General features: G+C 33.3%; 9 protein-coding genes across 10 annotated transcripts in view; 3 read left to right on the plus strand and 6 right to left on the minus strand.

Annotated features, from left to right (window-relative positions):
• Positions 1-2,491: 2,491 nt before the first annotated feature.
• LOC11433064 (replication protein A 14 kDa subunit B) lies at positions 2,492-4,577 on the minus strand. Its single transcript, XM_024770009.2, has 3 exons — positions 4,419-4,577; positions 3,058-3,316; positions 2,492-2,888 (listed from the first exon to the last, which is right to left on the minus strand). Exons 2-3 carry the CDS (start codon positions 3,311-3,313, stop codon positions 2,824-2,826), a joined length of 321 nt encoding a protein of 106 aa, XP_024625777.1. The 5' UTR covers positions 3,314-3,316; positions 4,419-4,577; the 3' UTR covers positions 2,492-2,823.
• A 3,434-nt stretch (positions 4,578-8,011) lies between these two features.
• LOC11433065 (signal recognition particle 54 kDa protein, chloroplastic) lies at positions 8,012-15,321 on the minus strand. 2 transcript variants are annotated; one of them, XM_003625795.4, is made up of 14 exons: positions 15,149-15,321; positions 14,915-15,056; positions 14,533-14,702; positions 13,882-14,034; positions 13,715-13,792; positions 13,168-13,293; positions 12,954-13,056; positions 12,424-12,524; positions 10,122-10,259; positions 9,901-10,044; positions 9,599-9,674; positions 9,425-9,510; positions 9,178-9,303; positions 8,012-8,427 (listed from the first exon to the last, which is right to left on the minus strand). In XM_003625795.4, the coding sequence occupies exons 1-14, from the start codon at positions 15,260-15,262 to the stop codon at positions 8,323-8,325; spliced, it is 1,662 nt and encodes a 553-aa protein (XP_003625843.1). In that variant the 5' UTR covers positions 15,263-15,321; the 3' UTR covers positions 8,012-8,322. The 2 variants fall into 2 exon arrangements, with proteins under 2 accessions (XP_003625843.1, XP_024626968.1); XM_024771200.2 differs by lacking the exon at positions 9,901-10,044 and having other exon boundaries at positions 8,066-8,427.
• Positions 15,322-16,382: 1,061 nt separating this feature from the next.
• Positions 16,383-22,201, minus strand: LOC11430687 (rho GTPase-activating protein 5). The gene is made up of 5 exons (XM_003625796.4): positions 21,534-22,201; positions 19,249-19,369; positions 19,026-19,145; positions 18,319-18,549; positions 16,383-17,388 (listed from the first exon to the last, which is right to left on the minus strand). The coding sequence occupies exons 1-5, from the start codon at positions 21,944-21,946 to the stop codon at positions 16,840-16,842; spliced, it is 1,434 nt and encodes a 477-aa protein (XP_003625844.1). The 5' UTR covers positions 21,947-22,201; the 3' UTR covers positions 16,383-16,839.
• Positions 22,202-30,247: 8,046 nt separating this feature from the next.
• LOC112416730 (uncharacterized) lies at positions 30,248-31,006 on the minus strand. The gene has a single exon (XM_024771083.1). It carries the CDS (start codon positions 31,004-31,006, stop codon positions 30,248-30,250), a length of 759 nt encoding a protein of 252 aa, XP_024626851.1.
• A 1,662-nt stretch (positions 31,007-32,668) lies between these two features.
• LOC11442022 (probable small nuclear ribonucleoprotein G) lies at positions 32,669-34,669 on the minus strand. Its single transcript, XM_003625798.4, has 4 exons — positions 34,407-34,669; positions 34,253-34,275; positions 33,177-33,298; positions 32,669-33,063 (listed from the first exon to the last, which is right to left on the minus strand). The coding sequence occupies exons 1-4, from the start codon at positions 34,439-34,441 to the stop codon at positions 33,001-33,003; spliced, it is 243 nt and encodes an 80-aa protein (XP_003625846.1). The 5' UTR covers positions 34,442-34,669; the 3' UTR covers positions 32,669-33,000.
• A 3,456-nt stretch (positions 34,670-38,125) lies between these two features.
• On the plus strand, positions 38,126-38,518 carry LOC11442023 (auxin-responsive protein SAUR15). Its single transcript, XM_003625799.3, has one exon. The coding sequence runs from the start codon at positions 38,126-38,128 to the stop codon at positions 38,516-38,518; it is 393 nt and encodes a 130-aa protein (XP_003625847.1).
• Positions 38,519-42,379: 3,861 nt separating this feature from the next.
• Positions 42,380-42,772, plus strand: LOC11442024 (auxin-responsive protein SAUR15). The gene has a single exon (XM_003625800.3). The coding sequence runs from the start codon at positions 42,380-42,382 to the stop codon at positions 42,770-42,772; it is 393 nt and encodes a 130-aa protein (XP_003625848.1).
• A 4,592-nt stretch (positions 42,773-47,364) lies between these two features.
• LOC112416277 (uncharacterized) lies at positions 47,365-50,266 on the minus strand. The gene is made up of 3 exons (XM_024769559.2): positions 49,427-50,266; positions 49,061-49,220; positions 47,365-47,961 (listed from the first exon to the last, which is right to left on the minus strand). Exons 1-3 carry the CDS (start codon positions 50,189-50,191, stop codon positions 47,504-47,506), a joined length of 1,383 nt encoding a protein of 460 aa, XP_024625327.1. The 5' UTR covers positions 50,192-50,266; the 3' UTR covers positions 47,365-47,503.
• A 15,987-nt stretch (positions 50,267-66,253) lies between these two features.
• LOC11433567 (kinesin-like protein KIN-5C) overlaps positions 66,254-70,981 on the plus strand; it is a 6,352-nt gene continuing 1,624 nt past the window's right edge. The window contains exons 1-19 of the mRNA XM_003625808.4: positions 66,254-66,489; positions 66,595-66,724; positions 66,832-66,990; positions 67,137-67,486; positions 67,568-67,706; positions 67,819-67,916; positions 68,013-68,169; positions 68,403-68,472; positions 68,574-68,650; positions 68,898-68,951; positions 69,064-69,144; positions 69,229-69,340; positions 69,462-69,548; positions 69,643-69,818; positions 70,018-70,179; positions 70,283-70,390; positions 70,525-70,683; positions 70,771-70,854; positions 70,972-70,981. The exon at positions 70,972-70,981 is cut by the window's right edge and continues 196 nt beyond it. Coding sequence (XP_003625856.1) covers positions 66,440-66,489; positions 66,595-66,724; positions 66,832-66,990; positions 67,137-67,486; positions 67,568-67,706; positions 67,819-67,916; positions 68,013-68,169; positions 68,403-68,472; positions 68,574-68,650; positions 68,898-68,951; positions 69,064-69,144; positions 69,229-69,340; positions 69,462-69,548; positions 69,643-69,818; positions 70,018-70,179; positions 70,283-70,390; positions 70,525-70,683; positions 70,771-70,854; positions 70,972-70,981 — 2,263 coding nt within the window. The 5' untranslated portion in view covers positions 66,254-66,439. The remainder of the gene's footprint in view (positions 66,490-66,594; positions 66,725-66,831; positions 66,991-67,136; positions 67,487-67,567; positions 67,707-67,818; positions 67,917-68,012; positions 68,170-68,402; positions 68,473-68,573; positions 68,651-68,897; positions 68,952-69,063; positions 69,145-69,228; positions 69,341-69,461; positions 69,549-69,642; positions 69,819-70,017; positions 70,180-70,282; positions 70,391-70,524; positions 70,684-70,770; positions 70,855-70,971) is intronic.

Raw genomic sequence — 70,981 nt, forward strand, 5'->3', positions numbered from 1 at the left:
TCTCGATATCCCAACATATGAAAGTATAATATGGTTTAGAAGAATTTTTTTATTTTTTTATTTTGATCACATATTATTTTTAAAAAAATGCCACTTTTATATAATATAATAATGAATAGTAATCTGCCATTAATTTTTTTCTTTTCAATAAATTTAATTTGTTATCTTTCTATCATAACAATGGTTTGTTAGTTATTGTTCATCTCTCCAACGATTTCTTTTTTCACACACTTCACATCAATCAAAATTTAACTTTGTTAGTCATTGAAGAAAAATTTAACTTTCCACCAACTCATCTTATGTATAGAATTTAAACTCTTCATGCAGCTATTATTATAGATAACAAAATTTTGTTTAAATTTGCAGATAACAAACAAAAAAAAAAAACTTTATTTAAAAATAAAACAAACTTGTGTTTTTCAAATAGATAACATTTTTTTTTTTGACAAAAAATAGATAACATTTACTAATTTTATTCCGTTCAAAAAAGTTAATTAGTTTTGTTGAAAAAGAGTAAGAGTAATTGAGAAAGATTATGATTGACAAATTGTATCCTTAAACTATCAAAACGTTAAATTCGTACTCGGAGGACACTTGCAAAGAAACAGAGGGAGTAATTAATTAACTTTTTTTTTTTTTTTTAAGAAAATGTGCTTATAACATTTCATTAATGATAATAGTTTCAATACAATGTGGGACAACATAATAAAAGTTGGGACTAGCTAAAGAAGTGGCTTCCCTTGCTAACGCATGAGCCGCCGCATTCGCTTGTCGCCTAATAAACTCAACCCTTGAGTTTGTGAAAGAAAACAATTCTCGGCACGCACCAATGATATTTCCAAACTCTGTAACATCCGTCGTGCGGGAATGAAAAGCATCTCTCGTGATCTTGGAATCAATCTCAAAATCAACATGATCGAATTGCATGTCCGTTATCCATTGAAAGGCATGATATAATCCCAAAGCTTCACCGATTTCTACTAGATAAATATGATTAAATTGATGCACCTTAGCTAACACAAAAGTTCCTGTGTCGTCCCGAACACAAATGCCAATACCTATGCGATGGAAATGTTCCGAGAAAGCCGCGTCTACATTGCACTTAAACCTTCCAACACTTGGTGGCTGCCAATGGGTGATAGCAGGTCGAGGTTGGAGCTGTTGCTGCTGCACAGTCTGCTGCACAGACACGGCAGGCTGCAGCTGCTGCTCGGACACGGCAGGCTGCAGCTGCTGCTCGGACACGGAAGGCTGCTGCTGCTGCACGGACACGGCAGGCTGCTGCTGCTGCACGGACACGGCAGGCTGCATCTGCTGCACGGACACAGAAGGCTGCAGCTGCTGCATACCCGGCTGTAACAGCACTTCTGCTCGCGGTAAATTAGCTTCCTGCTAGTCCTCAATCATGTGTCTAGCTCTATCAACAACTTGCGCACTCACCTCATTTACGTCTTCCCAAATTTTGAGATTCCGATGCTTCCACAAGCTCCAGCAAGTCGCAGCAAAACGCTGTTGGACATTCATATTTGAGTTTTGGAGTAAATAGAAGATTGTATTGACAGCAGAATCCGAATTTATTGCTGCATTTTGAATATCGTACCAAATTCCAGCTGATAAACTTCACTTTGTATTAAATTCAAAGTTGTATAATAGTACAAACTTCATTTTCCTCTAAAAAATAGTATAAACTTCACTTTCAAATTTCTTCAAATCACACGTTTTTAAATTTGTAAAAAAAGAGTAACAAAAAAATGTTTAATGAAAATAGACAGTTAGTTTTCAAAACATCTATAGTTATGGGGTACAGTTTAATTAGAAAAATAGTTCGCTTGCCATGGGGTAAATTTGTCTACAAAATAATATAACCAAAAAGTTGTCAAGTGTGTAGTTAACTTTAGAGTCGTCCTTTGTGTGGTTAACTTTAGAGTTGTCCTTTAGATAGACAAAATCATATGCAACTAAAAACAAAATCATGTAACTAATTATCGACCAAACCTTTAGCTGCACAAATTTACTCTTAACAGCTAAACTACTTTTTGGTCCTTGGTAGCATTTCTATTATTTTTTTCTTCTCTTGAAATGCTGGTGAATTCTTGGAAACAGTGGTTAAAATCCAGAATGTGTGTCTATGAGAGATCCAAAAGAGAAGATTACTTGGGTTAAATGATTTGAGGTGCGTAAATCAAAACGTGGATGTGAGTTGGGAGGTCTTTGGAGTAAGAGTTGACGCGAAGGAGGTTCTTTGTCTGAATATATCTTCAACTAGACAAATTTCTTCAGATGCTGTCCATGGTTTACCTATGTCTTGCCTGGTTCTGTGAGGGCAAGGATGGTTGAACAGTTTCAGTTAAATCTACTTATGATGTTTCGCAACATTCGATAAGCAAATTTTCAGTTGGAAAATTACATGCCAACGTGCAAGCATGTACTCATTTCATTAATTAATCTGTGAACTATATTCTAAAAGGGGCATGAGTACAAGCTGCATGTCTAGCAATGCTGATCACTGCATTTCAAGGATAGATTCACAACAAAAGATATACAACATAAACCAACAAATCTATTTCTCAACATATCTTCTGAAAGAGATCAATCTGAAGATAACAGACAAGTGTTTTAAAAATCAGAATATGACTCATATTAGACATGAGTCATGACCCCCAAAAAAATCTATAGATTTCAATTATAGCACAAGCAGATATTATTTACCGTGGGAACAAAAACGATTGAACATTTTAGCCAACACAACAGTAATGTCTCCTCCAGTTTTTCCATATGATAGAGATGTCTTTGTATAGTCAGATAAGCTTGCTGTAACTCAACTCACAGGAACAAGTGTTTAAATTCTCCATTTGCAAGCTGACATAGCTTATGGTAGCTGAGCATATCTGCAAGCATTGAAACAATATCAGAACCCACAGCTTAATATGCTTAGAAATTTGAAATTTCACTTATAAAAAGGACCATAGAGAATAAATATCATTCCATTAAGTTTTAGAGTCATGTCTCAAAATCAATATGACAACCAGTTTGAGAAAAGGGAATAAAAAACAATACCAATTTCATCACCAAAGTTGGTCCATAACTCAGCTTTGATGGACTTGTCACTGTTAACAATACCAATAACTTCTACAAAACTTGTAAGAGGAGCAGGGGGTGATCCTTTTACAATCAACTGCTTCTCATCTGGTGATTTTCCAATGACAGCTAGAACGTCAGATCGCACAACCTGCATCACTGTACGAACCCTTCTTCCGACATAAAAGGGCAACAGTTCTGCATTGACAATGACTGCAGGGCTTAATGGATCCATATTCTGCAATATGCACAACAAGATGAATTAATTCGGAGTCAAAATAAGGTGAAAAAGGTATTGATGGTATGAAAATGCTGTCTTGTTTGATCTATTTGACACTCGAATGAAACAACCAACTTAATGTAATAATGCATCTACCAGTAATTTACTCCTGTACAGATTTCAAATGTCTCCTGATTCGATAAAACTATAATTTAGAGCATATATGTGTATAATAGAGAGTGTTTTACTATAATTTTTAGGAGTGGAAAGTACCTTACTCAAAGACCAAAATATACAAAAGAACTAACTAGATAGGTATAAATGGAAAGAATACTACGTAGCACGGATACTTCAAATCGAAGGCTTGTCCGGTGTCTGATAGTATGATACGACCCAATTCGAGTAGGGATCACACTCCAGAAATTAGAGGGAGAAACTAGAGAAAAGAGAAAGAAAATTCATTATATTTTTCATTGATTCTCATAATAAAGCATACAATGCTTATATAGACTTGTGCATACTCATAATAAGATAAGTGTACCCTAACATACTCAATATTATCCCCTAACAATAGACCTTCTAGATCCTTCTAGATTAAGGTGAGTCATAATAACTTCTAGAACTAGATGAGTCACCACATTAGTGCTCCTTATTCTAAATATCCTATCATAGTATCTCGAACTAACATGACACTGATGCATGTGGTTACATTCACTAACTTCAATTCTCTCAGATTACTATATACGAGTTGCATGTGTTTTATGCTTCATAGAGAGATTGAAATATATTGCACCACATTTCATTTACATTTTAATTTAAATAATTGAAACAAAATGATGACAAACTAAATAATCTGAATTGAATTCGTTCATTTCTTCCCTTGAATCAAATCTACAATTGATTGTATTCCGTTGCATCAAAATAAACGAGCAACACAAATCAATGCAAGAATTGTTGAATCAATCATGAACACGAAATTAGGGTTTATTATTTACACAGAAAAGACAAAAGAACGCAGAAAAAAGAGAAAGTGGCGTATGTATTTGATGCAGAAGAGCGTAAAGAAGCATGAAAAATGGTTTGTTAGAGAATGAAATGATGAATTGGAAGGGTTAGTTACCTGATTGATTGATTCAATTTGCAGATGCAAATTGCTGAAAAACGAAGCGGGAGATCGGAAACAGACGAGACGGGAGTAGACTGAGGGAGCGCGCCTTTTTCCTTTCCAGAACCCTTCTACTGTACTCCTTCGGTCCTCCCTCTATTTATAACAAGAATCTTTTGAAATTTTTCCTTCTTCCTTTTTATAATTTTTTAATTTAACAGTTGTATTTATTACTTTTATTAAAATTTTGAGATTAAAAAATGAATATCACCAAGGAAAAAATTTAGGTGCATATTTTTTCACGTGTTTTTAGTATAATTTTTAACTAAATTATTACTCTGATCTACTCAAAGTAAATAAGGAAATGCATCTAAATTTTGTCCTATTACTAATTATTATGAATGAGTTATACAAGAAATACTAATAAAAATACGTGAAAATAAATAATATTTTTAAATAATAATCACTCATCCATTATGTATGGTTAACCAAAATTTCTAATCGGTCAAATATCATATTTTCATTAAAAGTCCATATCATTCCATTAGGAAGTAGGAGGAATTTATCTTTCTCAACTTTCTACTCATAATACCAATTTTGTGTGTTGGACAAAGTTTTGGAACATTCACACTATCCCCACTTAAAATCTTACTTGGAGAATTGATCCATAGAGGAATGATGCTTGATCATTTTTGTTCTCGTTGTGGTAATTTTGACGAAGATTTGGGTCTTGTCTTTAAAGTGTACACCTGGATGAAAAATGTGTGGTTTCACTCACCTTTGAGTGTTTGATTTGAGGATTATCCCCTCTCTTTCATACCTTGGCTTGAATAGGTATTTTCTCATTCGTCATTACATCTCATCTGTTATTTCTCTATGTTACGGTATTTGCTTTGCTCTTCACAAGTCTTGTTTTGATGGGAAACAAATCCTTGTGGAGGATATTGTTTGCAAGGCTTGAAATGTAGTTGATGACTACAAATTTAATGTTGAACACGCATGTAATGTAATATGTGCGGTATTGGTGTTGTTACGAGAGATTCATATGTATATGATGTAGCAACGACCACTTGGTGTGTTGAAGCCCTTCCATATTTTGATATTGGTGAGGCTTTGGGTGTAAGGTTAGCAATTCAATTTGCTCTAGATACGAGGTTTTTTCAAGTGATGTTTGAAGGAGACTCTCTTGATGTGGTATGTGATTTTCACACATGTAATATGTAACGTCTCCGCTTGGTGGGCATGTAACGCCCGAGGCTGATGAGGGTGGAGAGTGGTCCGGCTCCTGGCATGCTTCTAGGCAAAATTGAATCACATCGGAATGAGAGGGATCCTGAGGCCGTGCAGGTATGAGACTGCATGATTGAAGGAAGACTTATAAGAATTGTTTGGTACTACCTATATCAACAAGATGCATTTTCTTTTTGGTAGCTCATTCCATAAGAACTCCACAGTTAAGCGTGCTTGACTTGGAGTAGTCTTTGGATGGGTGACATACCAGGAACTTTTTCGGTAAGCGTGCGGGTGAGGACAAAACACGCTGAAAAGACTCGTGTTGGTTTGTAGGGTCAGTCGGCAATGCTTAAAGTCGTCTGTGATGTTACAAATGGTATCAGCAGACCTCTTCCAGTACGGTGTGGTTCGGGACGAACCAAGCGGAAGTTGGTGGGCATGTAATACCCAAGGCTGACGAGGGCAGGGAGTGTCGCCGGTGCAAGGGGCGTGACAATGAGCAGCTCCCGACAGCTTCTAGACGAACCGAATCACATCAGAATGAGAGGGATCCTGAGGCCGTGTAGGTATGAGACTACATGGTTGAAGGAAGGCTTATAAGAAGTGTTTGGTACTACCTATATCAACAAGATGCATCTTCTTTTCGGTAGCTCATTCCATAAGAACTCCACAGTTAAGCGTGCTTGACTTGGAGCAATTTTGGGATGGGTGACCTACATGGAAATTTTCCGGTAAGCGTGCGAGTGAGGACAAAACACGCTGAAAAGACTCGTGTTGGTTTGTGGGGTCAGTCGGCAATCTTGAAACTGGGATGTTACATAATCAATCTTACTTTGGTATGGAGCTTGGAGATTGCAATCGTCTTAGCTCCAATTTTAATTTCTTTTCATTGAGCCATGTTAAACGCAGTGCTAATACGAAGGCTCATTTTTTTAGGTTAAATCTGTCTTATCTTCCTCATCTATTGTTTGGATTGAGGAATATTATCCTTGTATTGCTTCTTTTGTTGTAGGTGATTTGGTTGTTTAATCAAATCTTCTTTCCGTCGGAAAAAACTGAAGTAAAATATAATTGTGCTCAAGTAAATAAATAAAATTTTGTCGATAAAAAAAACGTGTATCCCTCCCAACCCATTTCTCTTTGTGCAAACTTTTAATTTTATGCGAGTTCTATGATATAAATCATCTTGGTTGTGGATTAGTATTTGAAAATCGTCTGAAATTTCATCGATAACTCACGACCCACTTTGTTGTAGCTTCTGAAACTTTGCCACTTTTACTTGTCAATATTTGCCAAAATTAGAAGTAGATTTTTATATTTATTTTCCGAACTTTTGTCAAATCAAAACATATCATATCACTGTCTATTTAAGTCACAAGAAAGAAGAGTCGTCCCGAACTTCTACTTTTTGTGACCGTGAGTGTCTATTTTGGTAGATCTAATTATTTAACATAAACTTCATTTATGCACACTTGTATTATTGAAAATTTTCACGTAAAGTTCGTTACATTGAAACCAGGTCTTATTATTAATTTTTTTGAAATAAAATTCGCATAAAACCCACTCAGTTAGAGTGTTGAAACTTGAAAGAATGCCTTACTTACTCTTTTTTTTTTTTTGGTAGTGTACTTACTCTCATTTCATATAGGGGAACTGACTACGCTAAATATTGCCATTTATTTTTTAAAATACATGATATTTTGAATAATTTCTGGACTATATTGAACATTCTTTTCTAGTCTTACTTTTACTTGACATCAACAATGGTCAAATAACATATTAAGAATTACAAAACAAAAGGATCTATAAACAGATAATGCACAGGAAAGCTTGTTCATAAAATAAAAGATGCTTAAATATGGAAATGGTCCCTGCAAATATCTGGCATTTTGGTTTTAGTTCCTATAAAAATATTTTTTTGGTTTTAGTCCCTGCAAATATAGAATATTTAGTTTTGGTCCTTGGTATTTTGTTTTAATCCTTGTAAAATCATTTCATATTGAAATTGGTCCCTATAATATTCATTTTAGTCCTCATTTTGAGGGACTAAAATCAAATATTCTACATATTACAAGGACCAAATCCAATATGAATCAATTTTACAAGGACTAAAACAAAATACCAAGGACTAAAATCAAATTTTTTATATTTGCAGGGACTAAAACCAAAAAAATATTTTTACAGGGACTAAAACCAAAATGTCAGATATTTGCGGGGATTATTTTCACATTTAAGTCAATAAAAGACTCTACAAGAACCTGTTCAAGAGACAGACGGATGATGCAGTTGTAGTTCTAATTCTGCATACAGGATCTTCATTGAAGATTCTAAAACCATCCTTTTCATAATTACATGCATTTGATTTTGGTCATCCATTATACGCATTTCAAAACTATAAATGAATCAAGGGACAAAGTTAAGCTTGCAAGTTCGAAAGTCAATTCAAAATATTGGATGGTAATACTTCTTATATTCGCACATCCCGCACGTACATCTCATTTCTGCCTAAATTTCACCAAACTCCAGGACAGCACTCATTACTACATGAATGAATCGATCTAACAATGGAAGGAAATTATCTTATCTAAAGAAAGCTAAATCAAACTAGTTGATCGCCAGTGACATGCTGATCCAAATTCCAAACTCTCCCATCATATTGTTGCGTGTCAATCATATTTAGAATTTTTCAGTTTTTGCTCCCAAATCCACGAGGAGGTTGCCTTAACGTTGAGTCTGCAAATAACCTCCTTGACTCTGCTTTCTTTCTCCTCCTTGCAGTGCCAGGTGGAGCCTGATATAGGCAGAATGCAGAAAGTAAAAGACATCAAATTTTCTGATAAAAAGCATGCATAGACAAATACAAGAACAAAATTCACAATAATGGGTTCTGCATTTTTCTTCTTTATTTCTTCTCCATAGCTTCACTAGGATGTTTTCCGGCTAAAAAAGGTGTAGAATGTCATAAATGACTCAAACCACACCCATGTTTGTGGAATCTTAATACACATTGCACTAACTTTTTAAACATGGAAGGAAATTACATTAAGATAATAGGATTCAGAATATCTTCATCCGTGGATGAAATGCACATCAGTCATACATTATAAGCATAACACCTAAGTCATGTTAAAACTACGATTAGCAAAATGGCCTGCCCGAAAGATACCTGTAGATGTGGGTTAAAATAACTAATATACTTTGCACAAACATGAAATAAAGTACTATCTCTGGCTCATTATACGTGTTCTGTTTAGAATATTTTTTCGTCGCAAATTATGTATATTTTAAAATACCAAGACAACATTAATTATTTTTTCAACAAATATCTCATTTAAACAGTTTATCCTCCCAAGTCCTAACTACTGCACTACCACTTTCAACTACTCCAATTAATGTAATGTCTTACTCTTTAGTAAAGGCATTTTAGTCTAAGCACATTATTTTATTAAGAAATGAGCATTGTCTTAAACAATACTTATAATGTGATAGAAGGAGTAACTCAAAAATTGCTACAACTCATATATGTAGAAAATAGAATCACCTTTTCCTCTGTTTTAAGTGCTTCCTCAAGATTACTAAGTGTTGGCATCGATCCACCTTCCATTACACCCATTAGGTTCTTCATCCGAACACGCATTTGAAATAGTTGAGCTACAAGTTGGCTTACCTGACATTATAGTTGTGTATTTCTCGAAGTTAGAAAGTATAGCATCAGTATAGAAACCACAGCTTCGAAGGTCACTATGACAAAACAAGTAAAAATTTGAAAGAAAATTTATTCTACTTACCTGCTGCTCTGTTTTCCCTGAATCCTGAGCAACTCTTTTCCTCCTAACAGGGGATTCTGCCAACAGTTCTGGCTTTTCCCTTTCCTCTGGAAATAAACAAGAAAGGTTAGTAAGCAAAATCAATTAATCCAGATTTAACAGATATGAATGGATTGATTAGTATAAAGAAACAACCAGGGGTCATTGCTTTTATTATCACTTCCATAATCTCCAAATTCCTCTCTGCTTCTCGAATTTGAGCAGGAGTAACCTGTAAGCATGCAGATGAGATGACAAACGTGTGCAAATATATAATCAAAACTGGAAAGATAGGAAAAATGTGCAAATATAATCGATGCTCCATTTTAAGGTTGATGGACTAAACTTGGTAAATTGCATATAATTGCCTACTTTCCTCCCAATTGCTATAAGGCACCAAATACATGAAACTGTAATAAGTAGAAATATTTAGGGATAGTTCATATGCTGGTCCACACCTTTGCCATACCAGGAATCATCCCAATGACTCGGGACACAGAACCCATTTGTGCAACAGCACGGGTTTGCTTTAGAAAATCATTAAAGTCAAACTTTGCACTCATGATCTTCTTTTGCAGGTCCTCAGCATCTTCTTGTTGCATCTATAATAAATGTAGTTGATATGTGAACATTTTGTTTTCATTGTGTCGATGACTGTACAGAAAACAGCAAGACTTACAACTTCTTGTGCCTTCTCCACAAATGAAAGGACATCTCCCATTCCTAGTATTCGCCCAGCCATTCGGTCGGGGTAGAAAGGTTCAAGATCTTCCATGCGTTCCCCGCGTCCTACCAACTTAATTGGCTTTCCAGATACCTGTCATCATGGAACTACCCAATCAAATAAATTATATAAGAGAAAGGAGAGAGCTTATAATATTGTAGTAAATCAATCACATTATAGTTTTTAATATGGTTTAGAAACATAGGCAAAATTGTCGCTTAGAAAGCAATACTCCACAGAGAGTATCATAAAATTTGTTTTGTGCCATTTTGAAGGTAAAACATCAAATTCAATGGAGATTAAGTTGTCAAAACGGTTCCTTGTGATTTCTAGCTTTATGTCAGTAAACTGATAGGAAACAATTGGTATTGAAATGAAAAATTGAAGGAAGAACATAATCTTATTAGAGAAGTCCTCTGTATACAACTCTAGGCTGATTCCAAAGCGCCTGACATCTCCCAACAAATTCGGAGTTACTCACTAACTACCTACAAATTCCACCTTAATTCTTATTTATAAAGCCCACCCCTAACCCTTTACTAACTACTGACAGAACAGAGGCCCATACTCTGCGTCTCAAATTATAAGTCGCTTTACAATATCATTGAAACATTAATGTTACTTTTCCTATAATACCCTTAACTATTTATTACTCTTTCTTCTTTCAATTTTGGCTTGATTGATCATTTGGTCCCTTAACTTAATTTTTTTTTCGAATTGGTCCCCTAAATATTAAACGTTTCAAATGGTCCTGTATCTTTGTTTTAGTCATCAATTTTGTCATATTTTATCAATTTTAAACCCATTAAAAAGTAGACCGTTGGATAAAGGAGGTCTATCAGATCTAACGGTGTATCACCAACACATAATTTATATTGAATTATTCCTCTTCTTCCTCATCTTCATCTTCTTCGTATAATCATCATCAACATTCATGAATCAGAAACCCAAGAAAATCAAACCAAGCAACTAACAAACACAAAATCAAACCCAATCATCAAACTTCAACACAAAAAATCAAACTCAATCATCTCACCTCAACACAAAATATCGTGACCTGGGTTCTTCTCCTCAAATCAATTCCACTATCACCCCTTCTCACATCAAATCAATTCACCCTTTCTTTCTCAATAAAACTCTTTTCAATCTAATAATCGGTTTTCGACGAACAGCAGATTGAGAAACCTTGTTTTCTTCTTCTGATTCTTCCGTCGAATCTTACTAAAGATAGAAACGGAACCTTGGTTTTCGACAAAGCAATTCAAAACCAGTACGAATTCTTGGTCCAGAGAATGGGAGTTCCTCCTCTGTATTCTCAGAGAATAGGTCAATATTTTTTTTATTCATATTTTCATTGATTAAGCCTTCATACTTCACCAGATAGCATTATAACTATTTTAAACTTTATTGATTATTTCTTTAAGAAAAATAATTCTAATTAGCAATTACTATTTTACTGATTATTTTGTACTCAATAAGTAAACAATAAATTTGATGTGAGAAGGGGTGACAGTGGGTTTGATTTGAGGAGAAGAACCGAGGCACCATTTTTTGTGTTGAGGTGAGATGATTGAGTTTGATTTTTTGTGTTGAAGAAGATGAAGATAATGAAGAAGAGGAAGAAAGCGATATAAGTTATGTGTTGGTGATACACTGTTAGATCCGATGGACCTCCTTTATCCAACGGTCTTATTTTTAAGGATTTTAAAATTGATAAAATAGGACCAAATTGATGACTAAAACAAAGGTAGAGGACCATTTTGAAACGTTTAATAATTAGGGGGACCAATTCGAAAAAAAGAATTAAGTTAAAGGACCGAATGATCAATTAAGCCTTCAATTCTTTAATTTATTTTTCCTCCATTGAAACTAATGTTACTTTTCCTATAATACCCTTAACTATTTATTACTCTTTCTTCTTTCAATTCTTTAATTTATTTTTCCTATGCCATTAATGAAGGATAATTTTGTAAAATTACTCCTAATTATAATTTACGACTTATAATATGGGACGTAGGGACACAAAGGATCAAGCAAATACAAGAACAAAAAGGATGATAATTTTTTTTGGTCCTCATGCAACTAGAAATCACATTTTGTAAATTAACGGGACTAACTTTCAAGAGCTCGTAATGTTGAAAATTCTGGTATAGCGGGTAACTATTGGTTAAGACGAGAACCAATGTAAGGTAGCATTGTCTGAAAGTAAAATACAAAATAAAAACATCTCATGAAAGCTAAGATAAAACAAGCAAACCTCTTTGACACTCAAAGCTGCTCCACCTCTTGAATCACCATCTAGCTTTGTCAAGATGGCACCAGTTATTCCAATCTCAAGATTGAAAGTAGTCACCAAAGCTGTTCAATCAAAAACAAAACAGTGAAGTCGATTTTGGGATGGTTTTGGCTGTCAGAGTATAATAACCAACATCAGGAGCATAATTATACAAAAACCTAACTAAAATATGGTTTTTTGGTTTCTAAAGGTATCACTTGCGAGCAAATGTAAAGACCAACTCATTCGAGGATCTGGAGCGCATTCAAGAGTTGCCTCTCCCAAAAGGTGAATTTCTGTACGCATAAGTCAGGGATTGAACCCTTGACCACATACTTAAGTTGCTTCCCCTCGGATTACACCAATTTGGTAGTAAAATATAATAATATATGTTTAATAATATGCCAGCCATTAATTTAGAATCAGTTCATAAATATAAATAATTTATTTTTATAGAAAAATATTTTCTTTTTAATGTAAGAGTTGATACTTTAAACGTCACTTTTGAATACCTGCTGCTTCTTGCCCTGTCATAGCATCCACAACTAACAAGACTTCTGTTGGATTCAGTACCCGTTTCACATCTTTTAACTCATCCATCATTGCTTTGTCTATCTGTTTCATAAGAAATAACAACCTTGATGAGCATAAAAGAATTTATTCAAACATTAAAAAAATCATGAAATAATTATTCATTGTAACATTTTCAGTCATATAAAGAATTACCTGCAGCCTACCAGCAGTGTCAACAATAACCACATCAATTTTCTTCTTTTTGGCCTCTTCAAAACCTTGTTTAGCAATGTCTGATGGTTTAACATCGGTACCTGCTGTATATACAGGGACGTCCACCTGATACAAGCTATAACTAATTATAATCATCTAACTAGATGCAAATAGAGAGAATAAAGGTTAAGAGATGAGTCAAACAATGCTAATTGGATCTTGATGTTAGATGCCTGAATCCAATTTGTTAAAAAATAAGAATGCTCGCAAAATTTCTCGTGTTTCCTTCATAATTTTTATCCAGACAGATCATTAAAATCAGTGGAAGATGCTAAAGCAGCACCTATCAAGGCTAGCATAATTCCAGTAGCCCAGGAAACACATCACTTCTAATATACTACAATGCACATTCTTCATGGTTTCATGCAACAAAAAACTATATTTAATTGAATTAAAATTACATGACTGACTATATTTAAATGTGGTGTATGTATCATTAAAGAAATTGAAACTTGTTAACAACTTCAATGAAACAAAAATCTGGTACCTGTTTACCCAAGATAGTAAGCTGGTCGATAGCAGCAGGTCTATAAACATCCCCGGCAACTAGCATGCAACTCTTCCCCTGAGATCAGATGAATATGAACGTTTCAATAAGGCGAAGAAGGAACCAAAAAAAGTATTAGAAGGTGATGAAGGAGATTGGAAATACACCTGTTTCTTGAAATAATTTGCTAACTTTGCACACACGGTTGTCTTCCCAACTCCCTGGAGTCCAGCCAATAAAATGACAGTGGGCCCAGTTTTGGCAAAAGTCAATTCCGAGACCTCTCCACCCATCAATTGTACAAGTTCATCATGAACAATCTGCAAAACCCAACAATCAACACCCATTTTGTTCTTGTATGGAACTTCAGTATTCAAAAAATAAATCTAGTTGATGTTATTTTATTTCATGCAAACAAGTTCTCTCACTTGCACAATGTTATAAAGAAAAACCACAAATATACAGTCATTTGTGGCGACTTGTCCACTTTCTACAACAGTGAACAGTATTTAGTTGTTACAACACAGCATTTTCCACAATGAGTTGAGACCTCTCCATTTCCAAAAGAGGAAATGGAGTGATCCATTACAGTAGTTTTGAATATATTATATCATATAAATGTGTGTGTATATCACATGTTCTAGAAATGGGTGCATATGTAGACATAAAACTATAGCAACGGAACTCTCCATCCACAGCGTAGAATTTAAGAATATCCAATTTTACTCTTTCCTAAAAAAACAAGAACAAAATCAGTTGAATTTAAATGCAATTTTAAGAGTATTACATAAAACATAACACAATTGAAATGAATTGACCTTAACCAATTGTTGATCGGGTTTGACTCCTCGAGTGACTCCAACACCCACAGCCTGATCAGTAACAGATTGCACAAACCTTCTTACAACAGGAAGACTTACATCAGCTTCTAAAAGAGCTCTCCTAATATCTCGCATAGGCTCCACAATATTGTCTTTGGTCAAAACCTCTGCACAAACCAAGTGAAATTAAAATCCACTAATTGTATCGTCGACACATTATATTGAAGACATATTTGGGTGTCCAACAATACCAATACATGTAATTAAATTCAATTACTTATAAATTGATTAATGATCATTAGTATCGTCTCCGTGTGAGAGTGGAAGTTGCAAAGTAAGTAATTATAGTTGAATTGAAAAAGAGAAAGGAAGGAAAAACCTTCTCCTTTGAGTTTGTTCCAGGCAGATTCAAGACCAGTAGTTAACTGACCAAACATTTCAGCTCTGACCACAACTGGACGAATCATATCCATTCTTCTCATAGTTACGCTTTTCGACTGAACAAAACCCCATATCTCTTTCTGAAACCAAACCAAACCAAATTAGTATCTTATCTATCAATGAATGGAAGAGTAACCAATCAGAAGAATAGTAGATGACGTGGCATGCTTACCGCGAAAGAATTCCTATAAGAAAGGGAAGAACAAAGCTTGCTCGAAGAAGAGGCGGTGGTTCGGTGGTGAGAGAGTGGCGTGGACAAATGGCGGGACGCTAGTACTGCTTCCATCTCCACCAACTGAACTCAGTACTACTTGATGCTATCTGTGTTTGTGTTTTATCCACAACTGCCAAACTGGACTATTATCAACTGCCGTAAATTAAGGGATGCATGTTAATTAATCTAATTTACTACTTTTTAATATCAACAAAAATTTCTTCAAAAAAAATATATCAACAATTTTTTTTATTTTTTTATTTTACAAACTGTCATTTCTTATTGTTTTTACATAAAATTGGTTTATGGGAATACAAAAATGATATTAAAAAAAGAGAAGATTATATTTGATTAGCTCATGCTGACTTAGTATGTCTTAAGACACAAATTCAGGTGTTAAAAAAAGAAATTCAAAAAGAAGATTTATATTAAAAAGATAAATTTTTAAAATTTAATTTCTTAATATATGTATGTTTTAAAAACATAGTTAGCATTTTCTTATTTATTTTTCGATTCTAGATTTTAGCGGTAAAACTCACACACACTAATTACATATAATTTCTCTAAAAAACGGAGGTTAACACCTAAAAAACTAAATACATAGTATTGGAAAACCGAGGGTTACAACCTACGCCCTAACTCAACATATCAAATGTAGACCCAATTTTTATAGTTTAAGTCGTGCTTGCCGGACTTCTTTTATTTCAGACTACTAAACACAAATTGAAAGGGAGTATATAAATAAATTGAAGAATAACATGTCATTAATTGTTCATATGATATAATCAATATAAATCTATTGTTTTTATTTTTTATTTTTTACAGAAGAATAGTAGTGAAGATATTGAAGTATTGCTAATGCTAATCTGCATATTAGCATTATCAAAAAGGACGTCACTATATGCATCTGGGAGAGATTGATATTTTAAGTGTTGCTGAATGCTGATGCAGCTATATACATATTAGTATTGCTTATACTATAATGCAGTTTATATAGACATTCTGGTTCCGGGTATATTGGTGTTTGAAATGTGGCTGATGCAATTGTTGCATCTTTGTATTTACTTGATTATAATTGTCTGTATCAGTTTAAGTATAATTTTTGTTTCAATTTACCCAGATTTGGCATCCTCATGGTGTTTTCTCCAACTTCATATCGCTATTTTTAAAGGGAGTGACAACACTGCTGCCCTACAAGGATAAACATGACTTCAAAATTAATCTAAGCAGTTTTCCACTACTTACAATAATACATTGAAACAAAGGTAACAGAAAGTAGCAATTCTCCAAATTCATCAAATTCTATAATACAGGAACCCAAAAAACAAATGTTAGAAGTCTGCATGGTTAATGAAACAGAATGAAGGACGTGGTTAAGAATCTCTCCCGAAAACATAACACAACAACACACAACAAATCAGTACTAGACATTTCCAAAATGTGGCAACGCACACAGATCTCTTTACACAACTTGTCATCCCATCCATTCCATTCCCTTCTCGGAAGGACGTTATGCAACGACTCCACTACGACGACATCAGCAATCATGCAACTCGCATATGCGCAAAGATTATTTGAGTACCATTTTTCTTGTCATCCATCCCATTCCCCCAGACAGCAAGATAGAAAAAACATACACCTTTACATGTTCAACGCCAAGCTTCAGCCAACTCGGATCTTGAATTTATTCGTCCAATAAGAGCAATTCCCCTGTTCTTCTCCACCGATCCTGCTGAACACTTGTCTGTATCAGAAGTATTCAACTGAAGGCTTTTGCAATTTTTTGTTTGATCCCCAATTGCCATAGAGCAAATTTGAGAGACAACGCCGCAAGGACAACTGTCAACCAGCAACCTATTTCCACTAGGAATAAAATTTTCGGTAGATGTTTGCAGACTTTTGGATCCACTCTCAGTTTCACAGTCATCTTTAAAAAGATGTGTGGGGCTTTGTTGTGAAGGCTCGGCGGTGACAAAAACTGTGTCCTCGTCGCTGTAATCATTTCCGTATTCACTTTCATCCTTGAAAAGCAACGGTGAATCGCTCTGATGCCCGTCGTCATCAAAAGAATTTAGGTTTGAAGAGGGATTTGATTTTGTGATTGACTCCTCTCTTTCTTTCAGTGTCATTGCTACTAGAGTCTTGAGGAAATTCATGACTTGTACAGCATACATCAGAGCAGTCAAAGGATCTACCATCTGCAAGAGATGTGTAAGAAATGATGTTATTGTCGTAAAGATTAATCATAACCTCAATCCAATACTATAATTTTGCTAAACATAAAAGAAATGCTGTTATTGAAACATGAATCAACCTCGATCTTTGACTGATACTAAAACTTTGCACAACAAACTTGAATAGATTCAAGAATACCAGAAACTGCAGCCAAATTCATAGCACTAATCCGAATAATTTATCAATATTCATCAGAATAAAAACAATAATCATATATTTAATCACAAAAAGAATAATAATTTTCGTAGCTTCATAAAGAATCTGTAGATATGAACATGCCATTCCAAAGGAACATTCAACCATCCAAAGGATGTGTATTGTTCCACAATGAGCATGAGATGCAGAATAATAAACCTAGACTGCACATCTAGGGACAAGTACTACTCTGATTGGGGTTTGAGATCTATGAAGAAAAGAAAATCTCAATATTATAATTATGCTGAAAAGGTATGTCAAACTCAAATGTTCACACTGATGGCTGTATTTTTATGGATAAAACATAACCAAACGACAAAACAAGATAACATTATTCTCTACTAGGTTAAGATAATCAAACATTGGCTAAGATGCCTAAAGTACAAAGTCTCAAATAAAATTAAAAAACCGGAATTTCAAAAATTAAAATCCTTAAACTACTTTGCATTTTACATTAGTATGCTTCCCCTGCCCTTTAAAAGATCTCCAAAAGTCTATTTAAGGATATGGCCATGTAAATCAATTCTCAGAAAAAATGTTTGATTTATTTAATAGAAGACAGTTGATTAGTTAAACTAACCACATAGAAGTAAGGATATAACCACAACAAAATGTCTTTGAAGTTCAATCGCAAAAAAAAAGGGGACTAAGAGCAAAACCTTCTACTGAATATAAAAGGGAACATGATTTTGGCTTACGTGAGTCATGTTTGGTGCAAAAACCATTGCAATATTACGTGCGTTCATCTTGTTCAAATGTTCCATCTGAGCAACGTCTGCCATTAGGTTTACTGCCCAATCTAGGAGGGCGGATTCTGTTGCAGGAAGAAGCCTCACAAGCTGAGCACATTCTTCTTCTGTTTGGGACTGCATCACCTGCTCTGGCGAAAGAGGGTCCAGTATACCAGTTGGAAGTTCTCTGAACCAAGCCTACAGAGTTTCTCAAGTATATCAAAAATTAATGAAATAATCCCTTTCAATATAGCTACCTAGACAACTTCGTATGCAATTACCATATTTCCCTACAGTAACTAAAAAAGGAAAACAATTAACATTAGTACATTAAAATTAGGGTTAAATATATTTTTAATTCATATAATAAATTAATAATTATTTTGAATTTCGACTTTAGTCCTTGTGCCAGCATTTAATCTCTACGAATTACAAAATCACACATTTTTAGTCCCTAAAGAGGGCGTAAAAGTATGCAGTTTTGTAATTTGTGGGGAATGAAAACTGGATATAAGGGCTAAAAGCATATTTAACAATTTAAATTATCTAGACAACGTTCAAATAGACGATAGGACCAAATCCCAACAACCTAAGAGCCTAGTTCCATATAAATCTCTAACATTTAAAAGAGGAAAGAGGGATAAAGATTTTGAAAGAATTTGTTTTAGTAATACCTTTATAAGACCTGCCAAGCAATGCACGTCAATACCATTTGGTACCACTCCTCTGTTCAATTGTTCCCTCACAAACTCCTCTTGACTATTTTCAGCATTAATTCTGAAGATTCCTTCGGCCTGGGTGTATGCATTTAATAGTTCAATTTCAAGGTTCAGGTCTATTGAAACTAAACAACAGATCATACAAAAGGTTTCCGGAATGTATTATTAGTTCAAATACCTGCAGGCCTCCTTGTGCATACAGATGCCTTTGCATTAACAGCAGTATTGTAGGTACACTATTTCCTCTGGCATCAAAAGAAAGCTGCATAGATTCTGTTGAAACACCAAAAACACTTGTGCTGTGGACAACAATTGAAAATATACCAACAGTCAAAACAATGATATAATTCAGGACGCATTCATCAAACATGTATTATAGGTGGGTAAATAAGAGAGAATACTGCCAAAAAAATAGATGAGCAGATAGAGAGGCTTTGAACCAAGTGTGTAAATGATATTTTGTTTATTTGTATCAAAGATAGCTATACTGATAAATGTATAAAATAACATCACTTTATTTATTAATGTGTCATTTCAGTTCAAAGAAATAATGCATCATTTTATGATAATAAATCCAACACCAGTGATGAAGGGTCCCAAATTTCAAATAAAACAAAACTGACAACATAATCAACAAGGAATAAAAGGTATATTTGACCTGATTAGCAGAGATGGAAGAAAGCATCTATACTACTAATGATTTTTACTAGTTGTAAATTACACTGTACCAACTTCAAAAGACTAATTGTCAAATAGACATCACTTTGTTTATTAATATTATTATGTGTCCTTTCAGTTGCAAGAAATAATCAATTATCTTCCAATAATAAACCCAAAACCTTGATGAAGTGCCCCAAATTTCAAATAAAACAAAACTGACCATTTAACCAAAAATGACGCTAGTTGTAAATTACAATGTACCGACTTCAAAAGACTAATTGTCAAATAGACATCACTTTGTTTATTGATATTATTATGAGTCCTCTCAGTTGTAAGAAATAACCAATTATCTTCCAACAATAAATCCAAAACAATTGATGGCCCCAAATTTCGAATAAAACAAAACTGACTGCTTAACCAACATGGAAATAAAATTAAAAGGTATCTTTGACTTGATTAGCAAAGAAGGAAGAAAGCATTTATACTAATGATTTTACCTTCCTCTCATTTTTCTCATATCTTTTACTAGTTACCAAGAACCAAATCTACTTAATAAGACTAATTTGCAAATAGGCAAATATAATGAGCATAAATGGATAATATCACAACAAGTCATCAGAACGGAAGTTGCTCCATTTATCCAAAAAAACTGAATCATATGCCTTATAAAGCATCAATTACATCTATTAAGCAACTTCAAGCTTGGATATGAACAGAAAAAACTAGATATTAATCCAATGTCTATGAAATTATAAAACAATAATCAGCCTATACTAACCCAAAAAATAGAAATCTCAATATGGAAAAAAAAAAAAAAAAGCTTCTAAAATGCGATTTGTTCAGAATCGGATATGGATTTCAAAATTCAACATCACACAAGTTAATTTGATAAATTATAAACAAAAAAGCATAAATTGGGAACCAAGTGTGTAAATGATATTTTGTCAGTTTGTATAAAGAAGGCTATACTGACAGATGTAAAAAGAACATCACTTTATGTCATCTCAGTTGCAAAAAAGAATCAATTATTTTCCAATGATAAATCCAACACCATTGATGAAGTTCCCCAAATTTCAAATAAAACAAACTGACCACATAACCAACAAGGAAATAAAAGGTATCTTTGACTCAATTAGCAAAGATGGAAGAAAGCATCTATACTAATGATTTTACCTTCCTCTCATTTTCCTCATATCTTTTACTGGATACAATGAACCAAATCCACTTAATAAGACTAATTTTCAAATTCACAGGTATCATTATAGAGTATAGATGCATAACATGAAATGTCATAAGGATGCAAATTGCTCCATTTATCCAAAAAAAATCGAATCTATATACCGTAGAGGACCTTCGATTACATTTGTTATGCAACTTCAAGTTTGATATTAACAGATAAAAAAGTGGGAAAAAATCTAGATACTAACCTAATGTCTATGAAATTCTAAAGCCATAATCAGCCTATACTAAACCCAACAAATCGAAATCTCGATATGGAAAGAGAGCTTCTAAAAAGCAATCTGTTGAGAATAGGATATGGATTATGAAATTCAACATCACACAAATTAAATTGATAAACTTATCATCGTATCAAACAAAAAAAGCATAAATTGGGAACAATAATTTTCCAAGAAAATGTATTTTGGGGAACATCATTCCAATTGTATGAATCACAGATTCAGAATAACAAAAAGGGTCATTCGAAATTGAAGAAAGATACAAAATTTACGAAAGTAACAGAATTTAAACAAACCCCAAATGAAAATAACTTGATAAGAGAGAGAGAGAGAGAGAAGAACAAACCTAGCACTAGGAGGTCTTGTTGGAACTTCAGGTTCAAATTCAACAGGCAAACCAAGAAAACCATGAAAACGATCAAAAGTAACATGAGCAACATGTCTAACATTAGAAGGCCAACCAATTTCCATTGAAGAAGAAAGTTCAGAACCAGTGTTGGTACAACCAATCAAAGATTTCCTAAACGTAGCAATCAAAAGAGTCAAAATAGAAAGTTGATCTTTTTCCTCTTCTTCTTCGTCTTCAGATTGTTGTTGTTGTTGTTGTTGTTGTTGAATCTGGTAATGGGTCATGACGGTTTCATTGTCGCTGTTGTTAAAAGGTGAAGAATTAGTTTGGTGGTGTTGTGAGTGTGACACATCATTGAATGGACTTGAAGAACAGCTTGAAGGTGAAGGAAATTGAAGCACTTCTGTCATATTTGAAGAATAATGATGAATTGATGGAGTGAAGTTTGATTCAAGAAATGGATTATGGAAGGTGGAATGTGACAATCATTGAAGCACTATGTTATGTGAATGTGACTTCGGGTAACCGCTTTACCCGACCCGAATTCAGATTCTCTCTCTCTCTCTCTCGCTCGTTCGCGTGTTATTCTATTCTATTCAGAGAAGAATCATAACATCTCTCAGAGAGAGATAGAAGAGGTGGTTGGTTAGGGTGAATCGCCAAGATGAAGCCTAGTAGATTATTAATTATTATTGGAAAATAACGTGCTCTTATTATATTTCTACTTTTTTATTTTTATTTCTAGAACTAGAAAATGAGATATATCATATATGCAAGTCTAATATTTTTCACATGGTAAAAAAAAACCCATATAAATTAGCCTTGCACCATCCATGGGTATGTTTTCAATCATCTCATCAATAAATTAAGATAGTATTATGCAATAAGCAGCTGTCTGGAATTGAACTTCAGTCTCAATATATTATGTAATGTTCTCACCGGTTGTTAAGTTCAACGGAACGAAAACATATTAATTGGTAAAGTGATAATATTGCATATAAGTTTAGCTGAAATCACAATGTTGAAAATTTTAACATGAATATTTGTCGTGGTTATTTGAATTTAGAATTCAAAATCTCTCGTTTATATGTATATAAGTTTTCACATACCTTTAAAAAATTAAGATAGTATTTGTCACTCGTCTCCGCGTAAAATAATGATTTTTCTTAACAAAAATAAAGTATTTATTGTAGTAGATGTTAGGTATGACAAAAACATTGCTGAAAGAACCATGTGTGACTAAACAATTGATTATAAGTTCGATCTCTAACTTTAATCTATAGATAAAACTCGATTGAAAAGGTAAAATTACTTCTAAACTTGTTATATACTCCTTCTGTTATTATTAATAAATAAAATTATTTAACTTCACTTGTAAATTTGCATTGTGACTAAAGATGAATCAGCGATGTTAGAGGAAAATTACGTTGATTTTATGTCGGTCTCTCATTTATATTACTTTTTCTCTCATTTTTTTATTAATCCTTTTTTATCTTTCTTTTTTTATAAAACACACAAATTACGCTAAAGTCACCATGACTTTTCCGTTTTAAAGTCGTAAATTTAAATACAACTCATCTTAGCGAATATAAAAACTAACAAAAAGAATGTGTGCACATGCAAAATTATATTAAAGTCACCTTAAATTTTTCCATAAAGTCATTGAATCATATCCAAAAATTGAGATTTAAAGGCTTGAAGATGAAAAAGTCTCGGTAACTTCGTTATTATTTCTCTTTATCTTTCTATTTGATAAAACATGCAAATTTATACTAATATTATTATGGCTTTTCCACAAAATCAATCAATCTCAATCCTCATAAGATGGACTCAAACTCTAAACTTCCCTAGTCCAATGTCTGATTTTCTATCAATAGACCTTATCCTTAGAATTAATTTTGCTGATTTTTTTATTAATTAAAAAATAAAGTTGACCAGCAATTTTTTAAATATATTTCTTTTTTTTTGAATCAGTAAATTTTATTAGACAACCAAATCCCTGCTCAAGACGAACAGAGACCGGTGGAACTGAGAATACAACCAAAAGGCGCCGTATATAGGCGGAACACCTGGAAATAAACACCCTAAAAACTCCCTTGATGACAACACCCACAAAAAAATACGTCATCACCTAAAACATACCTATTCACGAAAGCAACCATTGTAAAAATGAAATCCAATACCACCCATCGTCACTACTCGCCCCCAAAGAAAAACACCTCTAAAAAATAAACTCCTGAAACCAAAGCTGATCCATATCCGAAAAGCTCTTATCTGAAAGATCGTTCAGTTGCCACCACCTCACGACCTCTGATCCACCGAAAGAAACCATAAAAAGCCCAAACCAAACTTAAGCCAAAGGATTGACTCCCGATCTCGAATCAAAAGTGATCAGCCCACCAGACTTTAGGACCAAATCAGGAGGGCACCCCTCACCCCCGATGCACCAGAGAAACACCACATCGCGCCAAATAAGAATGCAGCTGGACACAGACTCCCGATCTCGAAGCAAAAGTAACCGGCCCATCGGAGACCAGCACACAAAAAGTATGACAAACGACAAGAGATACGGTGGTGCAAACAACCAAACAAATCAAAAGGAAAAGGCTCAGAACAACGGGACACGCTTCCTCCAACCACCTTAAACACCTTAACAACCCAAAAATCACAAACAAGAGCCAATGACGACGAACATGGACCCGAGTAACAGATGCTACCTCCAAAAGAAATCACCTCTAACAAACACCATCCACCGCACGTAAACACCCGCTAGCCCCTTATATAGCTCCCGTCCGCAAACCGTTCCGACACCAATCCGAGTCCAAAACAACCACAACTATCCATCCAAACCTCACCAAGACAGTCCCACAATCCCTCAAGCAAAGGCACCACCACGCAACACCACCAACACACAAAATAGAATACAACATCAAAATAGTAATAATAACGGAACATATAGTGACCTCGGAGGGGTCTAGCACCAAACAAGTCAAATCTGAAGCGCCACGGCCATCGATGCGTACAACCACAACCACCACGATCCTTACGACGACAAACGATTCGGAAGTTCGTTGAAAGAGGATTAATCATGCATAAAAGGGATGCCACAACCTCTGCAGCCGCTAGAAACTAATCACACATATCGACACCACACGCCCCCTCCACACCACACATCCGTCACCACCACCAACCACCCCTTCACCACCTACACTTCACTAGAAAACTCACCAACAACCGACACCTTCAGCTGTCGGAAACGGACCAAACACGGCACCACACCACACCACCACGCATCACCACCGCCTCACATCGTCGTCACGCACATCACCACCGCTGCCGCAGCCTCACCACCTCTAAACGGATCATACCACCGGAACACCGACCCATCACCACCAAAAACCACAAAACATATAACAAAGTCGGAACTGCCACAACGAAATGAGCCACAAAGAAATGATCTGCAGCTCGCACGTGCTCCGACAATAGTACCGTGGTGGTGGAGTGACGCGAACCGAAGCAAGGGAAGCAGCAAAAGTGCAACAAATGTTGAAGTTTCTTCCTTGCTGAGAGATGAAAACATGCTCCTATGTGATTAAGCGGCGCTAGATTTGAAGCAGAAACAAGCAAGGACCGGACAACACCAGGACAAGGAACCACGGAAAACGGACATGAACAGAGCACCACACCAAAGAACAAAAGCGTTTCACTACCAAACGCCCCATGCCGCCGGCGCCGTCGGAAAAATGAGCCGCAACCACCGGACCCAAGGACCTCCGCCGAGAGAACCGGCGCAGGAGGTGATGCGGATGGCTGGGCCATCATCGCACCACCAACTACCTCTTCTACATCTTGGAAGCTTTGAATTTGGATACAAGGGTATGCCGGCGATGCAAAGTCTTAGAGAGAGGTCAGAGAAAGAGAAAGTAAAGTTAGAGAGAGTTAGTTCCACTATGATTAGAACTCACTCACAAATATTGAAGTCCAATGTCCATTTTTGTTTTGCCTGAAGCTAGTGATAGGGTGACATATATTTAAATTCATTCACATCTTGTGTCTATTTCAAAGAGAATGACAAGTAATCAAGTATAATTAAATTCATTCACATTTGACCTATCTATGTCCAAAATCCAAGTTGGATGATCATGACAGGTGACAATGAGACGTCCAAGGTGCACACTAACCATCTGCTGTTAGCTTCGTTGATCTGAATATTATGGAAAATGATTGGTAGACCACTCATATTTCCATACCACTCATACACCCCACATATTCTAGAGGAGAGAGATGGATGAAAGAGAAGAGAGACAAAGTGTTTGTGGGATATAAGACACGTGTCACATGTTTATGTGGAGGTTTAAGTGTGTATGTCACCTATGAGTGTACATATATCATCACTCGAATATTATTCCTCACCTTTTCATTGAATTGTAGCTGTAACCTTTTCTTTTTTCACTTTCAATTAATAGTACGTTTAAACTGAAAATTTGGGATATTAGAGAGTTGTTTACTGTTTTTCTTGACAAAATATTTACCGTTTTTTGTCAAGGTTTTACACGGATTCCATACCATAAGTCTTCAATCTTTTTTAATATTCAAATCACTCGCATATGTAAGTATATATGTTTCTTAGTTAGTGAAGATTTTTTTGCTCTAATGTCTCTTTTTAACATGTGTTTATAGAAAACTGCTGCGTAATTTTTTTTGGCTAATTTCAGATGTTCTTTAAGATTAGATGCTACCCTTTAGCAAACTCCCCTGCAAAAGTTGGAGATTGAATAGAGGCTTGATGCCATAGGAAGGGCTCTGTTTCTAGTGTTCCTTTTGTTTCTTTGTCATTCTACCAAAAAGAACTTGTGGTATTTTTTCACTTAAACAAAATCATTTTTATTTTTATCGAATAAAATAAAGCATAAAGTCACATACAAATTGTTACTCACTACATATACATTTTCTATCTGCTTAATTTATTATTGTTTTTTGTTGATTTATTTATTTTTTTCTTTTCAAAATGATTTATTATTTATTATTACATATCCATTTTTATATGGAGATCCCAACGATTCCCTTAGAGTCTAATGAGTGTGAAAGAGTAATCAATTTTTTTAATTAATTAGTTAGCAAAAAAAGAAAATTAATCATAAAACAAATATGATATCAACATATTCATAAATATTACATATAAAATAAACTTTTACATACATTACGTAAAAAAAACAAATAAATATAAAATGTATTTTAGTGAATTGCTCAAAAGAACTGCCTAGTTGGATTAAGACAAACAATGAGATGGTTGGTGATGTGCTCACCCACCTTGGTCCATATCATATTACGTGGGGTTAAATCAGCTGAAAACTCAATAATGCTGTCTCCACGTGTCTTTAACTTCGTTTTCATTGTTTGTGTTGTGTTGGCGAAAGTAAAAAAATGAGAAAAATGGGGAGTTTTTGAAACATGGCTTTATAAGGGTCTTTTCAACCTCAAAAGGAAAATTGATGTAGCGTAACTATCTAACTAATAAGAAATATGTTTCTGTCAAATAACAATTTTATGCATTTTTTAATGATTGAAACTGATCTTGTCTTAATGTTTTTTTTTTCCATCCTTTCTTCATTCACTGGGAAATCTTTTCTTATGGTCCAAACTCGTGAGTAAAAATGTAATTACTCCTATGAAATTTAATCTTTGTATACTTATCATAATAAATTGTCTTCTAGTAATCTTTTTATGTATATCAAGTCTTTTTTTTTTCTTTTTTTTTTTTTTTCTGGATAAACTTTGCACCTATTTTTAATTTGTAAAATCAGTATTCTAAGAAGTTATAAATGATGCATACATAATACATGTGGTTGTTCAGAAAAGGTAACACCTAACAATTCTCCTTACAAGAATAATGTTTGGAATACTTTGGCATTGGATAGGACAAGAAGCAAATTGCTTGATGAAGTTGTTTGAGAAAAGCAGTATGCAGCTGTCCATTACAAACTGTATTTTCTGATTAGTTTAGAGATATAAAAATTCTAACCAAACACATGCTACCATATAATTCTTAGAAGAAAGTGCATTGACTGTGATTTGAGAGGGGGAAAGAGCAGGAAGAAAAGCACATTGCTCAAGTAACAACTAAGAAAAAAAACAAAGGGAAAATTAGTATCAACTTGGAAAAAAATCACCTACTTGTTAGACTTTGACGTGTCTTTAACGTTGTTAGGGTGACAACTACAAATCAACAACATTAAAGACACGTTGGTGTCTAATAACCATGTATGTTCTATTTAAACGAAAATTCAAATAAAGGAGCACGGCATGCTCTTTTTGATACTTCAATGTCTTATTTAGAAAGAAAAATTAACTTAAATGATGGGTATGAAAAGTGTGTCAAACTTTTTCTTTTCTTATTAAAAAGATGATCAATCGTGTTCATCACTCCCCTCCTTCATGACTTGGACCATAACATCTAAGAAAAAAACAAAGGAAAAATTGCAATGAGCTAAGATTTTGGTCCTCGCGAAGAACCTAATCAGAAACTTTTTTTCCCTCTCAACTGTCAACAGATATGTCATGCTACTTTACAAGAGCTTTTGTACTTGATTGAAAACTAAACTTTAAGGAAGAAAAACCGTTGTCAATCTTGCAAATTGTTCCCATTTCACGTTCAAATTTAAAATGGTTGGTAGAATCGTACAACCATGGTTTGTAAACATGGTTTGTAGTAGATTGCTTCCCAAGGACGAATTCCTTAAACATGGCTCAACTACTTTTTATGTGATGTTGGATTACTTTATGTTTCTATTATTGATTGGGTAAACCCTCAGTTGGGTCCCTGAAAGTGTTGCTCGCTATCAGGTACATCCCTGAATCAATGAAACGAACCAAAAACTCCCCGAATGTCTCTTCCGTTTGTCATTCACGTCCAAAACGTTAATTGAACGTTAATTGTGTTGATCTGGCTGCTAGACTTGCCACTTCAGCTGCTGTATTGGCATTCCACACATGCAAAGGACGAATCCACTGCAGCCATAGGATTATATACCATAACCATTGGATTTAGGCTGTGTTTTAACTCTATTTATTTTTAAAATGTAAAAATCCTACCAACCTTTTATCGTGTGTAGTCGTGCGCATATATTTCGCACTATATAGCAAGGCTGATAATTTTTTATTTTAATCATGTTTGTTGGCCTAATAATGATTTCTAACTAATATTAGAAATGGTTTTGTTAACGAGTATCTCCGTAACATTCATTAAAGATTTCAAATTAAAAAACCAATTAAGGAACCGTTTGAAATTTTGGAGAGGAAATGTGAAAGAAATTTTTCACCTTATTTGAGTAAATAGGGTAGAGCATAAAAGGATTATTTGAGAGAAATGTGAAAGAAATTTCAAATATTATTTGAGAGTTTTTGTAGAGTATAAAAGGATTGAGTAATGATACATGTACCACCTCATGTGGCAATACACCCTTTACACCCATACAAAATTCTGACACGTGGCAATCTGGACCCCACACAAATAGAAGATAAAGTGTGGTTGTGAGATGAACTTACCAAAATATCCCTAATACATAGGGTGTACAATGGGATGTAGGAATAAAGGGTGTTCATGTAACATTTTCCAAAAGGATTATCGTGATTAATAAAAAATTTGTCCCTTTTTATAAGACTCTTTTGATATTTTCAAGTGCATTAATTTTTTCTTTACAAAATTACCCCTATTTACTCTACATATTTTTTTGAAAAGCAATAAATTCTTTTTTTCTTTGATAAAAAAAAGAGCAATAAGTTTACGTGGGAACTCTCAATTGATGCACTGAAGGCTGCCTTATATTCATGTCCCAAACAGTGGTAACTCCCAAGATTTTTTTTTTTTACGTGTGAATTTATTCATGTACCTCTTTGGTTCAATTTTTTTTTTTTTACTTATAATGTCTGTCAAAGTGCTTGCAATGGAACTTGCTGAAGATTCTATGGAAGATGTTGAAGTGGAGATGGTTGAGGATTCCTTTGAAGGTCTTGAAGTTGCTGATGATTCCTTTGAAGATCATATAATGGAAATTGCTGAAGATTCCATGGAAGGTGTTGAAGGGGAGATTGTTGAGGATTCCTTGGAAGTTGTTGCATTTGAAGAGCTGGGTGATGAAGTTCAGTCCAACAACATTGAAGATTGTCCCTTTCCACACTTTGATTTAAACAAATTTCCCGAGGATGATTATGAAAATGACAGCTATGAAGAAAAGGAGAAGAAACAATTGTTGATGACTTTTTGTAGGATTTATCTTGATAGGTTTTATTAATGGTTATATTATGTCAGCTGTATCCATTTTCTGTACTTTGTTTTGAATGAAAAGAGACACCAATTATGAATAAAAAGAGTTTTGGATGCGCACAGAATGTTTGTGCTGACATAGTGTGAGAAGAGCAGAATAATTGAGGAATAAAAGAGAGAACTTTTAGCAGAAAAAGACTATAGCTATACTAACATCTAACTTGATTAATCATTTGCTTGCATTTTATTGAATAAAAGAGGCATTATATAGCCTAGTGATACAACAACATTCCTTGTTTTCAACACATGATCAAACGGTTACACACAGCTGTCATACACAGTTCTAGTACTACCACTACTAGCATTATTCCTTTTACTATGCAAGTACTTTGTTGTTATCTATTGCAGCTTTTCTGGGATTAAAACCAAAAAGTACAAATCAAATATACTAATGCGAATTCAAATGATCAAGCACTTCTTCCACTAATGATGAATCACATTTGATAGACACCGGTAGTCGTCCTTGTCTTTGCATAACATCTTTCTTTATATGTGGAATACTGAATTTGTTCGAACCTTTTGCCTTCATTATTTCTACCATACATGTTTGTAGTGATATGAAAATCTTATTGCTCAAGTGGGATGGAAATATTTCAAATGATTTTTCCACTGCCGCAACTAGATCATCAATAGTCTTCGGTGCTTCCTTATGTTGCAGTGATTGAATGGCACTGAAGAAGCCAAGGTCTAAGACATTTAGTTCAGGGGAATTGGGAGGTTGACACATCAGTCGAATGTCGAACCCATCTTGTGAGGCAGCTTGACGAAATTCAATGTCGTTCTCATTGACGTGACATCTTGCGTTATCCTGTTGAATGAAAATTGGTTGGCCTATTTCATCTCTTGGCCACTTTTGTTTTATGGCAGGAATAACTTTTTCGATCAAAAACTTTCTACAAATTTCTCTATTGACTGAAGTGATGGATTTTGTTTCAAGAGTTCCTGCAACTCTATTTACACTATTTCTCTTTGCTGGCTCTTTGTAGATGAACGGAAAAACACCTATTTTATCAGAAAATGTTTCGTTCCCTTCAACATCAAATCTTGGGCGGGTAATTGCAGTTAAGAACATTACCTTTCCGATAAAGTTCTTGCTCTTGCAAGTGCGGTGTGGCTCGTCTTCATCCGGTAGCAAGTAATACTTCATAGATTTTTTGGTCATATAAAATCACTTTTCGTCTATATGTACAATGTTATGCATTGTTTTGAAGGTTGGATCATGTGGCATTGTACTACTATCCAACATTGACAAGCAAAACTTTAGTTTTTCTATCTTGTTTGCTTCAGTCAAGTAAGGCTTAATTGCACTTGTGTGGCGTTTTATACATCCACGCTTCTGCATTCTCGATAAACTGGACTTGTTTATTTTCAAAGCTTCAGCTAAATCTCGCAAAGTGGACCTATCCAACAATTTCCAGCATTAATACACAGAAGATAAAGTGCAAGCAATGTTAAGCATAAATGGTAAACATTGACGTAGTAATTTTAAAAAAAATGATAAAGCTAACTGAAAGTTAATGATTTTCATAAAAACAAAGTTACTTTGTGGCATGGCATCAAGATCATCATACCCCCACAACCAATGTAAAGCTAAGAGTTGAAGTATTGGACCTTTTTGATAATGGAACTTGAAGAAATTGATCATGATCCAGTTCAATCCTTTTTCGCCCACAATTTGTTGTTTTCCTATGAGACACATCTCCTGTGAGTTTTGCTCTCTTCCAAATACGTTTAATGACACTAACAGAGACTGAATACATTGACGCAATCAATTTTCTAGTCCCTTTTTTCAGTCTTCCTGCATGGCTGTGCTGCAAAAGAAGATGAGCAATGGCCTTACGCTCTTCGTTGCTTAAAAACTTGCGTCCATTATCTGTTCCTTCATATTGAAATGCATATTGTGTGTAATTACTCCTAACAAATGATAACAAAAATTTGAATGAAATTAAATAAAGAAGAAATACATTACCATCAGCATTAAGGACTCCTTCAGGTTCACTCTCATTAACATGTTGAACATTATCTTCAAAGTCATACTCTATATCTGCAATGTTGGTGTCATAAACTTCTTGTGGTTGGTCTTCATCAAACATAACAATCTATATTTCCTCTTCACTTTCTTCCACATAATGTTCAGGATCATTATTTGTTTCCTCTTCACATTCAGGATTAAAAGGGATGTTTAAATCTATGTTAAGAGGTGGTTCCATGGCTTCCTATAATTTTTCATGAAGAATATGTTTAATTCTCTATATGTTTATATATTGTTGTTTCATGCTCCTTGTTCTTAAAAAAAAAAGCGCCAAAAATTTGAAAATAGCGCCAGAAATTTGTTCGTAAAAATTTTAAGTTTGGAGCTTCAAATTTGAAATTTTGGGAAAAAAAGAATGATTCCAAATTTTTTTGTAGACAAAAAAAAAATGGAATGGTTATTCAAGTAGTAGTGGTTGTTATTCACGTTCATTTATATGAGGAAGTAACTAAAAAAAGTAGTAGTGGGTAATTAATATAGGAAAATAGTGAATTGTGATTTCAATTATTAGAAGGGCAAACATGGAAAAAAATATCATTTATCAACAAATTTAACAAAATAATCAACTTTCTTAAAACCCGTGTTTTTTCTAAAAGGGTCTTATAATTAGGGACGGAGGTAGTATTTTTAATTTTGAAAGTATTGAAACAATAAGAAAGGATTTACCGAATCTATATAAACCCTCCTAAAGTTCTAGATATTGTTAAAAGGGAATTAAGAAAGTAGGACAGACTGTGACATTCATTAAAAACAAATATGATTCCTTAAAACAAAACATTAGAAGTGTAAACTGTTATAGCTCCATCAACAGCTACAATTATCGATTAAAGAGCACAGAAAGAATGTGATAACTGTTATATCATGCAATAGAGAAATGTGATTTCAACTAAAAACTAAAAAGGACATGCATTAACATCATTTTAGTTAAGCCATTACCATCCACTACAACCCTAAATGCATCCAGCACTCACAAACCAACCAGAAAAGAACCTCAGATTTCTCGCTAAGATGACCATATTACAACCCACAATTACATTTTACTCCCAGCACCTAAGCGGTTTCTGTTGAAACCTTGAAATTTACTTATAAATGTTTACAATAAACAGATATTAGATGCTTCTGTTCACTGGTTCAAGCGCTTCTACAGTGACCACACTATTTCCTCTGATCACCTGCAGAAAGTGAGCGAAAATTAACAAATATAAAACCTAGCTCGAGCTCTATAAGTTGCTACATAAACAACTAATATTATTATAACTTGATAATGCATAGTATGAGGACTTACCACCATCCCTATGTCATTTTTCTCATTGCCATTCACCTCCACAGTATTGTCAACAACCAAATTCATAAATTGGTCGAAGCCACGGAGAGTACCAACAATCATGCGATTTGCATTCAGCTTGACTGCAAGATAATACCACATACTTCAGTATAATTCCTCAACTAAATCGTAAGACATGTTTTCAGCAAAGAAGCACCGATATCCATATACTCACATGTTAAACAGACAGACAGTTTAAAAATTCACAAGTACTAAACAAACATGGCTATCCCTAAACAAACCCGTAGAAAGATTTATATGAATAGTTCACACAATCACTAATAAGCTTATCCCTAAACAAAGACGTAGAAAGATTTATATGAATAATTCACACAATCACTAAAACATTTTCCCTAAACAAACCCATAGAAAGATTTATATGAGTTCAAACAATCACTAATAAGCATAAACCCCCAATTCATAGAGGAATAAAAAACGGATAAAAAATAATGATTAAGCTAAAATTGAGTAATTGACTTCCTTGAACTTCACTTTATGATGCCAAATAATATAAGCGTAATACCCCAATTCGTAAAGGAATGAAAAACGGATAAAAGATATAATGATTAAGCTAAAATTGAGTAATCGACCTCCTTCAACTCCACTTTATGATGCCAAATTAATCCAAATGACAGTATAAGCAAGAGAAATTACATTAAAAGTATCAATCGGTAAAAAAGACATGCCACACTTTTTCTCTGTAATCCAAGGAATGTTTGCAGCCAGTAAAAGCTCTCACATACAGACACTCATACATTCTTAACCACTTCTTCTATTAATTGGATCATGCTTAAATATTACAAGTTGAACATAACAATCTTCAGCTATTAATTGATCAAAAATCAAACTCCTTAACACACAATCTTGTCACTAGAAACCACTGAACTCATAGCAATAGTAAAAACACAGTGAAAGCCAAAAATTCAGTTTAAAAATTATATTTTTGCAATTCTATTAAACACTCCATCATCACACAAACAACAAAAAACCTAATTTGATGTAAAAAAAACAAACAAAGTTAGCAGAAAGAAACTTACTTTGAAGCTGTTTGTCCATGTACCTATCGAAACCCCAAATTAAAAGAAGAAGAAAAAAAAAAAACATATTAGTATTGATCAAGTGTAGTAGAAATTCAAAATCGACAAAAAATAGTAATGATAAAACGAATTGAAAAGTGTGAACAATGCTTACTTCTTCAAATCTGGTGGCTGCCCTGACCTACTCATGGTGAATTCAGGAATTGAAAGAACAAACGTAGAACGAAGATGATTTGGAGGGTACTCGTTCAAAAATTTCTAAACCACAACCCTAACTTTTGAGAATTTATTTGAAGGAAAATTGCTTTTTGACATTGAATACTTCCTATTTACACACACATTGAATACTTCCTATTTCTAAACCACAACCCTAACTTTTGATGATTTGCTATGATTTTATACGTTTCGATAGAAAAATCAAAACGCAATTTTTTTCGCGTACTCGTATCAATAAGAAGTATTCAATGTCAAAAAAACAATTCTTTATTAGAAGTTAGGGTTTGTTCTTAAGCCCATTATTAAGACCTAAATTCTAAATTTAAATTGATACGAACAACTTTACTTTCTACACGACAATTGTAGGTCATACACCCACCGAACCTTTTTTTTTGAGAGAGAACACTCACCGAACCATGAAAAGTCAATTTTACCACTAATCGCATTTAAATTGTCTCAGTTTCTCATTTTCACTATCTTAGTGCGACAAAATGATAGATTTTGATCTAGAATTTTATTTCTAAATTGTGCGTATGAAAAAACTTATATTTAGAGAGTTTAATTTCTTAAACAATTTTCGATTACTTTGAATTAGTACCACACCACTGATGATTGATCCTTTAAAAAAAAAAAATACACTGATGATTGACAACTAGAAGCATGCTCTCATAAAATAAATTAAAGACTTAATTGCAATTTGAATCATCTCACTTTTATTCACTCGTGTAATTGGTCATCAGTTTCAGTCCCTTCATGAGATATGTTAGATTCAAAATGACCCACATAATTGGGTGATGTAGAATCATCTAGGAGGACTAATTATTTTATGGTTAAATATGCTTTTAATTTTTACAAAATCACGAGCTTTCAAGTTCAATCCTTAAAAAAAATAAAAATAAAAAAACATTTTTAGTCCTTATGTATTAAAGAGGTATTCACATTGAAAGAGAAAGTTGACTCCACACTTTTATGGTAAGTCAACTCATTATCAACTGAGTCAATTTTCGTTGACATTTATTTATAAATTTTTATTGTCCATCAAAGATGTTTTTAATTGTCCACCAAAGATGTTTTGACGTATACTTATATCATTGTTTTTAAAAATAAAAATAAAAGTCGAAATTCAATGACATAACTTGGATTTAAATTTACGTGAACAAGCTTAAAGCTGCCTTTTGTTAGAGGGACAATTCGTTGCACGAGCAAGCCAAAAAACCCAAAAGGCTCAACAACTACTACTTAGTTTGAGTCAAACATCAAGTTAATATGACTAATCATGCATAAAAGATTGCACAAGCATGCACCTAACAAAAGATAAACTATGAAAAACAAATGCAAAGTAATCTTCTAGAAGAATTTAAAACCACTAACATGAATTCTAAAAGCTAAGACTACTCCAATCACCTAAACTGCTAATGTTTCATACAAAAAAGGGACAATGTAGTCATGTATGTATAGTAATATAAATTGATTGCTCAACAAAAAAAATGAATACTGGTCAAAGAATAACACCAAGAAACAAAAACGTCAATATATAATGGTTTTTCTAGTATATGACTTTTGAATTGATATTGTGGTGAGAAAAATAGCCTCCCCGTTTCAATCATTATATATGATGGAGGATTAAAAGAGAAGCAAAAGATCATGTAATTTGACGTCATGATACTGAGAATATTCTTTTCTTTGTTCAGGATTATTTTTATTTTTTTTGTTACAAGGAGTTTATCTTTAGAAGACTAATACAAATCGCTTAATTAAAAGGGTTGTTGTAACTGATTTAATTAGATTTCGTTTAAAGTTATTCCATGACATTATATTTTTTTTGAGGAAGAAATTCCATGACATTGTAAAGTATTTGTATTAATGTTAGAAATATATTTGTTAAAAGAAAAACATCATAAAGAAATTTGTAATATACATGTATACATCTCGACGTGATCATTTTATTATTCTAATAAGCTCTTTAAAAATTTATCAACATGTGATTAATTAATTAAACGAACTACTTAAATTCATCTACATTTTGGTTTGATTTTTACTTCACGATGAAATCGCATGTTAATTATTATTGCATTCACACATTTAGCCACATAGTTGTTCATTAGATTGACACGAGATGGTGTAAATTTCAAACCTATGTTTAATTATTGTTTTAATATGGAGATTTGAAATCTGCAGCTTCCAATCTCGATTCCACGATCATTGTAGCTGAATGCGGGAAGTTGGTGACGGATCACAAGCGATTCTAATTCATAGTTAACTTATTGAGAATAGTATATGAAAACATGTTAAGTGAAGAACATATGTATACAAGAATATATATTTGCAGTAGTAGGAGGTCTCTCATCGAATCCTATTGTAGAAAATCAATCATTTGAAAGTGAAACAAAATTGGTCTACAATAAGTGCGGAGAAACGAAGAATTGTACTAATTACAGCGAAGAGTTCAAGAATATCAAAGGTTGCTACAATATTTTATCATCTAAATTAAATTGTGCGCTTGCTTTTTTTTGGTGAAGACTTGCGAAACCATTTAAAAAATCGTCTACGTACACGTAAATTTCATAGAAAATATGACTTTGATATTTTATCAGTTCCACATCAAGAATATCACTCTTCTAAAATATCCATTGTTCCGTGTATAATTGTCAAGCTAAAGGCATGATCGCTGATTCAATATATTGGAACATTACATCAATAAACAATAAACCATTCAATTACTTGAATGATCACTAACATTTGACTTTCCTTACATTGATTGGGATTAGAGGTGAAGAGCGCGTTATGGAAGTAGTCATAAGAATATAGAATTTATACTCAGAAGTAGTATATACCATTTCTAGTTTTTATTTTTTAATACTAATAATGCAGGAGTACGTAGTATTAAAGTTTTAATAGGTGCAATGTAATTGATTAATACGCCTGCAAATAGTATGAACATCATATATACGTGTAATTAGATGTCACTTTCAGCAATATCAAATTTTGGAACCTTAACTAACCAATTGGTTTGTGCCATTTCATTGCCACTTAAGCTTTTATTAAGCACAAAAATAAGTTACAGTCAACAAATGTGACTTTGAGATGAAACTAATACATCACACCAACTACAATATTTTTTAATTTATTAGTATTATTTTAAAGTGATGATGTACCGCATGTTACGGAAGTTTCATATTTGAGTTTTCACTAATATTTTAATAACTCTAACATGGACTATCTCTATATTAATTCCTCTCTTGAAGAATCTGAGATTTTCTTTTTATCAGTTACTCTAGAAGTACTCAAGCCTGCTAGTACAAAATATTCTCAAGTTGGAATAGAAGAATGAGATTAATGTTTCAATCTATACTCATCATAATGAATTAATTTTATTTTATTTTTGACAAAATCATAATGAATTAGCTTTGTCACACAAAAAAACGAAATAATTAATATTTCATATTCAAAAAGTACAGGAAAGTGACTCTTGAATTTTTTAAGTAATTTCCTTACAACGTCATGTTAGTTATCTTAGCCAAATATAAAGATATGCAGTCATTATTACTTCACCTTGCACGATAGCCAATTCCTCTTATACATAACACCCTTCATATATCTATATCCCTTTCCTTATATCTTATCTTCCTGAGGTGATTTTGATTGAAAACTAACAAGATGTTAGGGAAAAAGATTGTATCTATCAAGAAACTAGCAAAAAAGGTGAAGGTTGTAGGTAGAGTTGACTCTGACCCTGCTCACTTTAAGTTGTTGAAGGAATGTGAGGAAGAAGAAAAAAAACCAATCACAAAACAAACCGGGTCAAAAAAATGTGGTGTTTTTGCACTATATGTTGGGGAGGAACGACAGAAATATGTGGTTCCAACCAGGTACCTCTCACATCCATTATTCAAAATGTTGTTGGAGAAAGCATACAATGAATTTGGGTTTGAACAGAAGAATGGCTTGGTAGTTCCATGTAGTGTTTCAGCATTTCAAGAGGTTGTTAAGGCTATAGAATGTAATAATTGTAAGTTTGACATGGGAAATATTTTTGATGAATTGATTTGAAGTAGGAGCATATGTCACACACTAATACTCCTTCATTTTTTGAGGGGTTTAGAACAAATTTCTTCTTTTTTTTTGGTCAAGTAGCCTAATGGTTAGAACTCACACAATTTAATTGTGGAGAAGTAGAGTGTCCGAGGTTCGAACCCCAGCCCCTACATATAAAATGTAATATTCCTACCAACTGAGTTAAGTTCAATGTTTAGAACAAATTTCTAGTCTAGCTATAATTAGATCAAATATATCATACACATAATGTTGTAAGAATTCTGCTCATTACCCAAATCGTTTTGCTCATTCCCAAAGTAAAAGTCCAAAATTTCATGCGCAACTTAACATGCGCTAGCGTATTTTGTACTTATGTTAAGTCATGTTGCGTGAGATAACTCACGCTGCTTTGGGAAAAAATAATTGATCAACCCAATTCAAGAAAAGGAATCAACAAAGGAATTTAATTCCCCAATTCCAAATCGATTTCGATTGCGAAATGATTGCAAATCTGAACTCATTCAAAGCATATATTGCTCGCTGAAATCAATTCCCCAATTCCTTATATATTGCCGACACAATTAAGACTTGTTTAATGTGTAAATTCTCCAGTGAAGACTCATTAAAAGCATGCTATATTGCAGTAGGTAAATTCTCCCATGTAAGACTTGTTTGCCGACAGAATTAATTGGTGTAGTTAAAGGAGGGGTTGAAAAATTGGAAACAAACCAACCGTTTCAGTGAACAACGATTTGGAATTTGCAGAATTGGATATTGCAGATTTGAAAAATGTTACGTGAAGCTTGCGTGAGTTTGGGAAGAAAATACAAAAATTGAATTTTTTTAACTTAAGTACAGAATACACCACTAGCGGTGCATGTTAAGTCACGTAAGAACATTTTGGTCTTTTACTTTGAAAATGAGCGAAACCATTTGGGGGAAGAGCAGAATTCATGCTGTAATGTACATATTTCCCAAATTTAATAGAGCTAGCTTTCACTTTGATTGAGCTATTGCTTCACATTGTTTTCAATTATAGAGACATTTTATAAATGTTGTAGTGAAACTTGATATATTTTGGTGCGGTTTCAAATCTGCAATACCCCCTCCTTAGTATTTGTTTTGTGAATTTTGTTGGTAGGCTCTCTAAAACAAAATTAAAAAAATTATGGTTAGCTATAACTCAAAAGATTATATAGAGTTTTGGTGTTCAACATTGAAATAGTTGCAGTCCTTTTGGGTCAATTAAAATTGTCACGATGCTCATGATATAGTTATCACCAACGCTCGTATATGATAATTAATTGAGAAAATATCTAACGAAATTTCGTTTCAGGTCTCAATTCAAGTCAAGGTAAACAACTTTTTAGAAAAACTAGTATAAATTTTACGAGTGAGCCAACTGTATAAAAAATTTAAATTAAAACGAACAACACTTCAAGAAGTTCAATCCATTCATAATTAACTTTGTACCAAATAGACTATAGCAAACTCTTTTTCAATGTAAAGAACTAAACCATTTGCAAAAAGGCTTCTTTAAAAAAAAAACATTTGCAAGAAGCTGATAGTCTATTTTCATTTGGAAGAAGCTGGTAGTCTATTTTCATTGATAGTCTATTTGCAAGAATGTAAGTTTCACAACAAGACGAATGAACTTATTAATTGTCGGCGTGAAAATTTGTTCCTTCTAAAAAATAATCTTGAAAGATCAAGCTAGATTTTAGGTCCTTAGTTGATATGTTTAAGGATACAAGCATTCTATGAAAGTGCAAGAAACATATGCAGTAAGTTGGTAAAGTAAAATGTATAAAGAAAAAAGGAAAAATGTGCACATAGTGTGCAGAGATAAAAATTTGAAAAGGAAATTATAAGTTAGTTGCATACATCGTTCTTTTAACGGTGTCAATAACGTATGTTATTCTGTGATAGAGTGTATTTATCTGTTGAGTATAGTTTTAAAGAACGAAAATAAACTCATTTGTATGAAATTTGATTTTACAATTGATAGATAAGACAATAAACGAACTCCTATGTTGCATGATGTCATGTGTCTTCTACTTCTCAAAAGTTTTCTTGTGCAAGTTTTCTCTTCAAATTTAAGTTTTTGGCATTGAAAAACCTATAACTACTGATTTGAAAAACTTCTTAGATAAACTTTATATAACTCATTTTAGAAGTTATGTAATTTGAAATATTTCGAGCAACTCTGATGTTACTTGTAATTGTCTTCTTCGAAATCGCAGTCTTTAAATTCTTACTTGTTCTTGATATTCGAAGATAGTGATCATAGTTTGCTTGAAACACTTTATTCAAAATTCGCACATAACATCAATTTTTATTTAGGCTTCTACAAATTTTTGGCAAATATATTTTGTTTGGGAGAACTACAATGATATTATTCGGATGTCTAATATAAAAGTATACTTATTTTTTTACAGAAGACGCTCATTTAAATTAGAGAAGGGTGAAAATGAGGAAATGCATATGCAATGGTTATTTTCTCTTATTAGTTTCTTCAACTCTGAGATCTAAGGGCAAAGGCATAAGCAAAATCCAGTGTTATCAATTAGACAATTCAAATGAGACATTAACCAACCACTTAGTCTGTTCCATTTGACAGGCACCAAAATACCTTACGGTCAGCAAATATGATGTTGAAATCAAAGTATGAAAGCAGCACCAACTACATTGTTATGCTAATATATTATTATTTTTTTAAGTATGTTTTGGTGTGCCACACCACATGTTACGGATGTTGATTTATGAGTTTTGACATATTTAATAACTAACTATTACACGTACCAACTTTCTTAGTCTCTTTGAAGATATCTGATATTTCTCAATCACCAAAAAATTAATTAAGTACACTAGAAATACTCAAGCCTGCTAGTGCATATGCTCCTAGCGGTAATAACAGAATGAGATTACTGTTTTGACGTATACTTAGTGTGTCTTTTGCCTCTAGGTGACAAAACTTGTTTTTAATCAAATTGATTCTGATTTTGGCTATGAATCTATGATTTAGTTTGAATATAGAGATGTGCTATATCAGGCGAAAAAAACACAGCGAAAGTTTCACCAAATATCAATTGGCCAATCATAAAATACATGGGGAAGTGGTGGGGTACATGGGAAGTTGTTTTAGAAAGCACAACGCTCTTGAAAAATTCGCGTGTCATTTTTTCGAGATATTAAGCTTTTTCCTTGAATATATGTGTGTAAAATTGAGTTAGTAAATAAATCATTTATATATATAATCATATAAATAAAATCAATTTAATTGAGAGCAACCAAACACATCAAAACAAATTTTACACTATTATAATCAATTTTAGGTAAAATTCATGCATGATCCTCAGTTGATTAATACTTTAAAAATGTTCAAAACTCAAATGAGGATTTGATAGTATAGATCATAATAATCATCCTCATTTTTACAATTGAAATAATGACTTAATTAATGTTAGTATGATTAAAACAACGGAAAATAAATATATAACTCGTATTAAATTGATTTCAATCAAATCACCATCATAGTGACCATGTTTAAAATTTCAAATAATTTTGGTGTTGAACTGACCTCAATGTTAACTCTAAAAAAATGGGACTAAACATGCATTTAGAAATGAATTAATTAATACTCTAGTCATAGTATTCAAAAGTAAGAAAGTGACTCTTTAATTTTTTATGTAATAGCCCTTATCATGTCATGTTATTTTAGCCAAAGATAATGCTATAAGTCAGTATTACTTCACCTTGCACAATAGCCAAGTCCTCTTATACATAGCACCCATCATATATCTATATCCCTCCCTTATATCTTATCTTTCTGAAATTAATGTTCCTTTGAGGTGATTTAGATTTACAACTAACAAGATGTTAGGGAAAAAGATTGTATCGATCAAGAAACTTGCAAAAAAGGTAAAGGTTATAGGTAGAGTTGACTCTGACCCTGCTCACTTTAAGTTGTTGAAGGAATATAAGGAAGAAGAAAAAAATCCAACCACAAAAAAAGTTGGGTCCAAAAAAAGTGGTGTTTTTGCACTATATGTTGGGGATGAACGACAGAGATACGTGGTTCCAACCCAGTTCCTCTCACATCCATTATTCAAGATGTTGTTGGAGAAAGCATACAATGAATTTGGATTTGAACAGAGGAATGGCTTGGTAGTTCCATGTAGTGTTTCAGCATTTCATGAAGTGGTTAATGCTATAGAATGTAACAATTGTAAGTTTGACATGGGAAATATTTTTGATGAATTGATTTGAAGTAAGTGCATATATCATATCACACACTAATACTCTTTCATTTTTTGGGGTATTAGGACATATTTCAGTCTAGCTATAATTTGATCACAGAAGTTGTAGTAATGCATATATCTCTAAATACAATAGAGCTAGCTTTCATTTTGATTAAGCTATTGTCACAAACTGTTTTCAATTATAATGATCTAATTCTATAGATTAGCGATATGATGAAGTTTTCAAAGTTTGCCTATCAATTATGATCAGTTGCAGTTGCTGTGTTCGTTATTGGAAGGAGTAACCGGAGGTATCAAAAGATAGAGAAATTTAAAGAGTGTTCTTGAAGCGTTAGTTAAGAAGATAAAAATAAAAATATTGTGTTGAAAAATAGTAAAAAATAATGAATTAACTTTTTAAAAGTCAAAATATTGTTAAATTCAATGCAAACATATTACTTTTGATTTTGTTAATAAGTATCCTTGTTAGCATAATCTATAATCATATTCTGCTATTGGATATGTGTAAAATATGTCGTCTTTTAAGTAGAGTTCAAATAGCAAAAGATTGAACATCTAATATATTTGAGCGTGGGGTCGAATCCGCAATACCTTCTCTACTGAGTGTTTGTGAATTTTGCAGCAGGGTCATTGAAAAAAATTAGGCCTAATTATAGCCCAAAATTTAAAGTGCAGAAACTAAACAATGAATAGTTGAGAAAGTGATACGATTATCATGATCAGCAACTGCTAGTATAAGTAAATTTATCTAAGAGAAATGATATTTGTACAATCATTTTTATACAATTTTTGTAACAACTTTCCCTCTCATATTCATATTATGTTTTTACTCTCTCTCTGTTGTTTTGGTTTTTGTGCCAATACCTCTTTTTCTTTGTAAAATTATGGTTTTCTCAAAAGTTATCAATTAAATGGTTGTTCAAATAACACAATTATTTATCTAAAGTATCCAACGAGATTTTGTTTCGGTTCTTTTTTTTTTTACAATTAAAAAATACTTTTATTAATCAAAATTCAACAACATCAATGCATATACACTATCCATCTTCTATAAAAGATCGTAGAGAGACCATATATACTACTCCCGCCATCCCATAATGCGTGTGAAATGAGCAAATGACGTGGTTAATTCGGGAGGGAGGAAATACTCATGTGCTAGAAAGTTGGACAAGGCAACACAAACAATATTCTTCTCGTACAAGTGACACCAAATTTAAGTCTTAACAACTAACAACATCACCAAAACTTCCAGGTCTTGGAACATCTCCAGTGGAAGAGCTTATCTTGATTGCTTATGATACTTTTTGTGGGCCCAAACTGCCACATTGCATCTAAGCAATCTCTAAGCAATTTTAATCATTTTTACTTCAATGCTCAAACTTTACTCATATAATCTCAATTAATCATAATTAAAGATGTATGGACAGAATCACAACACCCGGCCCCAAAAAAGGACCAAACATCATAAAGTACAAATTGTCACACCTATTCAAACCATTCCACATAGACTTCAATTCTCAAGTCAAGATAAACGGTTTCTTTGGATTGACCATTATTGCATGACTAGCTTCTGTGTTGTAGAGACGCTTATTTGAGTTAGAGAAGGGTGAAAGTAAGCGGATTGTTATTTTCAACTTTGAGATCTTCAAAATCTTCTTATCTTAATATTTTATACCATTAAATATTGAGGAAGATACATTTTTCTTTAATGTTTAAACGCCTATGTATAATAGATGAGTCAGAAATTTTGAATAATAAGAGTTTTAAATTATATAATTTGTAGCATTTGATATATATTACATTTCGTTTTTAAAAGAAAAAATATACATCACAATTATTCGCCACTATTTGTCATTTTTTGAAAATGTGCGTTGAATAATTTTATCATTTTAAATCTCAACAAAAACATCTCTTTTTATTTAAGTAAACAAGCAATTATTTATCGATTGATCTTTGATGCGATTTCGCAATTCATTCTTGATGAAAAAAGAATGAGAAATGCTTAACTACACGACACTGATTGTCGTCAAACAAGCACGAATGTACCGCAACATACAATTTCCTATTTGATTTGGTTTTTTATTTGTTAACTTTTATTTTTGGTTTGCGTGTTTTGTTTTTTATAAGCTAAATACACATCGGGTCATTTAATTTAACATTTATATTAGATTAATCCTTTTTATATTTTTTAAATTTTTAAATGGTCATATATGTTGGTAAAAATGAATAAGCTAGTCCTTAATTTTTATTTTTTTTACCAAATTGATCCATTTTTAATCCAACTTTGTTGAAAAATGCTCCCATAAGGTAAAATGTTTAAAGTGTTTATGACGGCACAAAACATGATTACCGACATACATTTTTTTCTTATTGTTTTTAAGTTTAATTTTAATTCTACGGATAAATACTTCCTCAACTATATTAAAAATTTAATCTGCAATTTTTTTTCAAATTAATCCTGAATAATACACTTATGAATTCGTTCCATGAGCTTAGCTCATTTGGTAAGGGATAATGCACAATATGTGCAGGGGTTGGGGTTCGAACCCCGGATACCCGACTTATTCATCTTTATGGTGAATTTCCCTAGCCACTAGACTATTTAACCAAAAAAAAAATCACTTATGAATTCTAGTTTTGTGAGCAATAAATTTAAACTTACCAACTTAGCATTAAACGTCAACATAAATATTTTTTAATTGAGGTTGATGAAAAAATGTTAATGGTGCATACATTGTATGACTTAAAACGACTAGGTGCACACTTTTATTAACATAAAAAATTAATTTAAAACTAAAAAAGTTAAAAAAAAAAAATTAATCCAATAAAAACGTTAAACTTAAAGAACCTCATGACGTAAGTGATATTTTTTATACGATTAAAATGATGAGAAAGATTTAAGGGTTTTAAGGGAAAAAAATAAAATTAAAACAAGATAAATAACTTAGACATAATAGTCATTCTATAAAACTATCTACAGATTTTTTTATTTTTTTTTCATGAAGAGCTACTAAATCAAGTTATTTATATAGGAACAAAATAAGCTTTTACATGGAATTGTGCTTGTCGTGCTATATGGCCTGTCGTGCCATATAGCATACCATTGCTTAGGGACAAGGAGAAATAAGTAATTTTACTTATAGCTGACTGCTGATGCATGGTGAAAGTGATTGTGTAGTGTTACTATTTAGACAGTGGATTAATTTACTCAACGCCAAAACAATTCAATTTTGAAATTGATGGTACATTGACTGTAACGTGTATTAACTAGACAGTGGATTTTAGTTTAATCTATCAGCAGTCTTCAACGGACCTCTTTATGGGAGAGATATTGATCATTGAATGAAAATGGAACGGGTAGCTCAATCCAACATTACATCACTGTGTGACGCACTATTACTATCAATCAAAGATGAAAGAACTGAGGTTTTACTATGATATTTCAACATCCACTTTCTTACAACTTTCTTTCTCATAATCATATTTTTTTTTACTTTATCTCTCTATTGCATTGGTTTTCGTACAAATGCCTACTTTTCCTTTATAAATTATGGTTGTCTCAAAAGTTGTCAACCAAATGGTTGTTCAAATAACACTCATCTTTTACTCTACGAAATCATTAATAAAAGATAAGATGTTTATCCCCAAAAAAATTTAATGTATATTTTTCTAAAATTGTCAGTGATTATCGACCTTGTGAATGTGCATTAACTTTTTCTTTGCACACTTTCAATCAATCACCACTACAATTTTTCAAAACAATGTATCTCACATTCTTTGCACCGAGATCAATCATATTTGAGGCATTTAAGTGGATATTTGTATGTTGTTTCGTTAGTTGTGGAAGTCTAGCACATTTCGCCATATCCGATCTTGTTGTCTAAACTATTTGTAGAATAGTCGGACTATCCACAATGATGGATATTTCACATTATTGGAGAAAATTCAAATCCTACATCTTATAGATAAAACTCTAAATAAAAGTTTATAAAGAAGAGACACTCTTCACCTTATGAACCAATTTGGTAAGGATGAGTTAGACTTCAAATTTTAACATGGTATCAGAGCTGGTCGAATTCAAGGATCATCTACGCACCAAGTATCGGATAGATAAGACTCTTGTAAGGATGAGTTAGACCCCGAATTAAACTCCAAATTCCAACGCACATATTACCTTCAACTTCTTAAAATATCCTTGATTCTAATGAGTTAGACCCCGAATTAAACTCCAAATTTCAACACACATATTTACCATCAACTTCTTAAAATATCCTTGATTCTAACAAATTAAAAAAGATAAACATCTTCATTTCTCGTATACCACCACCACCACAAATCGGGCACTTTCATTTTTAGAGAGATGTGGGAGAGCTATTAAACATCATGCATATGAGTTAGACCTCAAATTAAACTCCAAATTTCAACACATATTTACCTTGAACTTCTTAAAATATCCTTGATTTTAACAAATTAGAAAAGATAAACATCTTCATTTCTCGTATACTTATATGACTTCGTAAAAAAGAAAATAGTATGATCCTGCTAAACATTATAGGAGTTTTCTCATCATCATAGACGAACATTTTTTAAAGAAATATATTAAAAAGTGCAATAAATTTTATATAGTAAAGTTCAGAAAAGTAAAATACAAATTGACCAAATATGCAGATGATGAAGTATAACGACATAACTCATTGACAAAAGCCATAACCGTAAATTTGAAGGTGTTACACATTTCTCAATATTCCTCGTAAGTTTTTCCACCTTCAATAAGAATAGCCTTCATCTTGTTAATAAGCTCTTGCATTTGTTCTCTAGCGTGCAACGGGGCTGGATACACGCACACACAATCTAGCCTTCCATCCCTTATGGTGTCAAAAATACCCATAGATGGTCCCAAACCATGAACCGAAGCACACCCCATGTAGTCCTCTACTCCAACCTCTTGTTGCATCATGCCGTCGTCGTCAACCACCGTGTCCTCAAACACCGACATTATGGATGTTCTTAAGGATGATGTCAAACCAGGGTTCTCTATGGCCTTGGACATAAGAAAGTTCATGTCAGCCATGTCCGTAAAGTGCTTGTCATTGTTCTTAGAGTTGGCAAATGCTCCATAAGTTCTCTTGGCTAGTTCCCAAAGACTTTCTCCCCCTTTGATCACGTGGTTGTTGAGGATGGCAGCGTGATAAAATCCTATACATTGAAACATATGCACCTATCAATATTTCTAAATCATCATATATTACAAAATATAAATTGTTGAATATATTTTTAGTCTTCTAAATTTTTAAATATTTGTTTTTTAGTCTCTATAGAAACATTAAATTACAAGAAGTCTTTTTTTTTTTTTTTTTAGATAGACGAAATGGCAAAATCATTATAAACTCACACACATAAGTGGAGGTACCGGAGTTCAAACCCCGATCATGGCATCCGGCCTAACAATTTCGGCATTTTGCCAATTGAGCTAGGACTTATGGATTTTACAAGAAGTCTTATACATAACTTTCTCCTTCCTTCAAAAAGAAAAACTTTTAAATTAACACTTTACATCTATGATGAAAGTTAAATATTTTTAACCAAAGTAACCTCGTGTATCAAGGAAATTGATCTCTATACATAAAGTTGTTTTTGAAAAATAAAATAAAAATGTTAACGAATGTCTATAGGCATTGTTTAACGAATCAAAAGAAATGACATATTTGTAAATATATTTTGTGTTAAAGTAAACGACTCTTTCAATTTAATGGAAAGTAATTGATAAAATATTTTTAAAATATTATTCCCTCTTTTTTTTTTGTTAGTGGATGAAGGGGTAAATCATTTTAAATTCACATACAATTGTAAGGTTCTGAGTAAAGACATTCAATCGAACAATATCGCATTGCCAATTGAGTTAATTTTTACGAACTTACATACTTTTTTTTAATACGTAAATTATGTATACTTTAATGAATTTTGAAAGAAAAAAAAAAATCAATTTTTTTCATTTTTTAGATTCCTTAAAAAAATCATTCAAAAGTTTTTAATGCAACATTTATGCCTGTACGCAAAGTTCTGCTTGCTGTTACTATAAATAGTACACTACCAGCTGCAGTGTCAGTTTTTCTTTTTACGAATAAGGAATGAATGTTGATTGGTCAGTTGTATATAAGTACTGAACTTCTGTTTCCATATCCATATTAATGGTTCTAGATCAAGAATTATTACTCTAATTACCATAAATCAATTTTCTGTCCTCATAAACAAAAAGTTTAGTACAAAATTTAGTAAATGCAAGTGATAAACATACCAAAATTGTGATTTGAGAGAGGTGGGTCAAGAGTGGACCGGCAATCAGTGAGGGTAATAATCCCGTACTTCTTAGAACTATTAGTCTTGTTGCTATGTGCAGCCATTAATCCCGCTGCAGTTATTGCTCCACACAGCTTAATCCTACTCTGCTTACAACCCTGAAATAGTACAAATTTCATTTCACACATACAAATATCAAATTAATTGGTAAAAGAGAGAGAGAGGGGGGGAAAAATATAAGCTCATATGTTTGATATCACTTTGGTTAACAAGAATCGCTATAATTTTGAAGAAGCTACAATATGAGGTTTTGAAAAAATCATGGTGATTCGCGGTACCAAACATAAAATAGATTAGGGCTTACATCTAAAACCCTCTTGGTGTCAGTTTGATTGAGTTGCATTCTAACCACTTGTGAAAACCTAGCATTTTTTGTATCATTAAATTTCAAATTAGTAAACCTAAAAGAATTAACAGAGTAACTAAGCACGTCTAAACCACGCGCCCAAATATGTTTCTTCCCTTTACGACCAGGAACAAGATCCTCAATCGCCAAAGGAACAACATCCTCAACAACAACAACATTCTCCTCTTTTTCCTCATCTTTCATCAACACAAGCAACTCCCTCAAAAGTGAAACCGCAGTTGTTCTATCACATGCTGCAACATGAAGTCTCATAACCACCACCCATGTTTTTTCATCAGGCATAGCATAAATGCTAGCAACAAACATGTCAGTATCAATACCGGTACGATCTTGCCATGTGTTACGGTTCAGTTCATGTTCCATGATTTGTTGCAACGGTGAAATAGAAACAGTGTCGTTTTTGTTTTTTGCAAGAATGTTGGAAGTGACATTGATGTTGTGAGACTCGATTTTGATGAAAGGAGTGTGAGATGTAAGAAAGGAGAAAGTAGTGTCTGTGGATGATGATGATGTGTGGAGTTTTGATCTGAGGATAGGATGGGAATTTTGTAGTTTGTGGAGTGAGGTTTGAAAACGGGAAATATCAATGGGTTTTGTGATGAGTAGTGATAAAACTGCAATGCCGGTGCCACCACGAATGGCTTTGCACCAGCTACATTCTGTGCCACCAACATTACGACCTTTTGTTTCAACCGTCGACATAATAGTTAAGCTAGCTACGTAAGTGCGGAATGTGTTTTCACGTTGAGTTCAATCTTTGTGTTAGTTCAATGTTTATTTATAGCACTAACAATGACTCAGTGAGATGCATAATAGTTGGATGGTGAGATAGTTGGATAGTCTTTAATACTTACACTAGCTTTCTTGTTGCGTCATGAGCTAAACAATTGATCACTCTCATTTCTTAGTTAATGTCATCAACTACCATGTGGATAGTGTTGCACCTTTTACTTTACACTCTTATTTCTTTTGAATTAAACATATTTTACCGTTAAAATCAATACTATTAATTTTTTATTAAATAACTGTGTAAAACTTAAAAGATACACATAATTTAAGACAAATGAAGTAATATACATACGGACACACATTGTAATGTTCAAGTTTTTCAACCGTCAAAAAATTAAAAAGTTTTTCAACCATAATAGAATTCATTTGAATCGTAAATTACAACCATTGGAAGAGCGTTCACGGTGATTTTGGTTTAATCACGAACTAATGTTTAATCTACCTGTTTGGGGGCTAAAAAACATAACGACCGTAAATGCATTTTTTTTACAAAATAACGACCTTAAATACATGTGTTGGGGTAAACTAAAAAAATACATAGTAGATTTTAAAAATGCAAGGACTTTGGAAGAAACTTGAAGAAAATACCATGAAAGCAAGTAATTTTGAAATAAATAAATGAAAGTAAGGACTCCTAAAGTAAATTGCACTAAAAATAATCGATACAAAGGTAAATTTATTTGAAAACTGATGTGAATTATAAGCAACAAAAAAAAAATGTAAATTTTGTTGAAAATTAAATGCTCGAAAAGTAAATGACACGAAGCTAAATTGCTAGAAATGTAAATACGAAAAAGAAACGGTTTAAACTTAAAGATTAAATTGATTATTGCAAAAGAGGATCTCGTGCTCCGAAACCTGTGTGCATTGTGATGTTATGGCGAAAACGCATATGCACATTTTATTTGTCTGTGCAAAGGTTGTCAACCGTTGGGAGGTGGTGCAACTTAATGACATTATTCGCAATTCGCTTCGCATCGCTAACGATTTTTTCACACTTTTATTTGAATTCTTTGATAGGATGACATCTAAACAACAATCTTCGGCCTCCCCAATCATTGTGCAACGAGCGAAGGACTCCCTCAACGAATGACGTCATATGCAACAACACAAGCATCATGATCAGAATGTGCAACACACGGCTTTGTGGTCAAAGTCGTCGCCATCATACATGAAATGTAACGTACATTGTGCGATATTCTACAACAATTCAGTTGTAGGCTACGATATTTGCTTATGTTTGGTATGTCGAACTTCTCCCACTACTCCCTCCTCCTCGTTGAGGCTGAAGCTTGGGGTCTTTTTGAGGCCATAAAATTTGCCTTAGCTAATGACATGACTTTTGTTATATTTGAGTATGATTGCAAAGTTATTGTTGACATAGTGAACTCCTCTCAAATGCCCCAAAATGAGATTGGAGACATTCTCTCTAACGGCTTGTTTGGAAGAAGAGAAGAAGATGAGAGAGAGATATGGACGAGAGAAGTTGGAGAGAAATGCTTCATTTCTCTAGTTTGGAGTAGGAGAGAAATTGAGACAATAGATTAAATTGGCTGGGACCCACACCTTTTTTGCATCTCCTCAAAACAGCAGAGAAACACGAGAGAGATAAATAATATCACTACTTTTCAATTTTTAGCCTTTTGTTTTCAATTTATCCTGTGCAAATTTACCACAAACATACGTGACTATTTTACTTTTTTGTTAGTCAAGTGTAAGGTTTTTCTTAATTGTTGATCAAAACGAATCCATACATTTTTTTTATATAAGCCCTAGTTATTGTCATTTTAAATCAGTAAAGTTGAATTAAAAAAACATTTATTTACATAAAATAAGTCAAGTTAAATTAATATGTATGAGAACATGAAATAATAATAACAAACTACTATATGGTTGTTTGTGGCCTAACATTATTGTAACAGTTTCTTGGCAGCTCCCTTAAACACTACTTGTGCTTGAGGAGTTGTATGTTGTTTTTATTTTTCTTAGCTTCTTCAAAAAAAACAAATTACTATATGAATTATTTTGCACAAAAAAAATACTGTAAATGGTATGTGTTAATTATTTACTAAAATAATAATTAAATTAATTATGTAAATTATAACTAAAGTAAAAATTAAGTTATGTTGAAATAAAAAATCAATTTTAAATGCAAGGATATTTTTGTCTTTTTAAAATCTAAACACACTTCTTTCTCTTCTATTTCTCTCTTCTTTCTCTTATATCAAACAACTCACCAAATCTACTCTATTTCTCTCTTTTCACATTCTCTCTCACCTATTTCTCTCTTCTCACTTTCTTCTCACAACCAAACACACCCTAAATGTAAGGATCTATTATCAACATCTCACACTAATTTTATCGTGAACCGTGTTATGAGGCAAGCAAATAAGGTTGTTCATTCTATAACCAGAGCATCCTTATCTAATCTTAACCCCCATATTTTTTATGATGTACCCTCTTACTTGTACTCTTTGATTATTAATAAAATGATCTAAGTGTGCCTTTGCCAAAAAAAAAAAGACTTGAAGATTAAATTGATGAATTTAAAGAAAAGAAAACATGAAGACATCCTTAGATTATGGGAGTTTGAATATGTTTCTCATTCAAATGCTTCTCAATGTAAAAATTCAATCTATAATAATACATGTAAAAATTGCTGTCTATAGAAATACAGGATGAGGTGAGTGACATTGAGTTGCAAAGCTACGTTCGTGACATTTACTCTCCAAAATTAATGATTTTTAGCACATACAGCCGACAAGCGAAATGAGCATGATAAATTTTTTTTTTGCCATATCAAATGCTACAAGAACTTTGACATATAATGACAAAAAACTTTGTAGGTAAAGGTCGAAAAACAATATTTTGACGGAAAAACTTGTTTTTCCTATGAAAGTTCGTCGTTCTAATAGCAGATAGTTTAAGGCTGCAATATTTTTAAGTTGTTGGATAATGTCTCAGAGTGTACCTACGATCAATGACATATATTAAATTGCTTTCCTCACGACATTTTTCTGTTGGTAAAGATTTTGCAGTATTTTTTTCTATTTTTGTTAATAATAAAAAAATTCCAATATTTTTGTATACACCATCCACTATATTTTTTTATACGATGTATACATATCCACTATAATTATGAAACAAAATAAAACAAAATTTTAATTACATTAAAAAAGCTAACTAGTCTTACAAACATGTCAAAATACAAAATAGTTTAAAAATATATATATATCAACCTAAGAGCACCATAATATATATCTAAAAACATATAAAGTCATAAAAATCACAAAAGTTTCGTACAAAATTATATCATGGCTACTAAGTTTTCAAAATTAATTTACTCTGTTGAGATCAAACAAGTTTTTATTCTTTCTCTCTTCCATCTCAGGGAGTATGTGGACTTGAAGAATTTTTCTGCCTCTCTTCCATATATGATCATTTGTAAGTTTTTATAATTGTTATAAACTTATAATTTTTAAAATTGAGTTTCAAAAAATGTAAGACAAAAAAATAAGTTTTATTTTTCTAAAAAAATGAGTTTTTATATAAAAAAGGTATATTATTTTTTCAAAATTAGTCACTTCAATACCTATTTTTAATCAATGTCTGATTCGTCAAAAATTAACTTTTCAATCAAATGCCTTGACACAAAATATAACCAACAACACTCACGGTTAAGAAATCATAAATTAAACATACAAATCCATGTCCACCCAATATATCATAAAAAGATATCTAAAATAAAAATATAAAATTCATAAAACATCAACTTCTATATGATTTTTAAATAAGATTTTTAATGTATGCAATGTTGCATTGAATAAAGATTATCAACTGCTCGCTTTTTCAATATAAAGAAAAAAACCAATAAAGAGCAATTGGTAAATATAAAGGTGAGCAATTTATAATATTTATTCTGTGCAGTATTGCACCTATTAGAAAAAATCATTGAATCATATATTATTTGAGAGTTGGTTCAAAACTAAACCTGCTTAAATTGGGATATCTCTTTTGTGTAGACACAACTAAGGGAATAATATACCACCATTAAGAAGGTTGAAATCGAGTAACAAATCCTCCGACATAGCTACCATGTTTGGTATCATAATGTCATCATCATCAAAGCTTCCAATCAATTCTGATTTTGAATAAGAGATTCTTGATTCACCGGCTAAAACATGATCATTGTCGTTGTCCATCTCATCAAATTGTAGCATCATCCCGCTAGGTAAACCCAAGTTTCCAACATTTGCGGATGATTTGAATTCTCCAACAACTGGTAAATGGCTCTCTGTAACTTTCGTTTCTAGACAAGGGACTTTTGATTTACCGGCGAGGACTTGAGCATTACTATTCTCTGAATGATCAAACTGCAACATCGCCACATTAGGCGAACCCAAGTTTCTGACGTTTGAGGGAGATCCAGTGTCTCTGATAACGAGTAGTTTAGTCTTTGATGACTTGTTCTGGGTGGTTTCGTTGACAAAGTTTCGATTAACAACTGGTTTTTTATGGTTATGCATTCCTATATACCTCACAACAAAAGTGTTGTCTTCAGCTTTACTTTTTTCTACTTGTTTTTTTGCTAAACAATCTCCAGAAGTGCTACATTTGTAGTAACTCCTGCAAAATCATTGATTCACTGCTTCTATATCAAACATTCCTAAATTATAACATTTTAATATTTAGAATCACGCACACAACCCCACACACACACACACATATATATATATATATATATATATATATATATATATATTTATATAGAAAGCAAGATTTTACATGTATGTGTCCATCAAACAATGAGCAGCAATCTTTTTTATTTCATACATACTGAAAAATACTATGAATGATGCACTTAATACAAAGGTATGTGTTTATTGTTAACATAAATATTAAGTGAAATATATAGACTTAAGAATGATGCATTTAGTATTAATAAAATGTTACATTGTAGAAGAAAAAAAAGTCAAATCTAAATATATTTTGGGTCAGCACAAATATATATATTTTTTATTCTAATTGATCCGTAAAATAAAACATTTTTTTACTTTTGAGCCTTGTTGATTATGTAGAAAATTTAATTTTAATTCTTTATAATCAAGATTGCAATGACTATTACAAGGACCATTTTTAATAAAACAAATGTGGTATGTATAATTATAGTGACTTAAAATATATTTTTTTAACAAAGATTAAAAGTGTAATGGTGTGGGCCTAAGCACTCTAATCAAAATGACGATTGGATTGGGTTAATGGACACAAATCCAAAGTGGTTGACGTGGCACTAAAACTACTCTCAAATCTTAATGTCATCCCTAAGATATACTCATATAGATAGAAAGATTATATAAGACCAGGCGCATCTCCTCCAATATTGCCCATCATGGGGACCTATTAGACTCACAGGCACGCCTCCGCTCCGCCAATCTTGAGTATAAAGAGTACAGTGTAACGCACTATTTTATTATTTATTTATTTTATCGAGTTTAGTGTCTTTTTGTATAATTTATTTGAATAATTGTGATGTGTTATATGTTGGTAATTATTAGTAGTTATTATTAAACATTTTTAGTGAGGGAATTTAATTAAAATAAATATATGAGGCATAAGGGCAGATTTTTATTTTTATTTTAACAAGCCAAAATGAAATTATATTACCAAAAACGATAGCAATCTCTTAGCACAAGGTGTGCATAAAAGACTACTACCAATATACAATGAACTAAAACAAGAGGAAAAATGATTATCCAATGCCCAAACAAGCTAAAGGACATGACCACCACATATGAGTTCCAAAAACAAAAGTGGCATTTTTAGCTTTAAGCCACACTAACGATAACAACTTAATTTTATCAAGCAATCTAGGAGCCTCGGTTACAACATTTTTAAACAAACGATTATTACGCTCACTCCAAATCACCCAAGTAGTCAAAAGCCAGATTAACTGAAGAAACTATCGCCTAACTTTGGCAAAACCTGATAAACAAGTGAAAAGGGCAGAATTGGAATAAGGAAGATTATGTAGGTTTAAAATAAGAGAGGTTAGGAATAGAGAGTCAGAACACGTAGAACAGTTTTGGGAGAAAGTGAGAAGTCAGAGAAGAGAAGAGAAGAGTTTTGTGAGAAGAAGTGGAAAGCTTGTAGAATTCAGAATTTAACCAATCTAAGGTAAGGGTGAGACTAATCTTCTTTAATCATAAATATATAATTCTGAAAAAGGGTTTAATCTTGTAGTTGTTGATAATTTTGTTGTTATAGAAGTTAGGTTTAAATTGAAATTTGATTGTTGAAAGTGTACGTAATCCAATGAATTAACATAGAAATTGATGTTCAGGTTGTAGAATAACAATAGGTAATGTTTCCTATCAAATTTGAAATTTGGGTAGTTGAAACTGGGGTTTCTAGGTGAAAAACAGTTTTTCTATCCGTAGAGCTGTCTGTCATCGCTTGCCACAGCGAGTGTCCTTGTTCGCCTCGCGAACTGTTCAGTGATGAAAATAGTGATTTTGTAGAAATGATATTTTGGTCCAAGTTTTATATGAATTTGAGTGCCTTTTCATGTTTAGAAATGTTCAGACAAGTTTTGGAATCAAATTTGGACATTGGGAAGTTAAAATTGGGATTTTTGAGTGAAAAGTATTAAGTTCCCGAGAGCTACCTGTTCTAACTCGCCACGACGAGTGACTTGGTCGCCAAGGCGAGTAGTTCAGATGTGAGCTCGCCACGGTGAGTGTTAGTGCTCGCCTCGCGAATTGCTCAGTGGCAGCCTGCCTTGTTTCGTGTTCTTGCGTCTGTTTCACACGTTTTTGTTTTGAGTTGGTCTTTGGTGTAAACATGAAAGTTGTTGATAACTGTGTTATCTTTCCAGTAGCCTTGGTTTGACGTAAAAAATATTTTGTGGATAATTTAATATGTTTTTACAAAGATGTATGATGAATTATTGCTATTAAATATGATGTTTATATGATGTTATTCATGTTAATGAATTGTGAGATTATGATGTGAAGTTGATGTTGATGTTGTTGCATCTAGTTGTGTCATTGCATAATCATTGTCAAACAAAGGGGGTTGTAGCCTGTCAAGCCGAATCACGACAATAGCGAAGGGAGCTGTAGCTCTGTTGTTTATAAGCAAAGGAGGTTGTAGCCTGCCAAAGCATAATTGCGGCATTAGCGAAGGGAGTTGTAGCTCTGTTGGTACCACATGCATTTGTTGAGTCGTTGTTGTTGCATTGTTGCGCGAAGTATATTGATTATTGTAGTTGGAATTATGTGAAGCATTGTTGTTGATAAATTGTTGCTGTTTTATGTTGTTAAATTCTTTTACATGAATTATTGCTTATTATTATTGAATGTGAAATCTCACCCATTTTGTTTGAATGTTGCCTCTACGTGGGTAACGTGCAGATAACCAGGAGTAACCGCTGATGTGAGATTATTCCTCGTGTCGTCATAGGTGTCATGCTCTAATACGTAACAGGATGAGGATGTTTACGTGTTTTGTTTTTCCTTTGTTATGTATCTTTCTATAACTTGATGTTGGACCACTTTTAGGTGGATTTTATTTATGATGTTGATGTTGAGGCCTTAGTGCCAATTATTGTTTAAATATTTAATATTTTCCGCTGCGACATTAGTTGGAATTATTGAAAGCATTTGTTTTAAATAAGAGTGGATTTTAACTCTATTTACATTTACTGATATTTGAAGAACGAAATGTGACATCTTGTTGTGATGAACTCTGTTTTGTTTTATATTATTATATGTTGGGAAAACGGGGTGTTACATATAGTCTCATAACGGATATCCAGACATAGCTGCAACAAACATTTGAGTGAAACTAGAAATAACTAGAGTGTCACTGTTCTCATATCTCACTCAAACTCTGCTTACACCCTTCCTAACTTTAACATAATAGTATTTTTATAGTAGCCCACCCCACCATACTCCCATCCCCGGGCCGCACTTTGGAGAATGATCATACAAGGAAAGGCACAGAGATCAAATCACCAAGTCATGTGATCAACCATGAATTCATACAATAACAAAAAAAAAATTATGATACCTATTTACATATACCAAAAACGTATTAAAAACAAGGTTTAATTAATATTACATTGAAAATATAAAGTGACATCCATTTATAGGGATGGCAATACGGGCCAGCCCGTCCCGTTTAGGATAAATCCACCATACATTAAACAATGTCATGTAAACTAAAATCAGTTCAATTTTACCCATTTTAAGGATATTTAAATAAAAATCTTTGTTTTTAGAAATTAAGATAAGAAAGAAACTAATATAACATATCATGGCTTCAAAAAAGAAGAAAGGAAGAAATTAGCATATCAACAACATTAAGTTCACTCAACACAAACAACAACTAAGATAAATGTGCAACAAAGCTTACCTTAAACCTAAGTAAACAGAGCAAATCAAACTCAGACCGAGAGTGTAAATTAAAAATTCGGCTACTAATAGTAAAAAAAATAAAGTTTAGTAAGCCTGCGGGCCACTCGCCCCACCCCGCTATGACCCGCTTTTTTAGCGGGTTTAACAGAGACGAGCCAACTAGAGAGATGGGCTCAAAATCTCACCCAGTCCGCCTAAAATGACGGGTTGAACAGGCTGGCTCGACGGGTTGGGCGCGTTTTGCCACCCGTATCCATTTCGTAAAAAACTTTTGTTTTGCAAATGTATCGCTCGTTATGAAAATAAAGTAGCAATTTTTTATGTTTTCAAAATTGAAATATAAACACACCCACGACTAAGACCACATCAGTTCCATTTTACCACAATTACGTGCAATTGCAAAGATCACGTGCCTACAACCAGTATCTAAAACCCCATGCATATGCATGTGTGTACCAGGCAACAAAATTATTATTTTTAAATGAGAGAAAAGAAAAACATGTCAAAGTTAGAGTTTCGAATGTGAAACAACCTTGGATGTTCAGACCCTTTGATAGGTTTTTGTCCGTATTTCCTCCATGCCCATGGATCTTCTTCGAGCTTATCTTCATTCATACAAAACTCCATTACCATGTCATTAGATCTTCTGTAAAAAAACGAAATGTAGCGGTTTTAGGTCACATGGAATCATGTTATGTAAAATTATTGCAATTATTTTGACATAACAGATAAAAATTTTACCTTTTTCTTGAATTGGGTTTATGTGGATGTGTATATGGTAAAACCCTAGAAGTAGTTCGAGGAACTGGAATTGGTGGTTGATTTTGTTCTCTTGAGGGTTGGTTTAGAACTGATGGATGGTTGTTTGCACGATCAAAATGAGCGGTTGTTATGTCAACGCAGGCAATGGTTTTGAGAGCAAACACTTGATTATTGTGATCTGGTTGAATATGTTGTTGTTGGATAAACATTGAGAAATCAGAAAATGTAGTATTTTGATTGGTTCCAAGAACAGTAGACATGGTAGGTGTGGTGGTGAATGGCGTGTGGATAATGGTTGTGGGTTTGGGTGTAGTGAACGTGGTGGTATTACTGACAGGAGTAATTGTGGTGGGGGTGGTGGGAGTAGTGAATGTGGGGGTCGGGTTAATAGTGATGGGATTGAAGTTGAGCATAATTTTTTCTAGCTCAGTGAGATAATTTGGTTGCACCAGTTGATGTTCTACGGGTATTGGAAAATCAAAACGGATGGAATTTTGATCAGATCCCTGAACACTAGTGTTAGTGAGTGTAGCGGTGGTGGTGATGTGGGTGGGGATGGTGGGGGTAATGGTAGTCAGAGTAGTGGGGGTAGGGATAGTTGTGGTGGGTGTGGGGACGACGGTGGTTGGAATCGAGTTGAATATCAATTTTTCTAGATCTATGAAGTCATTTGGTCTAGGTGGGGTAAATGGGAATGAGTTATTTTCATCATTAAAGGTAAAACTATCAAAGTAAGATGATGTGGTGTTTTGAGGGGATATGGTGTTATTGTAGGGGATGGTTGTGGTTGGCGGCGGAGTTTCAAAATTTGTAGTAGGTTGAGCCAATGTGGTGGCTTTGCACCTACGCACAATGGAAAATAGATCCCAATCATCATTATCCATGGGAGTATCTATGAATTAAATCTCCATAAAACCACAATCTGATCACAATTGAGGAACAAAAATTGTGTTCGATGATTTTTTTTTTCTTTATTTAAGTAAATTCGTGGAGAGTATAAAGACTAATGGGAGAAGATGAAATCAAAGACACAAAAAAAATGTTGACTTTTTGAAAAAAAACCTAGAAAAAGATGTTAAGATATCGAGAGGAGGGGTGGGGGAGCAAGCAAATGTGATGGTAGAGCATGACCAATTGAAGACTTCCTAACTATTTATATGAAGAAAAATAATATTTTATACAAAAAAAATATATAAAATTGTAAATGTTAAAATTATATGTGATTTTATTTTATGTTATTATTATTTTGCTCATATAATATATAACGGAAAAAATACTACGAGTTTTATCAATTAGTAGTGAACCATTAAAACTATGTTAAGACATTGAGAAAGACACATAGATAGAGGGAGAGGGAGAAAAATATAAAGTTTGATGGTTGACCGTGTTTAAAGTTAAAGACTTTTTAATTAGAAAAAAGGTTTGATATTTTCAAAGACAAATGTAATTGTTAAAATTATATGTGATTTATTTTATTCTATTTATTTTCTCACCCCATTATTATTATTATTATATAACAAAACAATAATTATGAGTTTTTAATCATGTTCCAATCACTAATTTAGTTGATTAGATTCATTTAGAGTTAAATTTTTTTTTAGAGATGTATACAAAACTGTGCGTGTTTGGAATCACCTTGAGATTGACAAAATCACGATGACACCATAATTTTGTTGAAACTTTAAAGTGTAGTTTTTTTAGGATTAAGACGATTTATTATGACTTCGTTAAACTCGCCATTAACCATGTGTTTGTCATAAAAAATATAATATGATTTAAAATTTTGAATTTTATGATTTAAATATTAGATAGTGTAAGCTATATTTTCATAAAATAAAGCGATTCCCGTTGCCATTTTATTTTCTTTCCCAATGCATTCTAGGATTGATTTCAATGATTCTTCTTAAGGGTCAAACAAAACTCACCCCCCTTTTATTAACTTTGGTATTATGTCAAAAATGAAATCAACTAAAAAGTGGCAGCCACATGAGAAATAATGAAATATGATGCTGCTTTCATTAAATATCAATAGTCACACACATTTTGTACTTTGATTTGAAGAGTTATCATTTGCTTTCCACGTGCGGGAAAACTTAGTTTTTAAAAAAGTCAATCTAAATCTTAAAAGGATTTATACGAGTCAACGAGTATTTATTACAGTTTGTCGTGAACCATGTTTTATGCCGGGCATGTTTTCCATTTGTGTCACAAACTTGCATTTTGTCTTGCTTTCTAAATTTAATGCACAAATTTAATGATATTTGTGGTAACTCTCACTTTTAAATGTATTTTTATTTTTATGATTTTTTTTTCTTTTTCAAACAATAGAGCAAATATATTGTATTATTCATCTAGAAGAACCAGATTTTTTATTAAAAAATGTTCTTATTCCCAAAATAAGCTTTATTATTTTTAAAATGACTCAAAAAATAAGTTCATAATTCGTGAGTTTTAGGTTACACGGGTTTTGTTCCTTATATATTTCTCAAATTTCGTTTTTAATCCTTTTAACAAATTTCAACAAATTTCGGTCATCCAAATGTTTACCCTCATTTAGGTCCCTATTTTAAAGTCAATTCACGTGTACCTTTAATATTTTTGAATCAATTTTTACAAAAATGTTTAGAATATTATAACAATCAATCGCACTAAAATTTATAATTTTTTTAAGAATATATAAATTAAATATGAATTTTTAAGCACTAATAACTTAAAATTCATATTTAAAAAAAAAGTAAAATTCATATTAAATTGATCACTTGTTAACAAAAAAATTTGCACATGAGATTTCTATAATGTGTCAAACATGATTGCAAATAGTAAATCAAAATTTTGAACGATACATGCAAGTTTGCATAAAAGTAAGAACCAAAAGTGGCAGCAATAAATATTTAAGGGACTATATTTAATTTCATTGAATTAAATAAGTATAATTATTGGAGACACTCTTGTAAAGAGTGTCACTTTTCATCCTAATCAATTTTGAAAATCAATTAAATAATCTGAAATCAACTTAAACCCATAAATCATATATTGTAATTGATATGAAGGTGTTGTTTTTGATTTTAAAATTACGACGGAGCTTTTGAAACTATTACCGGGGTGAGTCACGACCAGGTCGCTTTCTTTAAGACGTTTCGCGGCACTACCTAAGTTGTGCAAGGTAGACTAGCAACCGCGCCGTCTCCAGGATAAAACAGCCCAGATTCTAACTGTAAAATTAAAGGCTGCACTGCCAGAAATCTCTCGAGAATAACACCTCAATATGGTTTCGAAAAACCATTCAAATATGGTTCGTAGACCACTCGAGAAACCAAAGAAGGAGGAGGAAAAGAACGGTTCGTCAACACAAACCGAGGGAGATGAGAAGGGGAGAAAACCAGAGAAGAGGATTCGATTCTCGGTTTTGGAGTGAAGAATCCCATTCCCGAGTTCTCTATTTATAGAGAGGTTTCGACCTCGTTTTCTCCGCCGACCCGGTTCGCGACCCGGCAAACTCAGCCCACGACCCACGTAACGGTAACCACGACGCGGAAACGTGGAGCAGAAGCTTGCGCGTGTGAAAAACGTGTGAGACTTGGTCCTCCGCGTGCGGGAATCTCGGAGAGCAAATAAAATTAATTTTTATTTTCTGAGCACCAAAAAAAAAAAAAATTCTATAGGGCCCAGCCCGGTCAGTTGGACGGCGGCGTCGTCGTCGCAAAAGTGGGTACCCCAAGGGCACACCCTTGGAAGTGATTTCCCACATATATAAACACTACTAGAGTGTGTGATCTACCCAATGTGGGACATAAAATTTTCAATTCACACTTTACACTAGTTTCTACATCCTTGTGTTTACATTTCAAAGTCTCCACATAACAACTAGTATACTCCAAGTTTTTGCCAATATACACTAGTGTTCCAACAGAAGGTCATTGTTGACCACTGTATTATCCCCATATAAAATGCAAAGCAATCTTTAGGATAGTATGAGTGGTCAACAGTGACCATGGTATCAAAACCACTCCAAAAAATATTTAAGAAATAATTTTGCAGAATGAATGAAAAGTGAAGAATGAATGAAAATGTTGAAGGATGCAAGGTTACTAGTCGCCCAAACCTTGCTTGTTACACCACAACCCACATTTTGCGATGATTTTGAGTATATAATCAAAATTCATTTCGAAAAGTATTTTAGATTATATAATCTGAACCATTTATAGACTTTGTTAAAACTTAAGGTTTGGAGGATTCAAAACATAAAAATTTAATTTCAATAACATACATTATAAATAGCAAGTTCAACAACATAAATAATTCAACAACGTAAAATAACACAATTAAAACACATAAAAGAATCATGGATTTTGAACTCGACCCTACTCAGATAGATACAACTTAGCCATACTACCATGGATAATTCCATAAATAAGTGTGTTTGATTCATTTCGAGTTTGTACCAGCCATATAAAAAACAATCCATAAATAATTCTCTGTTGTAGCAAATGAATCAAACACACTTATTTATGGAAGTATATGGCTGGTAGTGTGGGTGATTCAAGTACAAACTCGAAATCTGTTCACAAGATGTTAGAGTCACAACATACTCAGATACACGTGTCGTTTCAGACGAGCATGATAATGGTTGAAGCTAGGTTTAAAGGAAAAATATTGTGGTATAAGTTGATTAGAAGCATATTAAGGAACACCATGCATTTCCTCGCAGATGAGACTAATCCAGTAGTTGGGGGTGGTACATATATATATCTAAGTGTGATTGTTTAATTTTCATCACTTACAAATTTTCGTATGCGTGTACGGTTGCCAATAAAATCAAGAACGACACCTATATTCGTTTGGAAAAAATTTACATTCACTGGAATAGGTCGCAGTTTGAGTACAAAGGTGATCCTAAGGATAACAAGGCAAATTTATCTCTTCTAGCATAATGGAATTTGCTTCAGGTCTGGTATTTTGAACTTTGCTTGGTAATGCCTCTTATGTTTCTTTTTTGTATTCAGTTCTAGTACCAGTGCCTTTGGATTGTATAATCCGAACAACATATAAATGTTTCAGATTATATAATCCGAAACGTGTGGTCCCACGACCCATGCAGATGTATTTCCTCTGCATGTATGTATCGTGAATGGAGTAGTTTGGATTATATTCTCCGAACGGTATATGTGTTTGAGATATGTAATTTGAACTATGCTAGTAACAAAATAGAATGTATAAATTTCTGCATTTCAACTAACATGTTGTTACACATTGCAGGTCTGATTCAACGTTGTTGACTGCAACATAAATATGTATATTAAAGATCAGTTTTAACAACTTATTTTACCGGATACCACCTTTAATCTATGAGTTCTCCTCCAAGAAAGGACAACACAAAGGGCGTGTTAAAGAAGGGTAAATATATTGTACGATCAACAGAGCGATCACCTTCACTCTAGGAGCATGTTGACTCTTGAGATCCAAACACACAAGCTTCATATACCAAGTCAACATGGGAAAACAAAAAAAGTGCACGTTAAAGTAACATGTCTTCTAATCCTCCACGACAATTATGGTTAAAGCCAAATAACTTTCGGTTAAAGTAAACTTCCCACACAAAGACCAAATCCCGTCGTTCATGCATGAATATATTGAGAATGCGGTCGATGTAACTGGTGATGGTCATTGTGGATTCCATACAATTGCGGGTCTACGTGACATGATCGTTGATGATTATCAAATGATCCATTTCCAGCTTCAAAAAGAGCTTAACAATGAAGAAATTGAGTGTTACCGTCGATTGTTGGGTCGAACAATCAATTCAACTAGGTGTTGCACGTTTTGACCGAGGATGGTATTGGTCTTGCTCGACCAAAAAATGGATGTTTATGCCGGATATGGTTTCCTCGTTGCTTAGAGATACAAACATATGGTTGTTCGACTGTCCATCGAGAAGGGGTGATCGAAAACCTTTTTCCCTCGATGCGGTGCACCATCACATATAAATTGAATGACGTGTGTAGCTTACGTGAGTGACAACCATTTTATGATGGTATATCTAAAGGATGACTGTCCAATTCCTCCCACTTCCGTTATATGCAGACAACACCGCGGACAAAACGTATAAAAGTGGGATGAAAGATATGTTGGTATGATGATTAGCTTTAATGAACTAAGTTGGGCGGCAGGTTAGGAGGTAGTAGGAGATGATGACTTGTACCTTGTTGAAAACCTCGATTCTGACGAGACGATTACTACTGATAAAAAGGTTAGACACGGAGTCAAGTGAAATTGATGAAAGTCTTAGTCTTGATCATTGTAGCATAGATCTTGGGACAGGTTTGATGAAATGTACATAATTTGTTGAAATGTACAATGATATAAATTCAACCTTTTTGATATATTTTTAAACTCATTGTCTTTTATATTATTTTATATTATTGAAAAATTGTTGAATACACAAAAACATGAAATCATATTATGCAACTTGCTGAACTATGCGACAATTTGAATTTTAGAAGCTGAAAAGTAGTTTAAATTATATTTGTCAAATAAATGATAGTTTCAGAAAAAAATAGGACCCGTGAGTAACCAATACGATGAAAAAAGTAATACCCAAAAAAATTATGAAAAGAAATTTTGATGAGTTGGGGCTATTGTTATGGGTAGCCCAGTTATCACACACTCCATCACAAAGCACACATGAAGTCACAATTTTACCCTTTAACAAACCTAAACTTAAAATCAAAAACCCAAAACGACAATGGCAAAATTGTGAAGACAAAGGAAATATATAGAGTACCGTTAGATAATAAAAAATCCAAAACGTTGAGTCGTAGATCTAAAGGGTAAAAAGAGAAGAGCGTCTTTCAAAATTCAAATCTCAAACTCTACCATTCCCTTACCCCGCTCTCATTTCACACACAGAGAAGAGAAAGAAACGAAAAAAAAAAACACTGCAAATTTCAATATTCAGATCTACGAAGACCAAAATTAATCGACAATGTCTGGTAAAGAAAAAGGCGTCAACGTTCAAGTTCTGCTTCGTTGCAGGTAGAATAATCCCTTTCACTTCGTTCATTTTCTCTTAATTTTTTCGATTTTTTTTTTTTTGTTATCTGCATTTCAAAATCTAACACTGGAATCAATAATTTGAAGGCCCTTTAGTGACGACGAGTTACGAAGCAATGCGCCGCAAGTAGTGACTTGTAACGATTACAGTAGAGAAGTTGCGGTGTCTCAGAATATTGCCGGCAAACACATCGATAGGGTTTTCACATTCGATAAGGTTAATCATTTCTAAACGTTTTTTAGAAGTTAATTAGTTAATTAATTAATGGTAGACTGGATAATTAGTGTGTTGGTAAGTTTAATTTGTTGCATTTTTTTGGTTAGGTTTTTGGTCCTTCTGCACAACAAAGAGAACTTTATGAACAAGCTGTTACGCCGATAGTAAATGAAGTTTTAGAGGGATTTAATTGTACTATTTTCGCTTATGGTCAAACCGGTACCGGAAAAACATTTACTATGGAAGGAGAATGCAAAAGATCCAAGGTATAACTTTGTGTCCGATGCTTTACTGCATAAACAGCATCAAAGTTTTATTAATCATTAAGTATTGAGTAATTGAGTAATTAAGTAATAATCTACACATACATGGTTTAGTGATGCTAATGACTTTATTTAATGATTTTTATTAGAGTGGGCCGAATGGGGAGTTGCCTCCAGAAGCAGGAGTGATTCCGCGGGCTGTTAAGCAGATTTTTGACACGCTTGAGGGACAGAATGCTGAGTATAGTGTGAAAGTTACGTTTTTAGAATTGTATAACGAGGAGATTACTGATTTGCTTGCTCCGGAGGAAATTTCAAAGGTTAGTTTGGAGGAGAAGCAAAAAAAGCAGCTGCCTCTTATGGAGGATGGGAAAGGTGGAGTTCTTGTGAGAGGGTTGGAGGAAGAAATTGTGACGTGTGCGAGTGAAATTTATACTCTTCTTGAAAGAGGGTCTTCCAAAAGACGCACTGCAGAAACTTTACTTAACAAACAATCCAGGTGACTGTTTCTTTTCTGTTTCTGTCATTGTTATATTGAAAAATTGAATTTCTGTTACTAACACTTTATTTTGCTATTCAGTCGTTCACATTCGTTGTTTTCTATTACAATCCACATCAAAGAAGCAACCCCTGAAGGTGAAGAACTAATTAAATGTGGTAAACTGAATTTGGTGGATCTTGCGGGTTCAGAAAATATATCTCGTTCCGGTGCTAGGGAGGTAATACATTCCGATCATACTAGTTGTTTATCATGTACACTACATCACAGGGGTTTCATAATAAATGTTACAAAATTACACTTAATGATTTGAGCTTTGTAATATTTGTTAGGGTCGCGCTAGAGAAGCTGGAGAGATTAATAAAAGTTTGCTTACATTAGGGCGAGTGATTAATGCACTTGTGGAGCACCTTGGTCATATTCCATACAGGTTTTTACTTTTGAACTTTTGTTAACGCTTCATTCAATGGTTCTATGACATTATCCCTTTCGTTGTATGCTTACATGAATATACGTTGATATTTAGGGATAGCAAGTTGACTCGTTTACTTCGTGATTCACTTGGGGGAAGAACCAAGACGTGCATTATAGCGACAGTATCCCCTGCTGTTCATTGCTTAGAAGAAACTTTGAGCACATTGGATTATGCACATAGGGCAAAGAACATTAAAAATAAGCCAGAGGTTTGTTGTTGATTGTGACTTAGTACTATAAATCCTGTCAATATTTTTCTTGAAATGAAAATATTATTTCAGTCGTGTATTTGATGGCCTTTTATCCAATACATTAATGATACATGTATGGCTGAATAAATGTTAAAAATTAAAATCGATAAACTGAGCGACTCCTTTTATATGATTCATTTTCATGCCTATTGCATTGTTTTTCACCTGCTTTTATATTCTAATTGGTTTAGGTCAACCAAAAAATGATGAAATCAACTCTTATCAAGGATCTTTACGGTGAAATTGAACGCCTTAAGTCAGGTGAGTTGCTTTGTTATTTTGTTGTCGATGAAGTTAGAATTACCGTGAATCCTTAGATTTCTTGCCTCAATTTTGTTGACAAAATTTGTGATTCTTGTCAGAGGTTTATGCTACTCGTGAGAAAAATGGGGTCTATATTCCAAAGGAAAGATACTATCAGGAAGAGATTGAGAAGAAGGTAGTCCTTTTTTGTCTTGGTTTGTTTCCAACTGTAGCAATATGTATCGACTATTTCAACGAATTCATCAAGACCGACACTTTTGGTCTATGTAACTATCAGCTGCTGAAATCATTGATGTTTTTTATTTTATTTTTAATGTCTTGGACATTTCTTATTTTATTTGATTTCAACATATTGCACGATCGAGCTATTTAACCCTCTACTCTAAGTCCCTTATATTGATGTATGCATTTCTTCTGTTAAGGCTATGGCTGATCAGATTGAGCAGATGGGCATCACAATTGAATCTTATCAGAAGGTTTGTTTTCTTAACAAAAACTATAGACTATCTATAGTCTTGTTTAAGTTAACAAGTGGCTGCTTGTTGTCTCTGTAATGCTTGACATTTTTTTTTTGTATGTTTCAACCAGCAACTTGAGGATATGAGAAACAAGTATGATGATCAAGTTCGCCAGTGCTCCAATTTAAGCAACAAACTTGATACCACTGAGGTCTGATATCTTTGTTTTTTCCCTCTCTTTATTGTCATTACATTCGACATAACAACTTTAAGAGAAATATTATAAATCACACAGAAAAACTTGAACAAGACTAGCAAGGTGCTTGCCAATAGAGAGGAAGAACTAAAGAAGTGTCGATATACACTCAATGAAAAGGAGTTCATCATATCTGAACAGAGAAAAGCAGGTATTCAGGACTGTGTTTGTGTTTCTATCACTGTTTCTTCTGTAATGGTCATTTGAGTGAGGTATTGTTAAAATTCTGTAATGATTGGGACCATTGGGTTAATGTTAACTATGTGTAACAGAAAATGCCCTAGCTCATCAAGCTTGTGTTTTACGAGCTGATTTAGAGAAAGCTCTTCAGGATAATGCTTCATTATTTGCGAAAATTGGTAGGTGGTTTATTTTCTCTGTTTTGATTGGTTAAGAATCTAAATGTATTTTTGATGTATAATATATTTATTTATGTCTCCGGTAATTATATAGGTAGAGAAGATAAACTCAGCTCAGATAATAGAGCTGTAGTGAACAATTTTCAAGCTGAACTTGCCCAGAAGGTTGGTTCACTTTGCAACACTGTTACAACATCGTTGTCTGAACAGAACGGACATCTACAAGGTGTGGAGAAGCTCTGCCATTCCTTTTTGGGAATTCATGATAAGGTGCACATCTAACATATCCAAAGCCGCTGTTCTTGTTGTTGACACTCTTTCATGCTTTGATTCAAATTCTTAAAGCCTCTTTGTGTTGGGCTTTTTGTACTTGTTAGATTCACCTGAGCTTCTTGTCTGGTTTTCCAATTCATTGTTTAACATTTGTCTTTTTATTTAGAATTCTTAATCCTCTTTTTGTTGCCTGTAGGTGGCTATCGATTTGAAAGAGAAAATGAAAGACCTGAGGGCGGTGTATGTGTCTCATATTGAGGCAGTGCAAAATGTTGTGCGTTTGCATAAGGCAGGCTCAGATGCATCGTTGGAGGAGTTATCATCTGCCATATCCTCCCACGGTCATTCAATTGAAGAAGTATTTTTTATCTTCTCTAACACTTTTTTGTTGTACTATTAATTACTTTGTCCTCTTTTCATTGTTTTAACACTAAGAAAGCTACTTGTTTCTTATCAATCAGTTCCTTACAACTGCGGCCACAGAAGCTGGCTCAATATTTGACGAGCTTCAGAGCTGTCTTTCAACACAGCATGGTGAATTGACACTTTTTGCTAGGGAAGTACGCAATGTATGTGCTTGAAGTTGTTCTTTGTGTTTATTGTTTCCTTGTTTTGTCTTATTCCCTTTAATTCATTCTTTGATTGTTTTGACTAATGATCTTTATCTAATTTGTGTTTTTGTTGTGTGTATTGTGAATTAAAGAGATTCAATCTTAGCGTGGAACAAATAAAGGAGATATCTGAGCGATCGGAAGAATTAGTTGAAAAGCTTTTTGAAGAATCAAAAAAGCTTGAAGAGTTTGTAGCACGGGCTGACCAAATGCAAACAGAGAGCATTGATGATTTTAAGAAAGCTTACGAGGTTATAATGTTACATTAACATATGTTGTTTGGAAGATGGTTATGATCGTTGTCATCTAATATTGACATCTTATTCTATTCTGTACAGGAGCAATCAAAATCCGAGTCGGAGAAACTCATTGCTGATATGACTAGCTTGATTTCTGATCACATTCGTCGTCAAGTCCATCTTGTCGGTTTTTGGCGATCTTTTCTTATACATTATTATATTTTTCTTGGCCTTCATGGATGATTGTTGAGATCTACTTTTTTTTGGTTGTTATCTAATGGTTATTGGTTGGTCTTGCAGGTAGACTCAA

The sequence above is a fragment of the Medicago truncatula genome, chromosome 7, assembly GCF_003473485.1.
Source record: "Medicago truncatula cultivar Jemalong A17 chromosome 7, MtrunA17r5.0-ANR, whole genome shotgun sequence".
Taxonomy (NCBI): Eukaryota; Viridiplantae; Streptophyta; class Magnoliopsida; order Fabales; family Fabaceae; genus Medicago; species Medicago truncatula.

Coding starts and splice junctions, on each gene's coding strand:
- LOC11433064 (XM_024770009.2), bottom strand. CDS start 3,313: ATGGATCCATTAAGCCCTGCAGTCATTGTCAATGCAGAACTGTTGCCC. Junction 2,889..3,057: donor CAACTTTGGTGATGAAATTG/GTATTGTTTTTT, acceptor CAATGCTTGCAG/ATATGCTCAGCTACCATAAG.
- LOC11433065 (XM_003625795.4), bottom strand. CDS start 15,262: ATGGAAGCAGTACTAGCGTCCCGCCATTTGTCCACGCCACTCTCTCAC. Junction 9,675..9,900: donor TGATTCCTGGTATGGCAAAG/GTGTGGACCAGC, acceptor GCATGCTTACAG/GTTACTCCTGCTCAAATTCG. Junction 9,511..9,598: donor AATAAAAGCAATGACCCCTG/GTTGTTTCTTTA, acceptor GTTTATTTCCAG/AGGAAAGGGAAAAGCCAGAA.
- LOC11430687 (XM_003625796.4), bottom strand. CDS start 21,946: ATGACAGAAGTGCTTCAATTTCCTTCACCTTCAAGCTGTTCTTCAAGT. Junction 19,146..19,248: donor ATGCACAAGGAGGCCTGCAG/GTATTTGAACTA, acceptor GCATACACCCAG/GCCGAAGGAATCTTCAGAAT. Junction 17,389..18,318: donor TTGCACCAAACATGACTCAC/GTAAGCCAAAAT, acceptor CATCTCTTGCAG/ATGGTAGATCCTTTGACTGC.
- LOC112416730 (XM_024771083.1), bottom strand. CDS start 31,006: ATGAAGTATTACTTGCTACCGGATGAAGACGAGCCACACCGCACTTGC.
- LOC11442022 (XM_003625798.4), bottom strand. CDS start 34,441: ATGAGTAGGTCAGGGCAGCCACCAGATTTGAAGAA. Junction 34,276..34,406: donor CAGCCACCAGATTTGAAGAA/GTAAGCATTGTT, acceptor GGGTTTCGATAG/GTACATGGACAAACAGCTTC. Junction 33,064..33,176: donor AAAATGACATAGGGATGGTG/GTAAGTCCTCAT, acceptor CACTTTCTGCAG/GTGATCAGAGGAAATAGTGT.
- LOC11442023 (XM_003625799.3), top strand. CDS start 38,126: ATGTTAGGGAAAAAGATTGTATCTATCAAGAAACTAGCAAAAAAGGTG.
- LOC11442024 (XM_003625800.3), top strand. CDS start 42,380: ATGTTAGGGAAAAAGATTGTATCGATCAAGAAACTTGCAAAAAAGGTA.
- LOC112416277 (XM_024769559.2), bottom strand. CDS start 50,191: ATGTCGACGGTTGAAACAAAAGGTCGTAATGTTGGTGGCACAGAATGT. Junction 49,221..49,426: donor ACACCAAGAGGGTTTTAGAT/GTAAGCCCTAAT, acceptor GTACTATTTCAG/GGTTGTAAGCAGAGTAGGAT. Junction 47,962..49,060: donor TCTCTCAAATCACAATTTTG/GTATGTTTATCA, acceptor TTCAATGTATAG/GATTTTATCACGCTGCCATC.